Source organism: Cibotium barometz, chromosome 3 (assembly GCF_041138505.1).
Source record: "Cibotium barometz isolate CiBa-2024 chromosome 3, ASM4113850v1, whole genome shotgun sequence".
Classification (NCBI taxonomy): Eukaryota; Viridiplantae; Streptophyta; class Polypodiopsida; order Cyatheales; family Cibotiaceae; genus Cibotium; species Cibotium barometz.
In genome coordinates this window covers 19476616-19548704 of record NC_141048.1, presented here as the reverse complement: position 1 = coordinate 19548704, position 72089 = coordinate 19476616, and the positions used below count along the sequence as shown (strand labels likewise).

At 41.4% G+C, this 72089-nt stretch overlaps 2 protein-coding genes across 7 annotated transcripts; one reads left to right on the top strand and one right to left on the bottom strand.

Moving 5' to 3' along the window:
- Positions 1 to 2960: 2960 nt before the first annotated feature.
- Positions 2961 to 3781, bottom strand: LOC147639812 (uncharacterized). The gene is made up of 3 exons (XM_086774346.1): positions 3629 to 3781; positions 3488 to 3549; positions 2961 to 3408 (listed from the first exon to the last, which is right to left on the bottom strand). The coding sequence occupies exons 1-3, from the start codon at positions 3684 to 3686 to the stop codon at positions 3280 to 3282; spliced, it is 249 nt and encodes an 82-aa protein (XP_086630472.1). The 5' UTR covers positions 3687 to 3781; the 3' UTR covers positions 2961 to 3279.
- Positions 3782 to 37454: 33673 nt separating this feature from the next.
- LOC147639811 (zinc finger C3H1 domain protein) lies at positions 37455 to 69647 on the top strand. 6 transcript variants are annotated; one of them, XM_086774340.1, is made up of 12 exons: positions 37901 to 38035; positions 38313 to 38709; positions 59439 to 59676; positions 59763 to 61222; positions 61305 to 63141; positions 63503 to 63600; positions 63742 to 64842; positions 65096 to 65200; positions 65816 to 65941; positions 66796 to 68686; positions 68977 to 69081; positions 69227 to 69647. In XM_086774340.1, exons 3-12 carry the CDS (start codon positions 59601 to 59603, stop codon positions 69406 to 69408), a joined length of 6981 nt encoding a protein of 2326 aa, XP_086630466.1. In that variant the 5' UTR covers positions 37901 to 38035; positions 38313 to 38709; positions 59439 to 59600; the 3' UTR covers positions 69409 to 69647. The 6 variants fall into 6 exon arrangements, 5 of the variants coding, with proteins under 5 accessions (XP_086630442.1, XP_086630456.1, XP_086630436.1 ...); XM_086774316.1 differs by lacking the exon at positions 38313 to 38709 and having other exon boundaries at positions 37455 to 38035; positions 63742 to 64839; XM_086774330.1 differs by lacking the exon at positions 38313 to 38709 and having other exon boundaries at positions 37455 to 38035; positions 63742 to 64839; positions 68977 to 69106.
- The last annotated feature ends 2442 nt before the right edge of the window (positions 69648 to 72089 follow it).

The window sequence follows — 72089 nt, the reverse complement described above, 5'->3', positions numbered from 1 at the left end:
AGCCTTGCAACCCGATGATAGTGTCTCAAAAAAGTCCTTCTCTACACCCAATGCAATCAATACAGCTATATTAGTGGGCACTTGCTTGTAACCTATTTGTCTAGATACTAAACATATATACAAGCCGTCTTTTAACCATCTAGCGACATCTACTTACAAATCAACAAGACTTATTGGCCTCTACATCTTCATCACCTCGTGAGAAATTGCCTCTCTCTCAATCAACTACTTTGAGGCAAGCTTATTCTCAAGGTTATGATTTCTTTTTAGATATGTGGTCTCCCATTGCGACTTCAAAACCAATAAATATTCTATAATTGATAAAATATACTAGAACAAATTCACAACACTATCAATACCCTTGCTGATGATAAAACACAATGTGTATACACCCTTTGTCCTCCTTGCAAAAAAAAGAGACATATTGACATGCTTATGTTGATACTTTACTAGTAGCATATCCTATCAATCCCAAATAGTAGTGTCCAACAAGTCCTACAAAATCTAAGTGCATTATTAATATTGTCCAACTTTCCTTCTGAGCCAACAAGTAGCCCTAACAATGCATTGTTACTAACATGTTGAGCCATTCCTCAAGATGTGATATGACATAGTAGCTAGCTAAACAATCATGTCCAAAGCCTACATTCTAATAGCTTTACAAACTTGTGCGTTAGAGGAATCATATGACAAGACAACTTGCAACTCAAAAAGATAGTTAGAAAACTAAAATATTATTACTATTGCATATCAATGACAATAATTGGATAACAATTGCTTTCCACCCATGTGCTCCAATTGATGAGTGTTGAAACACTCTAACAAAGACTTTATGCAATGTGAAATAAGGGTGCACATATTATAAAGATATATTGTTGATTGATGAATGAGCAACTACACTACTCTATCTGCTAGTGTCATAAACACTTTTTGAAACTCAGTCTAATTAACCAAATGACCTAATTGGAATAATATTAAGCTAAACATAAGCCCATAAGTCATTTTGCAACACTTGTACCACCTTTTGACACAATCAACTTGACTAATTAACCAAATGACTTGATTGGGATAATAATAGACTAAACATAAGCCCATAAGTCATTGTGCAGCTTTCAAATCATTTGGGATGGTTTAGGTAATCGCTCAAGGTCATATCAATATGTACTTATATGCAACATACCTGTGTGTCGACCTAGACAAGCCTTCTCTAGCTAGTCGGCCACACTCCACTACACAATGTCCAAACAATACATCCTTGGGATCTATGTGTACCACTCTAAAGACATGCAACCATCTTTACATAAAGATAACATTCCAAGATAGAACTAACCGATGCTCACATACTTACAATGACAAGGATGAAGTATTCATTTGCAAAAGTATTACATCCAAAAAATAAAGACATCAAAACAATAAACCATGATGCCCTTTTTAAGTATAAGGAAACCAATTTGAATACACAATACCCATTTCTATTTACAATTGCAAGCATGGTATCTATGTTACATAGAAACTTGAAATATAGTGCACCTATTTCACAAGCAATCTAAAGTGGGTAAATGTGGTAACCAAAAAAAATGTATATGGTCTAATTTTACACAAAAGGTAGACTTTCTAAATATGATATATACACATTCCTTTCCCTCACTCCAAATAATTTTCTCCCTGCATGATCTAAACTCACATTTTGAAGTAGCGACAATATGGTAACCATGAGTTCACTTACAATCATTACCATTATGTGAAAGAGAATGAAGTCAAAGCTTGCACCTTTCCATTGGCACCAAGATTTAGTTGCAAAACAAGGTATAGTCGATTCAATTAGCAATATTAATTATGTTCATAGGTAGTGACACTATCCATCTCATCACCTTAGTGACAAGATCTTTTACACACAAGTAATGCTTCATCAAAAGAGTAGCCTAGGCTTTGTTGCAAAATTGGATATGAATAATCTGTATAGTTGTAGCCTTACCTATGTAGGCTTTTTGCCTTAACCTAAAAATACAAAACCAAGTAGCAAAAATCTTAATTACTTGGCAATTTTAGAAAGTAAGACACAAGTCTCTCTTTGTCCAAATGTGTCCATACGTAAGGCAATCCACCTTCAAAACCCTTATGATTTCTCTTTGCTTTAGGAAGGTGCTTTAGAGCACCTCCTTTTAGTTAAAGCATGATTTGGTAGCATGACACATGTTCCTAGCTACTCCACTACCCACCTTCAAATAGGTAGATGAGCAACTTTGACCTTCACGAGACCACCATAGAACCAACAAAAACCCTAGACCCTGGAAGGTCATTTTATCTTAAACAAACCCTAGATCATGGAAGGTTGCTTTATCTTCAAGCGAAATGAAGCTAAATGCTAATTGCCTCTTCACAATTTTCCACACACACATCAAGTTGGAGACTGATACCATCTAGACATTTTCTGTGGTGGACAATGTAGTAGAGGTACAATGACCTTTGTCCTACAGACATGCTCCCCTGCTGGACAATGTAGTTTTAAGATATCTTTAATCTGGGAACTTACACAAAGAACCTCTTATTGTGACCTGCCGACTTAGGTCTTACTTTGGTAACAAATGTTTCACAACAAGATCAACACCTGTAGGCTTTCATTTTGGGAATCTTGTGGTAACACCTATGCCTGAAGGTTTTATTAAGAGAGACCTAGGTCACACACACACACACCCACACCCACACCCACACCCACACCCACACCCACCACACAACGCAAACAGAGAGAGAGACATTGTTCTTTGGCACAAAACCCTTTCATACAGGCTTGGTATTCCAGCACACGCACTGTAGAGAGATGAAGTGCAGTTCAGCTCGTGCAGCCAAAGATAAAAGCACATCACGCAGAACATGCAGAATAGGTACCAACCTGTAGACGTGTGTAGCATAGGTTCACATGGTGTATGGGCATACTATGAGAAACACATGTGCACATTAAGAAGGGTCTGCAACCTCTGCAGTTAATAACCTCAGATAACAAGCAAATTGACCATCTCCATCCCAAGGTATGAGCTTAAAGCCAAAACACATGAATGCAATAAAAAATTTCCAGCACCGGCGGGTTGTCAACGATGGAGAACACATGTAAAGATACATGAAAAGGCATATAACCATGCATGTGTCCATAGCTGGCATTGTGTGTAGAGATCAGAGAGAAACAATTTTCACCTGATGATCATCGTGACCTTGAGCCAATCCGCAAAGCCATGGCAGCAGCCACCCCCCCCCGGGCAAAAAATAAAAGAGGACCAGATACATTCAAGAGTCCAGTTCCATGGCTTGTGCAGCTTTGGCTTTGGAGAGGGCTGAAGGTTTGACCTTCACCTTAGCCCTCTTGCCAACCTTGAAACCTCTTCTGCTTCCACTCTTCTTATTGGATGAATCGATCTGATCAAAGAAGGATTACTACTCAGAGAAAAACAGATTCAGCGGGAAACATAAGATAACAGAGGGTTTTCTGGAGTACCTTCATTTTGTCAGCCTTGGCTTTTAGCTTTTTGTCTCTCTTTGCTTTGTCCTCTCTCTCCCCTGCAGCAACAACAGGACAGAACACACACATTACAGAGAGCGTTGATTTCAGAGATCAAGTAGCGGGTAAGCTGCTCACGCTTGAGGTTGAACTCGTGCTGCTTCTTGCGCTTTGAGAGGCTGTTCTTCTTCGACATGCTGTAATTAAGCCCTAAAACGCAGCATTCTGGTTACGTTTGTAACGCGGAAGGCACTCTTTCACACGCGCTTCTGCCGGACAATACTTTTCAGTAACACCAACTGGGCGGGCGCCCTTTTACACACTTAGCATCTTTGCCCGAGCCATGGATGGTGGGCTATCTTTCACGTGCATATATGCATATTGAGAACGTTTTGTGTGCATATTTATTAATGCCACTTACGTTGCATTAATAAATGAATACAATAAAGTTAAAGGCCACATAATGTTGTCTTCGTAGCTCTGTCCAATGCTGTACCTGCGTTCCTGTTGCCACAACCACGCCCCGTACCTGCTCACCACCTGAACCCTCTACCAAAACCTGCTCCCCCTCCCCTCCACCAAAACCACCTGCTCCCCCTCCTGTGTAGCTTCCAAGCAGTCCTCGAATTTTGGAAGAAAACCTCATGCAGCAATAATTCTCCGCCACTCACCCCCCTCGCCCTAAAGTGCCCAGCCTGACCTCTCTCTGCAAGGCCCTATCATCGCTTCAGCTCTCTCGCACGTGGCACACATGTGTGTCTGTGAGAGAGATGCTCTTGTTAGAGAGAGAGAGAGAGAGAGAGAGAGAGAGAGAGATTAATCTGTAGGTCTCCATGTGATGCTTCCCTGACAAAGAAGCAATTTGGTTTGGTAAAGCTTAAAATAAACAGACGACTTCTTTGCACAACCCTCGTGAAGATATGTGTAGGTCATGTAAAAAATCCACTTGTCAACTATGACTTCTTAAGGAAGTTCTCATTCTAAATAGGGGCTTCACTGCAACTTACTGAAACCTTTTAAACCATCGTCTCCTCATTGCCCAACCTAATTAATTAATACCAAAAACATTTTGGGTGCTTATATGCAAAAGTGTAAGGGCAGCCAAGTTAACTTGGACAATGAGTGAGAAGTCCCGACACTCACCCAAAAGTCACCCTCGCCCATAGAGTAGGGCATATATGTATGTCCCGTAAGGGCGGCCAAGTTAACAAAGGCTCTGGTAGAGTAGGGCATATATGTATGTCCCCATCAAAAGTGTAAGGGCGGCCAAGTTAACTTGGACAATGAGCAAGAAGTTCTGACACTCGTCATGCCAATGAGAGTGCTTTACACACTAAGGTCACATGTAGGCCCTTTACACACATCCATCATTATCTTTTTGCCTCCCCATTATGTGGGCAGGTGCCAACAAATAAACTTGTAACTTAGTCGGGCACCCTTTGCACACATCCAAATGTTGTTAAGAAAAAGTGGGACACTGAGACCCTCATTTCAAAAAGGGCTCTCTGTGCTTATGGATCCTTTTCTTGCTATGGGATATTAAAAAACCGAGGACACGTAAACCATCTCCTAACCATTTGACTACATTTGGCTGCCATCATCCAGTGTTTAAACTATGGGTGCTCGAGTACTTACGACAATGGCTACTCCTCATATAGGGGGCCTTACAAAATAGAGCACATCCATCACCTATAGTAACAACACGAGGGTGGAGCATTGAGCAAATGTTTTCCCAACCCCTCTCCCCAACTGTCCATGAACTATCTCTTCTGTTCAACATCAACTTCATGCGAGCATGAAACATTGGGTTATTGGAAATCATGCAGCTCCGATAGCAGCATCATGTTATTGGCAATGATCATGCAACTCTAATAGCAACATTGTATCTCAATGTGAAAATGTCTACATTCTCTATTTGCATTCTCAGTCATCGAGTTCTTATGTGAGCATGAACATTGGGTTATTGGTAAAATCATCATGCAACTCCGATAGTAGCATTGGGTTCTTGGCAATCATCATGCAACTCTAATAGCAACATTGTATCTCTATTAGTAATAATGCATTCTCTATCTACATTCTCAATCATCAGGGTTCTACGAACATGGAACATCGGGTTATTGGCAGTCATCATGCAATTTTGATAGTAGCATTGAGTTCTTGGCAATCTTCATGCAACTCTAATAGAAACATTGTATCTCAATGTGAAAATATATGCATTCTCTATCGTTAGCTTCACCTCTCCATCCATGCTAAGCTCGCGCACATAATGATGTTGTATCTCAATGTACACTTTGGTAACACCCATGTCTCCTAAAGTCCTTCTCAACCAAACTCATGAAGCAAAGCATATTGCCTTGTACTTAGCCTATGTAGACGAAAGTGCCATTGTAGGTGTGTTGATCTAGTAACCAAAAATAAATTTTCTGCTATCACAATCTCTTGCCCAATCCAAGCCAAAAAATAAATTTTCTGCTATCACAATCTCTTGCCATTGTAGGTGTGTTGATCTAGTAACCAAAAATAAATTTTCTGCTATCACAATCTCTTGCCCAATCCAAGTCAAAAAATCTAGTCAAGATATTTTTTGATGTGTAAGTGATGCCATACCCAATGGTACCTTTGATGTACTTTAACACTCGCATCTTTGCCTCCTAAGAGTCTCTCTGGGGGGCTGATTTGAGAACCACTACGGACACCAACTACAAAGTTGATGCCAAGCCATGTATTGATCGAACTCCCCACCAACTTCATATTCATAAGTGGAGAAGCATCTTCCATAGATAGCTTTGCATTAACCTCTATGGATGTAACCATTGACTAGCCATGCCAAATGCCTTCATAATTTCTATTGCATACTTTTATTGAGAAATGAAGATTCTATTTGACTCTTGCCGAACCTCGATCCCCAAATAGAAATGCATAATCCCAAGTTCTATCATTTCAAACTTTAAAGTCAACATCTCCTATGTTTATTGGATTTGTTGAATCTACTTTGCATGCTTCCCTATCATAATGAAGTTGTCCACATGTAGTACAATGATTCATGAGGTCATCCACATATAGGACAATGATCATGTACATATAGGTCATCCACATATAGGACAATGATTAATGTACATGTCTTGTTCAAAGAAAGTATACAAATTTGCACATGGTGGGCTTTTAAAAAGACCAAAGCATCTATCCATTGGTACCATGCCTGAGGGGCCTATTTTAGCATATGCAATGCCTTTTAGAGTCTACAAACTTTGTTTTCTAAACCAATATCTTAAACTCAAGTGGTTATGCCACATTAACCTTCTCCTTGAGATGGCTATTAAGAAATATTAATTTGCAATACAAGTTAGAACCACTTACCACTATACAAATAGCGTGACAAACAATCTTAGTTGTGGGGGTGAATGTCTCCTAAAAGTTGAGCCCTTTAACCTGTGTAACCCCTTTGCCACGAGCCATGCCTTGTACTTATCCAATGGACCATCAAACTTGTACTTCATCTTCCAAACTGACTTGGTGCTAGTAACTTTTAGTTTTACAGGATGATCCATAAGATCCCAAGTGTAGTTTCTTATAATTGAGTCATAACTGCATGGTGGCCTCCCTCCAGTTTAGATGTGCTAATGCTTCCTCCAAGTTGGCTGACTCCTGTACTTTCATTATCTCACCCATCAAGACCATATTGACAATGTGAGAGGATGCCCTCTTCTACTTCTCTATTCTCTTAGATTTGTGTGAACATAATTGCTGGCTCATCTGTGATTATTACCAGAAGGAGATTTCCATCGAAGAGTTGCTTCACTCATTTAGGATATGGCTCCTTCTATGGTGTTGCAGGCTTCTCTTCACCATCATCTAATAAATCTACCTCTTGTGGAGTTGCTACTGTCACTGGTTGGATGTATCTATTGGGTTACTTCTTTGTTGAATGATAGTGTGAACAACCTACTAATGAGGCTATTCCACGAGAACAACATCGTGGCTGATAATTATCTTCTTTGCCTTTAGTTTATACAGTTGAGTATCCCTTTGACTACATAGATGAGTCTGGAACATGAATAAAATAGTCACATCCAAATGCTAAAATATGCTACTGAAGGTTTCTTATGAGAATAGGCTTTGTGAGATGTCATGCCCTTTTTTACCAACTTGTGTTAAGGATATGCATTGTAGTGTTAACTACCTTGACCCAAAAAGAATTTAGCATTCCTTTCCCTTTAACCATTCTTCATGCTATCTCCATCCCTTTAAGCATAATTCATGTGGTATCTCCATCAATTGTGTGATTCTTATACTCTGCAACACTATTTTGTTGGACAATATAAACAACTGTCAAATTTCTCTTGATCTTTTGCTCCTTGCAGTAGGCATTGAATTTAGAAGATGTGAATTCTCCTCCTCGATCTATTCGAAACTACTTCAGCCTCTTTCGTATCTCATAGCCTTATCCCAAAGAAAATACACCCACATCTTCTGACTGAAGTCATCGAGATCAATAACAAAAAGTAGGAAGAACCACCCAGTGCATTGCATTTTACCATAAAGATTTGCATGGACAAGCTTTAGATGAGCCTTTATACGATTCTTTCTTTATTATGGAAATGCATGCTAATGTTACTTACCCATCATACAAGCTTCACATATATCTGATATTTCAAAAAACGCTGGCAGATGTGCCATAATCCCAATCCTTTCATCCGAGCCCTTTACATCTCTTTTAATACTATAAAGCTTAATCACCCAAATATTTCATGCCATAACTTGCTTGTCCAAACATGGTCTTAGGCTATGAAAGTCAACATCTCATACAAGTTATCACGTTGGATTCCTCTCCTTACAACATTGCTCCCCATCGATGGCATTTGTGATGACTACACTATCCTTATTGAAGAGAACCTTCGAGTCATGGGTGGTCACCTATGGCCGCAGCTAAAATCAGATTACTCTTGATTTCTAGCACATAAAGTATAGCAGATTCCTATTGATGTTTGAGAATGGTTAGCTATGGCCACAACTAACAATAGATGGCATAACTTCTTAGTATCACCATTGCTTGAAATAAAAGAAATGGTACCTATTCCCATGGCTGGTCATTTGGCATTGCTCCTAACCTCTACTAGGATGGACTCCGCCACAAGCTTGAGGTCATGCTCCCATGGCTTGGCATTTGGCATCGTTCTTGATTGCTACCAATATGCCCTCCCCCACCATAAGCTTGAGGGAGCTAATTTGCCCTTTGACTGGTTATATGTTGGGATGCTCCACTATCGATGATCCATGAACCATCGAGATCCTTCATTGTTACTTTAGCACTATTCCTACACTCCTTCTTATCTGCTTCCTTCAATCTACATGATTTAATCACACGACCACGCTATTAGTATACAGTCAATGTCCGCCTCTCAGCATATATATCACATCTATGTTTGGTGTACATTTGTAAAGGCCCCCATTATAAGAAGAAGCCATTGGTGCACATGTCTTTGGTAGGAACCATGGCCTAGACACTAATGTTATGACCATTAATGGTTAGGAGATGGTCAAGGGGTAATATTTCCTAGGATACCTAAGTTCATTATTAGTGGTGGGTGGGCGATGGATGGTTGGCTGCATTCTTGATGTGTGGGCAGTGAGACCGCATCCATACAATGTAACTGACTGTGTCTACCACACCAACACTATATATGGACATAATTATCATAAGGTAAGGTATCCAATACTTGTGAGTATCCATGCTCTCTACACTTAGTACTTCCTCTATCCAGAGTCTATCTAGATTGCAATCTAATCTCTACTGTTGAGAGCGCATGGGTGGACAGCGCCATCACATTGTACTTATCTCAGAATTTTAAATTCTCTATCTATTACATTGTCTATTGCACTTTGTTTTGTTATCTATCTTTTAGATGTGCTATATTCTTATATGGTATATCAGAGCTTAGGTGTTTTTAGTAGAAAGTGCAAAAAGTCTACTCTTTCTTTGCATAGAATACTAGGAGTGATGGCTTTTACCTCTTTTGTTGCACCAATCCTACATATTTGTCCACCAGCCTTCACAGAAGGCAATGGGACAAATAACACTCTCTCAAAATTCAAAATCAACACCAGTTTAGACTCTTATGAGCGTCTAGAAACTATTCTAAGAACGACTGCAGAACTAGTAGGAACTCTCAACCCCAATAATAGCGTGAATACACTTCCACCAGATGCTACACATCTTTGGGCATGAAAGAGGTGCAATGTGAATTCACTTTGTGCCATTGTCACCAGTGTAAGTGATTCTATTCTTACTTTGATTCAACACACAACTAAGGCATCAAAGGCTTAGAGCATACTGAGGAATCAGTATGAGACCCGAAATTAGACCAGGATTACATTATTGATGAATATAGCAGCATCAGCACAAGGAAGAGACATAAATATTGTTACTAGACGAGCCCCACTCTCTTGTTATGCATGTGGTGGTCCTCACATAAAAGCTGAGTGTCCGAATAAAGTCTACAAGGATAGCTCGACTGCAACAAATCATGTTCCCCTAGATAGATGGTGTAGTGGTTGTGGGATAGAGCATCTACTCAAAGATTACCCTTACTGTACCACCCAACCTTCTAGTAGTGGTCCTCCTAGACCGACAACAACCTTAAACATGCTAGGAGTTCTTTGGGGAAGGAAAAAAACCCAATCTTGACTTTGGTCACTGTAGTACTAAAAACAAGAGCTCAAGCCAAGCAAGCCCCTAGAAAAGGTAGCTACTGAAATTGATGTCTTTCAATAAAAATGCAAAAAAGAGAAGGAAACACAACAAGAAGAAGGGTATCCTGGTTGGTAACGACAAGGATAAGGTTGAAATCCAAGGTGGATCTAAATCTTATAGTTCAAAATCGTCTCCTTAATTCAGAATCGTCTCCTTTTATCTCCACCGATGAAACCTTAAACTATACCAAAAAAGCCATTGATGGTAGTTTGGAACAGAATTTGCAAAAGCTACCTAGACAGTTGATGCAATATCCCAACCCAGTGGAAGAAAAGCAATGCCTTAAGGCAGCTACAAATTCAGTTAAACAAACTCAATTGGAGTTAGAGTGTGTATGGGCCAGTGAAGACTATTACGATTCACCCTAACCCTCCTTGAAACACATCCAAAAAGAGATTACATGGTAAATGGCAACTGTCGTGAGGATCTTTCCAATGGCAAAGCTCGTAATCCTTGAGGTCTCCAAGCTCTACAACTCCTTGAGAAGCAATTCCACCGCACATCCCAGGAGCGCTATCACACCGCCGCGTTGCACTACGAGTAGTCGTCCCTCCTCTCGCCTCACTTCAATCACACACACTCACTAGCATGCATTAGGAAGAGAGATTAGCAAGAGGATTAGCAAGAGCAAGACTCAATTGCACAATGGGAGAGTACGTTGTATTATGAGAGATATTCACTTATATACATGGCCATAAGTGTTCACAGTCACTTAAACTATGGCCGGCGGGCACTTTAGGCTCATAAGAGGCCTAATGCAATTACAATGACTACTCTCATAATATATCCATGAAGTACATCACAGGACTTCATCCTTGCTTGCTACCACATGCTCTTAAGGCGAAAATTGCTATAAATATTCCGTCACACCATTACGGGCGCCCGTCCAAGTTATAGCTTTGGACACTGTCGCTTCATATCTTGAATGTATGACCCTTTGGTGTATCTACCGTGTCTGCAACATTCTCACTGTACACACATGTATTCAAAATCCATAGTGCCTATGTGATGGGGCTATTCCCTTGTAGCGATGCCACTTATGAAGGCCCCTTACGCCACAAGAAAGGCACAGGGAATGACCAAATGTCATGGGAATTCGCCTAATCACACTCGGGTACACAAACAGCTCAACCGAGAAGCCAATCTACCATGGTCTATGCACAAAATACATGGTCTATGCCAATCTACCATGGAGGGCCCTTATGCCATGAGAAAGGCACAAGGAATGACCAAATGTCATTGGGGATTTGCCTAATCGCACTCGGGAGCACAAACAGCTCAACCGAGAAGCCACTCTACCATCATCTATGCACAAAATACAAACATGAGTGTGCACTCACCTCGTTGAACTTTGTAGGTGAGGATGGGGTTGAAGAAGTAGATGCTTTATCGGAGTCGGTTGTTAACACAGATGGTAGGTCATTGTGTAGAGGGGCTTTTGTGGTTGGAAGAGGCTTGTATCCTTTTGCGTTCAACATCATAGATATCCATTAAAGTTGGATCCTCTTCCTTGCAGTATGGTATTGTCAACTTTTTGTCGTTGACCATCATAAGATGACTCTATCGCTAGGCAAAGCACAGTGGTGCTTGGGTAGCAATAGTCCATTTATGCCCCAAGATCAAATCTGCTTCCAACACATAACCACAAAAAACTTGCAAGTGAGGGGGTTAGTTTCAATATATACTGTATGTTTAAAGTACCCCAAACATGGCATGTTCAAGTCTTGTGTAAAGGTAATCCTTTCAGGATGTGCTGTGAGTGTTGGTTGACCTAACAAATCCCATAGTTCGAGGGTCATGAGATTGTGTCGAAAGATAGCCAGCCATTGGGTTCAGTCCTTGTGTGATCCCTGGCAATCCTTGTGTGATCCCTAGTAATCCCTCTATCGTGGCCATGTTAGAGTGCCTAAATGCTTCTTAATGAGCAAACACAATTTTTTTTCTTTTTATATTCTCCCACAGCCCGTTATAGCCTCAAGAGGCTTGGCATACTCTTCATTGGATCAAATGGGTGTTCATTTGCCCTAATTAGCTTAGGCGCTATACGCACGTGAACGACCTGAGATAATTTTCTAGGAAAAGCGTATGCTAGTAACTTTCCAGATGGAAGAGGAGGTTCTAAAACCTATTTTCCATAAGTGCCTCAAGACGAAAAAAAAATCAAGAATTTTTTCCATGTTTCGCAACACGTTTTTTAGGGTGTTCGAAAAGGAATTTTGAAAAACTCTGTATGAAGGATTTGTAGTATTTTTGGAGTATTACAACTTTGTTTCCCTGAGTCGTCCGTGATTTTGTCATTTAGACCTTCAAAAAGTAGCCCGACTATTACTTATTGTCGTTTTCGCGTTGTTTTTTGCGATTTTTCATGGTTTTTGGGCTATTTTTTACCTCGATTTTCGGGTCGAATTTTGAGGCTGCTGGTCGGAGGCCAAAATGGTCAATTGTGACTTCGGACGGCCGAGTCCAAATTCAAAGAGCTCAATGTCAACTTTTCGATGAGCCCTAGAGCGTCTTTATCGGATATATGGTTTAGGAGATACGGGCCTCCAAACAGGAGTGTTTTCCATAGTCTTTTTTTGTTTGCCACAACGAACCCCCATGTCGAGATGGACTTCACGAGTTTTTTTGTGGGCGTGAACTCTAGTTCCGTGAAATCGCAAAAAATGGTTCACGCCATGAACCGAACTTCAAGGATTAATAAATTTATTTATTTTTTTACGTAAACTCTAGTTTCGTGAAATTGCAGAAAATGGTTCACGCCATGAACCGGACTTCACGGATTATTAAATTCTTTTTTTTAGGGTTCCGTGAACTGTGAGGTTTTTGCGATTTTTTTTAAAAAAAATTAGGGTTCTGTGAACCTTTTAGGTTCCGTGAATCGTGAAGTTTTCAGGTTCCGTGAACCGTGAATTTTTTTATTTTTTTTAAAGGTTCTATGAACCATGAAGTTTTTATAAAAAAAAATTTAAAGGTTCCGTGAACCTTTTAGGTTCCATGAACCGTGAAGTTTTCAAAGGTTCCGTGAACCTTTTAGGTTCCATGAACCGTGAAGTTTTCGGTTCCGTAAACCGTGAAGTTTTCGCGATTTTTTTGTTAAAGATTCCGTGAACCGTGAAGTTTTCAAGTTCCATGAATCGTGAAGTTTTCACGATTTTTTTTTGAGTCTAGTGGGAAATACGAATTTCTCTTTTTGAAGGGATATTTTTTAATTTAAAATGGAAGGGATATGGACATTTTCCCAAAAAGGAAAGTAGGAATCAAAAAAGTCAACCTTTTAATGACTCCCAAAATGGACAAATTGACAACTCATGAGCATCTACTCATTAAATTCTCATTAGTCTTAATGAGTTATGTAAAAAAGTGATTAAGAATTAATCCTTTCGTTAATCTTTTTCTCTTTTACACTAATCAAGGCCTCTAATTAACCACTAATCCTTAATTAATTCACACAATTAAGCACATCATTGAATAGAGCAAGGAAATGCTAATCTTTGTGCATCAACAATTATGTAAATTAATTTAAAATAGGAGATTAATTAGACTCTTAATTATGGTCTCCTCTTTTAAGGTAAACAACATTCTCCAATAGATGAAAAATTTGATGTGATTAGGTGTTTTGATGTATCTAGATGCTCTCAAAACACTCAAAAACACCAATTTCGACTACTTATATGATCAATTTAGACCCCAATTAACACATTTTTTAAATTTTTTACCTCTTGAGCAAGATTAATCACCCTCAATGATAAAAACCAATCCATTAAAAGAAATTAGTCAAATTCAAGGATTTTTTTGATGGTTTTAAGAAATTTTTTGAAAGATTAAGCTACTCCTAATGCTTGCTAACACTCTAATCTAAACAATTTCAACAACAACAAACACACAATCAAACTAAAATTAATGATCTTAGTTCTATGTTTAACACTAAAGAGAGCTAACATTCACTAAAAATTACATTCTATTGCATTGTTTGATGCAATGGTGGATGCAAACTAAGCCTAATGAAAACTATGTGCAAGCCCTAAGAACATGAAAAACAACAACAAAAATAATAAATTAATCTAAAAATTAAGCAAAAAGCATTCTTTTCAAAAATAAAGAGAGCTATTCTACACCAAATCTCACACAAATCACCATCAAATCCACATCTTTTTCATGGGAAACCATTAATCAAGATACTGGGCGCAATGGGTTATGTGTAGATTAGAGGCAAAATGATGGAAAAAGCCAAGGGATGGCTCCCCGACGCGATGCCAAAAATGTTATGATTCACCCTAAGCCTCCTTGAAACACATTCAAAAAGAGATTACCTAGTGAACCGCAACTATCATGAGGATTTGTCCAATGGCCGATTCATAACCCTTGAGATCTCCAAGCTCTATAACTCCTTGAGAAGCAATTCCACCGTGCCTCCCGCCACGAGCGTTGTCACGCCGCCGCGTTGCACTACGGGTACTCGTCCCTCCTCTCACCTCATTTCACTCACACACACTTACTAGCATGCATTAGGGAGAGAGATTAGCAAGAGCAAGACTCAATAGCACAATGGGAGAGTATATTGTACTATGAGAGATATTCACTTATATACATGGCCATAAGTGTTCACACTCACTTAAACTATGGCCGGTCGGGCACTTTAGGCTCATAAGAGGCCTAATGCAATTACAATTACTACTCTCATAATATATCCATGAAGAGGCCTAATGCAATTACAATGACTACTCTCATAATATATCCATGAAGTACATCACTTAGGACTTCATCCTTGCTTGCTACCACACACTCTAGAAGCAGGAATCGCCCCGTCCAAATTGTAGCTTTGGACACTGTTGCTTCATATCTTGAATGTATGACCCTTTGGTGTATCTACCGTGACTCCTTGATGTAAGATAATGGCGATAGCTCTTGTTAATCCTAGAATTGGATTAACAAAGACTCCCCAATCTTGTTCTTCCACACCACTCTCAGAAATACTAGAGATAGATGATGGACTCCGAGTCTAGAAAAATCAAGACTAAGACTAAGAAAGGAAATAAATGAACATCTAACAAAGGACAATGAGGTGCACGGGAATCTTCCCTGTAAACCTAGAAACCAGACTCTTCAAGAGGAGCGAGAATCCCTCTTCTCAGATTTCCTTGAACAAAAAACTGACCAAGATCTCAAGGATCTTTGGCAACATGCAACTCTTAGATCTCCTCAAAGATCTAAGGTGCCTTCAATCATTGATGCAAACTCTCTTCCTGAATCTTGGAAATATGAAATAGACCTTGATTCCCTTGTGGGATCTTTGGAAACTCTTCCTCTGTATCTTGGAAGTGAAGGTCGAGAAATAGAAAAAAAGTCTAATAATGGCCTCTTTACTACAAGGTCTATACATTTTCCTAAAGGCAACTTTGTCCAAAAATAAAATCATCACCCAAGGAATGTGGAATTGTTGCAGACAATCTTGTCTACTCCACTCACTATTCCTTTAGGCCAAAGGTGAGCCTACCATGTGGAATGATGTACAAAAATGTCTAAGTGGACGCCTTAGGGAAAGATAGACGAGATTGATGATGAGGACAATGAAAATTCAAATTCAAATCGAGAAGGAAGTCTTCCAGAAGTTCCTATTAATAAATTAGGAGTATACTAATATTATGAAAGCGAAGACATGAATGCTACACTTCTACTCTCATATAAGGAATACAAAATTCAAGCCATACTTAATGGCGGAGTTGGAGTGAGAATAGCCAATAAGACATGTTGGGAGAAGTGGGGAAAGACAAAACTTGAGCCCACTAGTGTGTTAGTTAAAATGGAAGACGATTCTCTCGAATGGCCATTTGGCAAGATAAGTCGGATGCGCATGGAAACATGTGGCATAACTTTTGAGCATACCTTTCTTATCACATGGATTTCCCAAGGCCAACTATCTATGATGTTATTTTAAGAAGGCCATTCATGAGACAGTTATTGATGATTCATAATTAGCAAACTAATAACATTTATCTTCAAAATGAAGAGCAATTGATCAAAGTCAATCTGACTAATCACAATGCTCACCCAGCCACTAGGTATCCAATAGACATGGATTCCGATACTACTTTCCATTCAAGGGAATCCATTGTAACTAGTGTATGTCTTATGTGCAAGGAAAATATTAATCATCTCGAGAAGGAAATTTTTGCTGAAAAAGCACACGTTATAAATGGAGACATGGATATTAATCTAAACCAAATTGCAAAGGAAATCAATAAACATAACCATGAGATAGCCTCCATTCCATATCCAACATACTGTGAAAATTGGATGCAATTATTGGCAACTATGGATGTAGTACTCCCAAAAATTAAAACCAAATTCTGGAAAGATGAAAACACGGAAGTTATTTTGCTTATGATAAATCCCGTATCGATAAAGGAAATATGTAATGATCAAGCTTCAAGCAGAAGTGATCATGAAGATATCCTTTATAAGAAAATAAGAAAAGCAAAAAAGAAATTGGGTAAAATTAGGAACAAACCTTTGAGGATTAGGCCAATCCCGTATCGATAAAGGAAATATGTAATGATCAAGCTTCAAGCAGAAGTGATCATGAAGATATCCTTTATAAGAAAATAAGAAAAGCAAAAAAGAAATTGGGTAAAATTAGGAACAAACCTTTGAGGATTAGGCCAAGCCCTCACCCTAATCTTGAAAGTGAGAATCATTTCTTACAGTATGTGGGTGGTGCTGTGCAATCCTATGATAAGTACTCTAGGAGAGGATTTTAATTGGATCACTCCTGTTCAAACCCTTGAGTCACTCCTGTTCAAACCCTTGAGTCAATCAGAGGAGCTAATGATTAATCTGAAACATCTTTAGAAGATATCTCCTCCCTCCAAAAAGATGACTTGAAGTTCCAAAAAGAAGAAGAATAAGCTTCTAAAAGAAGCCAAATGGAAAACTTGGGAAGAGAAACAGCTTGAAGAAGACGTGTGCAAAATCCCTGAGTATTCAGAAACTATAACATAGGAGAATGCATTGTTTACAGTGAAAAGGCTATGAGAACCAAGGAAGAAAGTGCGGGACCCTCATATGAAAGATCTACTGAGGTCAAACAAGTTAATCTTGTTGAACCCGCTAAAGAGCCTAAACCGGTTTGCATTGCTACTACAGACTTAATAAAAGCGGAGGAGAAGGATATTATTGATCTTTTGAAGGAATTCAAAGATGTGTTTTCCTGGAAATACACAAATATGAAAGGGGTGTTACTTGAAGTTTGCAAGCACACTATCCCTATTATAGATGATGCCCAACTAGTAAGGTAGCGGTCTTGTCCTATGAATCCTAATTATGCAAAATTAGTTCAAGAACTTGATAAGCTCAAGGCTGAGTTTATTTATGAAATATAACACAGTGAATGGGTTTCACCAATAGTGGTTGTTCCAAAGAAGAATGGAAAACTCAGAGTGTGTGTTGACCTGAAGAAAGTCAATGCGAAAGTCAATGCAGCCACAATTAAGGACCATTATCCTTTGCTATTCACTGAACATGTATTAGAAAGGGTAGCTAGAAAGGAGGCTTATTGCTTTTTGGACGGCTTCTCAAGCTACTACCAAGTTCAAATTGATCTTGCTGATCAACATAAGACAGCTTTCATTATTGAATGGGGCACTTTTGCTTACAAGGTTATGCCTTTTGGTTTGATCAATGCTCCCACAACCTTCCAAAGGCTAATGTGTACAACTTTCTTGGACTATCTAAGAGAATTTCTTGAATTTTTTAAGGATGATCTAGCTGTAGCATCACTTTTGAAGGGACACTTACGCTGTTTAAGGAAGGTGTTTCTCAGATGTAGACTCTATAGAATCTCCATGAATCCAGAGAAATGCCAATTCATGGTAAAGCATGGAGTAGTCTTGGGACACATTGTCTCTAAAAATGGTATTTCCACAAATGATGGTAAAATCAAAGTGATCCTTGAATTACCTCCACCAATAAATCCTAAGGGAGTGCAAGGGTTCATGGGTCATGTTGGCTATTATAGGAGATTTATCTTCATGTATACAAAAATTTCAAGACCCTTGTACAAACTTTTGATTATATTTGTATGGACAGAGGAATGTCAAGAATCTTATGATAAACTCAAAAAGGCATTGGTATCAGCTCCCATACTAAGAGCACCAAAATGGGATGTCACCTTCCATGTGCACATCAATGCCTCTACATTTTCTATTGGATGTATACTAGCAGCTCAATGATGCTGAGAAAAATTACACAACTACTGAGAGGGAAGGATTGGCCATGGGCTATGCACAGTAAATGAGTTACGATACTATTTGTTAGTTAACAAATTTGTGTTCTTTGTTGACCACCAAGATCTTCTTTACTTGGTAAATAAACCATGTGCTACATGACACATTACAAGATGGTTACTCATCTTGATGGAGTTTGACTTTACGGTTATAGTACTACATAAGGGATCCACACATGTGCATGCTGATCATTCATCCACAATTTCAAATGGAGAAGCTCTTATGGGGGTAGATGATGATCTCCATCCCTTGTTCGAAGTGGATATAATTCTTGAGTGGAGCATTGATATAGTAAACTTCTTAACCAACGGATTAGCTATATACAAGGCTATGCCCAAAGATAGAGTCAAAAAATTGATAGGATTAGCAGCACCTTTTCAATTAATCTCTGGATAACTTTATTAGCTAGGCAAAGATGATATTCCTCTCAACGATGTGTACCAAAGGCTGAATATGTTCCTATTTTAGAGGAAGCTCATTGTAGCTTAGTGGGGGGGATTACAGCCAAGAAAGTCTTTCAAGCTCGGTTATGGTGGCCTACATTATTTAGAGATGCTACATAATTTGTTAAAAGATGTGATGAATGCCAATGGTTTGACATCACTCATAACAAAGATAGAATGCCATTGACTGCTATCATGTCTCTTGGTTTATTCCAAACACAGGGCTTGGAATTTGTCAACCTTATAAGTCCAGCAGCAAAATCTACAAGGGCAAGATATATCATTGTGAACATGGACTATTGTTCAAAATGGGTAGAAGCCAAAGCCATAGTTAAAGTTGATGCTCATAGAACAACAAAGTTTATCTATGAGTATATTATTACCCGCTATGGTTGTTTGTTGGAAATAGTAAGTGATGGGGGAACACATTTCATAAATGAGGTTGTAAATTTACTTTTGGGGGATTGTGCATTGGAAATATTTACCAAAATCTGCACATATGCAACACGGTTTATCTTTCACATGCACATCATATTTTCCCATGTGTGCATCATCCCCATGCAATTCGATCTTAAAAACTTCATACTTGTGCTCCACTCTCTACACTTCTTCTACCACCATAACTTTCATTTTCAAAGTGGCCTTTATTTTTTGGCCGCTTCCTCTGATATCGACGTGCTGTACTTAACTCTTATGCCATTTTGCATGCATGAGCCCCCAGCCTCTATGTTAGTAGTGGACCCATATGGCAGATCTTTTGAAGTTGCAGTTGTAAAGAACCTTGAAGCCCCACTGCTACGCGATGGGGTGGGCATAACACCTTCTGCATTCTTGCTTTAAAACAGTTTTTCAATGAAATCATAGTATTACTGATCATAATCCTCGAAAATATTGAGTCCATTGTTTTACAAAATATATCATCCGGACTCTCCGTTGAAGACCAGCTGATCAACCAACGAGATTCAACATCAGAAATCCATTCACAAAGGTCATTCTTTTGGTTCATCTGTATCTTCCTCGACGTACGCATGGGTGTCCTAGCAACCGCGAGCCCGTGCATCACCTGGTCAGAACCCTCTAGGATCCTACTTAGGTGTCCTAGCACTTCACTCAGGGATCGCTTCGTCAATCCTCACCCATCGTTATCGGAAGCGCACCATTTTAACCATACCGAGGCTGGTCAAGACCTCGGCAGGCTTTGCCGAGGTCGAGCGACGCCCCTCGTCGACTCCCCCTGCCAGCTGTTGCAAAATGAGTCTCTTCTTAGTTAGACACATACCAAATGCTTCCTCCAACATTCTGGCGTAAAACAATCCTTTAAAAGAAAACAGAGGTTCTATGCAAGTAAAATTCCTAGTTTGAGATTGGTTCTACAAAACCCTTTTCCTTTAATCCAGATTTTCTTAGTGAGAATCATTGATCTCTCATCAGGGTAATCTACCCATCATTTGACTGAATTTCCAACTAGATTCTTGGTGATTTTGGTTATAAAGGAAAACTATGCTAATTCAACGGTAGTCTATCCTATGTGTCAAGAATTGGAATTGGTCACGAGGTTTTTTACTTGATTCAAATTGAGAGATGGGCAAGTAATTTACTGGCCACCATTCTTACAGTCATGGTGGTCTAACCAAAATTATCCGGTTTACTTTTAACTTTGATTCCAAGGATTTTCTTCAGATAAACATCTAGTGAACTTCTAACCGTAAGGAAAATTCCAACTTTATAAATTTTATTCCTTCCTAACCATAATAGATTAAGAAATGGTTCTATATGAGAATATCATACTTTTTAATAAAAAATACTCTTCTTCCATTAATCTAATTTTGGATAAATATCAATTTGGTGATTTATCCACATAAAATATCTAAGAATATGCTTTCTACCAATTTAATTATCAACCCTAATTTTCTAGGTGGAATTATGGTGAAAATTCCTCTTTTGTCACCAAAATTTAATTTAAACCTTTATCTACTTAAAATACCATATAAATTCTTCTTTTAATTAAATACAAATATCCATTTTTTTTAATATACTTAAAATTCCTCTTTTTGCATTTAAATGATTGAATTCCAAATGTCATGGAAATTTCTCTTTTATCATTTAAAAATTATTATACATAAAATAAATTTATCTAAAATTTCTTTTTTTAAATTAAATAAAATACCCATTATTTAAAATATAAAAATTCATATTTTTCTATTTAAATGTTTGAATTACAAATGTCATGAGAATTCCTCTTTTATCATTTAAAAATTCTTATACATAAAATAATTTTTTTTAGAATTTCTCTTTTAAAAAAATTAAATATTTATGCATAAATACTAAAAATTTATTTCACATGAATATGATGAAAATGATTCTTTTTGCATAGGATTTCCAATCCTAGAATATGGTAGGAAGTCCTCTTTTAGCATTATGCATAAAAATAAGATATGTATTATTTTTTGAAAATTTTTGCCATAGCTTCGCTGCTATTACTGATAATTTAAAAGAATAAAACATTGTAATGCAAATATGATAGAAGATCTATTCTTAAACTTAAATCTAAACTATGAATTTAAATCATAATCATAAACTTAATTATGATTATTCTACTAAATTAAGCTATTCCCATTATTCCTCTTTTCCCAAATTGATAGGATTATCTCTTTCTCATTTAGAATCAATTAAAGTAGTTTTTAACTACCTATAAATATTCTAAAAGAATATACCATTATTTTGTTAGCATAAAAGCATAAAAATATCATTTTCTTATCCTCTAGCTTAACAAGCTTAGAGTTTGGTTTTGAAATAAGAATTTATCAATGAGAAGCATTCTTTTGCTAAAGAATTAGCCATAGAAATGACTATTCTTTTTGGAGAGAGAGATATACATAAGAAAGTATTCCAAATAAGCATAAAGATTAACTTTTTCTTGATTACACATTAAAATTCTTAGGGAAAGCTTGATTTGAATTTAAAACAACCAATTAGAAAACTTCTCAAGCTTGAGAGGGGTTCCGTCTTGGGTTCCGGCCAATCTACGACTGTTGGATCTTTGCGGGGTCAAGAGAAATCCCATCTTTAGACATTATGAATCCCAAGTATTCCAACCAGTCAACTAAAAAAGAACACTTGCTCTTTTTTGCAAAGAGTTGGTGCTTTCGTAGGATTTCCAGGACCTTGCGCACATGAATTTCTTGATCTGCAACATTCTTTAAGTACACCAAGATATCATCAAAGAAGACAAGAACAAAATCATCCAAGTATTCTCTGAGAATATCTTGCATAAGACGATTAAACTTTGTCGAGAGACATTAGTCAATCCAAATGGCATGACTGTGAGCTCATAATGCCCATAGCGAGAATTGAATGTTGTCTTCGGGATGTCCTGTTCCTTGATTCTAATCTGGATTCTGATCTGGTAGTACTCGGATTTGAGATCTATCTTTGTGAACATTTGGGTCCCACTTAACAGATCCGAAAGTTCATCAATCCCAGGGATAAGATACTTATTTTTAATTGTTAGTTGATTCAATCCTCTGTAGTCAATACAGAGTCTTAACGTTCCATCTTTCTTCTTCTGTAGTTGATTCAATCCTCTGTAGTCAATACAGAGTCTTAACGTTCCATCTTTCTTCTTCTGAAAGAGAATGGGCGCACCCCAAGGTGAGACACTGGGTCTGACGAATCCTTGCTCTAACAGTTGTCTTAACTACTCCTTAAGTTATATGGCTTTAGGGGGACTGGCATTTTGTATGCACGCTAGGCTACTGGGTGAGCTCCAAGGGGGGTTAACTCGATCTCATGATCTACTTCGCGAGACAGAGGTATCTCAGTTAGCTCTTCTGGGAACACATCTGCATACTCACTTAACCACTCTGGTTCTTTAGCCTTGCATTTTATATCTACTGGATTCATCTTAACGACATAAATAGCTTGCCTCTTTCTGAGCCCTTTTAATAATTTAGAAGCCTTGACTAATTGTAGCACTGGGGATCCGAAAATTCCAGTTCCTTGAACTTTATTCCCGTGAAGGTCAAGGAAAGAGATGGTTCCTTTGTGACAATGAATGTCACCTGATTCTTATGGAGCCAATCCATTCCAAGGATTCCATCATATATTCCTAAGGGTAGGAATTTGAACTGGCACTCTGTTATGTTCCCATCTAGACTAAACTGAATAAGGTCTGTCTCAAGGTGTGTGAAAAGAATCTTTCCACACTGGCCAATTCTACTTGCATAGGTTTCCCTGATTTTAGATTTAGGACTAACTTACGCAGACATCCTGGGGAAATAAAAGAATGAGTACTGCCTGAATCAATCAAAAGCTTGAATTGCTTACCCTGGTACTCTGCTGGAGTCTGGAGGACTAAAAATTGATGATTATTCCCCTGATGCTCAATTGTGGCATAGATCTATTCTTTTTCTTCCTCCACTTTCTCAGCTATAGTAATGGCTCTAGCTGTTTTGCAGTCTGAGGTGGAACTCTCTCTCTTTGGTTTCCCCAAATTTGGGAGGGAGTTTAGAGACTGCTTTGCATGGAGGCTGCAGGGCTGAGCTGGCACTCTTCTGGGGTTGGCGTGGGAGACCCTGATTGGACTGATACGAAGGAGTATGTCTCGGCAGGGTGTTTAAAGGTTCGTCTAATGGTGGTGAGTACTTGAGGAGAAGAGCAAATGCCTGGTGATATTCTTCAATAGTTTTGCTCCCTTGGTTTAGCTCTAAGAATTCATTCATCTTGGTTTCTAAAAATCCGGGGGGGCAAAATCTCTTCCTTAGATAGGCTTTGAGATATCACTCTAGGATTGGGTATTCCTATCTAGATGGTTAGTGTCGCAATGGTTTCTCCATGCCACCCTGGCTGTTTCCACAATCTTCAGCCTAGCGAGAGCCATTTTCCTCCTCTCTCGTTGTATCCGGTGACATAAAAATATTCCTCCATTGCTTCAACCCACTTCTCCACAGCCTCGCCCAAGTTCTCCCCTTCACTTTTGATGAAGGGTCCTGTCAGAGTTCTGTGAAGAGCCTTGCGAACGTCGGGGTCAAGCTCTTCCTCACATCAGTGAGAGGATCTGGCTGTCGGCCACAGTTCCCTCGCCTCATAATTCTACCAAAAATGATACATTATTAAATTTTTATTTTGATTTCGTCAACGAGCTCCTAAGACTTAAGAGGTTCGAAAAATAATTTCTTAAACAAGATAAAAGATCTTATTGGAGATCTATGACATATGTCCGAGTAGCAAATTTTGCTTCATCAATTTGTCATATAATAAACAATCACTTATACAATAAGGAATTTTTCCATAAAACATTTCTTTATTTATACAAAGGTTGCAAAATATGTACATAGAGCATCTCGGCTCTAGAAAGTCAAAACCTCCTCGAGAAATGCATAAGACGACGATACTAGGCTACGGACATGCCCCGATACAAATGTTCCCTTACTGCCAAGGGAGCTACTATCTTCTTCTTTGAAATAAAGCGGCTAAGAAGTCTATAGATATGGCAGGAAAGTCTAAAATCTCGAGGCGTAGGGTGATATAAAATAACACCGTGAATGACTTTTAACCTCATCAGAATCATGGCCAACGAGATATTTTCCCTCAACATCACGCGCTGGTCGCAACAAGAGGCATGGACATATTGCCCTGCAAACCACTTGTGCTGCCGTCTCTCCGTTGGGTCTGGGAAGTATAAATCCTCAAAATGGCTTGCGAGTCTGGCTCAGCTCGTTCGAGTTGTAGCGGAAGAGATGAGATGCTCAAAGGCGAAAGCAGTCATATCTTATAAAACCAAATTCTTTGATTAAAAATCTTCAATAATGAAGCTTAAGGAATGAAAATACAATACATAAATGCTCTTTTTGAGTTTTTATTATAAATTTCTGATAAGAATTCATTTTTCTTTCCTTATTAGCTCTCAACAAAGCTCTGATACCAGTTGTGAGACCCCCACCCCCTCCCGTGGTGCCCCCTCCGAGGGCGTTGGCAGCGGAAGTGGCATCAGCCTCACGCGCGGGGCAGGGATCCACACTCGGGGCCTCGCCCCCCAACCACGGATATCCAAACAAGAGACTAGCCCGGCGGTTCCTCTGAAACCCAAGCCCAAAAAAACTTCCCTCGCCCAAAAGGCATGGGCGATTCCACCAAGGAAATCATCTAACGAGAGAATTGATCTAACGAGTCAAAGTCTTAACTAACCAAACTGATCCGATTGAACCCGAAAGTCACATGGTCAGATCAAGGAAGAGACTTGTACTTGGTCCATAGAATCATCGCTTTTTTCCTCCTTTAATGAGGCACAGCTGACTGATTCTCTCCCACAGAACAAGAGTCTTCCTAAGACTTAATCTAACTAACGTAACTTAATCGTAACTATTTATAAAAATTTGGTTATATTTTGCCTGGGTACCGAGGAAAAGAGTTCCCAGGTCCCCTAGCCAACGTTTCAAGCAAAATTCAAGGTAGTCATACCACTTCACAACCAATATAAAATTGCCATTTTAACAGATTCGGCTGTCTTTAAAACAATCTTTCAATGAAATCATAGTATTACTGATCATAATCCTCAAAAATATTGAGTCCATTGTTTTATAAAATATATCATTCGGACTCTTTGTTGAAGACCAGCTGGTCAACCAAGGAGATCCAACATCAAAAATCCATTCACAAAAGTCATTCTTTCGGCTCATCCGTATCTTCCTTGACGTACGCATGGGTGTCCTAGCAACCGTGAGCCCGTGCATCACCTGGTCAAAACCCTCTAGGATCCTACTTAGGTGTCCTAGCACTTCACTCAGGGACCGCTTCGTCAGTCCTCGCCCATCGTTATAGAAAGCGCACCATTTAAACCATACCGAGGTTGGTCAAGACCTTGGCAGGCTTTGTTGAGGTCGAGGGATGTCCCTCGTCGACTCCCCGCCAGTTGTTGCAAAATGAGTCTCTTCTTAGTTAGACACATACCAAATGCTTCCTCGAGCATTCTCGCGTAAAACAATCCTTTAAAAGAAAACAAAGGTTCTATGCAAGTAAAATTCCCAGTTTGAGATTGGTTCCACAAAACCCTTTTTCTTTAATCTAGATTTTCTTAGAATCATTGATCTCTCATCAGGGTAATCTACCTGTCATTTGACTGAATTTTCAACTAGATTCTTGGGGTGATTTCAGTTAAGGGAAAACTATGCTAATTCAACGGTAGTCTATTCTTTGTGTCAAGAATTGGAATTGGTCACGAGGTTTTTACTTGATTCAGAAATCGAGAGATGGGCAAGTAATTTACTGGCCACCATTCTTACAGTCGTGGTCTAACCAAAATTATTCGGTTTACTTCTAACTTTGATTCCAAGGATTTTCTTCAAATAAACATCTACTAATCTTCTAACCGTAAGGAAATTTCTAACTTTATGAATTTTATTCCTTCCTAACCATAATAGATTAAGAAATGGTTCTATATAAGAATATCAAATTTTTTTATAAAAACACTCTTCTTCCATTAATCTAATTTTGGGTAAATATCAATTTTGTGATTTATCCACATAAAATATCTAAAAATATTCCTTCTACCAATTTAGTTATCAACCCTAATTTTCTAGGTGGAATTATGGTGAAAATTTCTCTTTTGTCACCAAAATTTAATTTAAACCTTTATCTACTTAAAATACCATATAAATTCTTCTTTTAATTAAATACAAATATCCATTTTTTAAATATGCTTAAATGATGTTCACTTCAAGGTGGGCTTTCAAGGATTAAATCCGGATAGCCAATGCAAAATTCTAACATTCTAGTGGTACATTATTTGGTGATCAAAAGCATAGAATCGGGCAATTTAAGAGTAGGATCAATTGATTGGACCGTTCTATCGATGATTTCTTTTTTAAAGGTGAGTTCTTTGGGCTTTTCCCAAGTGCTTCTTCTTAGTGCATGGGTCCCAACAGTGCCTAAATGCATGTCCTTTAATGTAGATACCCCTAGGTATGATTTGATTGTATGAAACATGCGGTGCAAGTACACTCAGCAGTGGTCCATGGGCTTTTGCTATCGAGGTTTACTAAGACTGTTCCTATAACGTTTGTGTATTTTAAGGAATTTACTATGTTACTCCTCCTGACTCTTTGGACTTGACAATTATACCAACACTACTTCCCGCATAATAGGCGACTCAATTGAACTTTTATGCTTGTCTCTCTAGCACAAGCGACTTGACTTGTGAAATAGCCATTGTTGCTCATGTGTATAAGTGAGGTGAAGCTTTTTAAGGAATTACACTTGGGCACATTTTGGCCTTTTGTAACTTGACTCTTGACTCTTATGCCGCTGTAGGCTCATTTTGGCCATTGGGGCGACTTGACTTTTGAACTCATGCTATGCACGCATTTTAGCGTTTGCCAACTTGACTTAGAGTTGCATGTGTTTATACGAGATGACTCCTAAGAAAATGAAGGAGAAATTTGATTTTGAGTATGCCATGAAAAAGCTCCCATGGAGTCTTGTTGAGTGTTGATTAATGATTGGTGCAATAAACCAATGACCATGGCTATCCATACAGTAAATTTACAACAATGGCATCCTTTATATCATCATCCCATTCCATGCATATAGCTGTCCAAATGCACCATACAGCTGTACTTATTCCATAAAGACTCAAGTATAAGGCAATAGGCGACCACACCAAGTACTTGGGTAGATGTGAATGGATGTGAAGTGATGTAAATAGATGCGAATGGATGTGGACTTGGGTAGATGTGAATGGATGTGAAGTGATGTAAATAGATGTGAACGTGATGTGATGTGATATGAATGGATGAGATGTGATGTGAATGGATGTGAAGTGATGTAAATAGATGTGAACGTGATGTGATGTGATATGAATGGATGAGATGTGATGTGAATATGTTGTGGCGTGATGTGGTGAGGATAGATGTGATGAGATGCAATATGATGTGATTGGATGAGAATGGATGAAGGACGATGGGAATACATATGACTAGATGTGGAATATAAGAGTTGTCTCCTTCATCAAGAAGAGTTTCATTGCATTCATCTTTATCTATATAATTCTCCCCAAGAAAAGATCCATGCATTTGCTCTTCATCTTTCCCATCAACACTTGCATCTTCATGGCTGTCCAACTGGTTCATTTTCAGCCATCCATACATGCATTAAAGCCACTTGACACAAATCATTAGCATCTCCTTCATCACTTGAAGTGTCCCATAGCAATTGCTTCCAATAAGAGATGTGGACTGAAGTGAACTCCTAGTAGAAAGCTCCTTCATCACTTGAAGTGTCCCCATAGCAATTGCTTCCAATAAGAGATGTGGACTGAAGTGAACTCCTAGAAGAAAGCTCATGTATAGACGGGGTAGGCTTGTAGAAGAGCTCCACTAATAACATGATCTCATTAAGAGCAATGTCATTGTCAATATCCATGATGCATTGGACCACTTGCATGAACTCCTTACCTAATTTTTGCATAAATCCACCTATGATATCCTTCTCTTCAATGTTAGGCACAAAGAAGGAAAGGTACCAATATTCCTCGGCATACTTAGGAAATGAATCCACATGTAATAATGGCATGCATTTTTCCCTAAAGCTCCATTGCTCTTGAGTAGCCCCACAAAGTTTTGTACCACTTCATAGGCTAACTTTTCCCAATCCTATTTGTACTCATGCATAATTTGCATGACAGCCACCATTGTCTAGCTTTGCCTCCAAATTTTCATGTCACTTGCTTCACTTTGTCACCTTCATTGCATGGAAATGCATAAAAGTAGGCATCCCAATTGTGAATCCATTCCTTGAGCTGTATACAAGTGACTCCTTCCCCATCAAAAGAGAACAAAGCTTCTACAAATGATTCACCATGCTTGAACCATAAGCTTCCAATAGGAGTTGAAATCATACGATCCACAAATTCATCCTTTGCCAAGGACTTTGGTGGTAGCTTGGAATGTATGACCTCATCATATAACCGTGCATATCTATCTTTGTTATCCTCATTGGAAATTATGGCTACTTCCTTTTGTTTGGACTCCATCAAATCTTGCCTATGCATTCCTTCCTTTCCATAAGGCTTTGACAATGGTGAATCAAGTTCTCTTGAAGTGTTGTCTTCATACCTTGAGTGTACCCATTGGAAGTTTCCACCTCAATTTCAACCTTTCCATGCCGATTAAGCCCACAAGATGATGGATTTGGAAGTGATATTTGTGGTTGTGACCAGCCTCTTGTCCTATCAAGGGAAGTATCAATCTTTTTCACACACCTTTGCACTTCATTTACCCCATCACCAAGCTTCTTAAAGCCCTCATCCATAGCATTGGACATTTGCTCCATGAGAACATTGCTTTGCCGTATATGCTCACTGTTTTGCCTCAAAAAAGCTCACTGTTTTAGAAGTAAATATCCCTTTGTGCATCCTTCATAGCTTCGGTGATAGTAACCTTTAGCATATCCAAAGTAATGTGCTTCAAGGAAACTTGTGCACTTCCACTTGTGTGCCCTGACATGCCCTCATTCACCATGTGATTACTCATGTTATGTAAAGGCATTCCCTCTTGTTCACGACGGTCACCTATGGTACTAATGAGGGTTTTTGGTGCTACCGATGTCAAAATTGAAAGATCAAAGGCTTGCCATGTTCATCTCGATGAACAGTTCTATCACCCTGGATCACCGCTTCGAGCACCCCTATACCTCTCTGTTTTGACTTCTAGTTGATGGTCAACTATGAGAGTTGACCATCCATATGGTCACAGAATTGAAAACTATTTGGCTCATTGGGAAGATCTTGAATAGTGTTCTCCAGCTATGTAAACACCTTCAATTTAGTCCGCACCATTTTTGATTGAATTAGGGGTTTAAGCCTGACCGAATTGTCCACTTTACAACCTGAGATGGTGTCCGAATCCACCACTTGATAGCTAGTTGGAACAGCCTTAAGACACTCTTTTAAGACTTCTAAAGGCCCTTGAGAGATCTTGATCTAGTTGGGACTGAATTGCACTTCTTTTCCCACTGTAGAGTGCAGAAATTTCACAAAAATATTGCCATAGTTTCCCCACAATTTGGCCCAAATCTCAATTAAAATATAAAAGCAATTTCCCAATATCCAATCATGATGTAATGCCCCAAATGATCATCATCAAAAGCATATGCTTGCTCATGTGACCTTTATGCTTTGACCACTAGCAAACATCTATGGCATATCCAATCAAGTGATCAATGGCTACCATAGCCTCGGCATGCTTGCAATATAGTCGATTGTATGTCGAAGAAGAGCTTTATGCTTGTGCCGATCTCCCGGCCAAGCCTTTCCACCCTCGTACCTAGTCCTATTCTAGGCACAAGTTGGGGCCAAGTCTTCACATCCAAGTACCTAATCCAAGTACCTGGTCCTATTCTAGGCACAAATTGGGGCCAAGTCTTCACATCCAAGTACTTAGTCCTATTCTAGGCACAAGTTGGGGCCAAGTACCTAATCCCCCTCCTTGCCACTTTACCAAAAGCACTCATGACAAGGAGAGTTCATGCCATGCTCCCTCCGGGCCTCTCCTCCAATGCCCGAAGTACCCTCACAAACATACTAGATACTATGAATTGAAGTGGGATACAAGTGAAGTGTATGTTGATGTAGCTTCAAAAGGATAAGATAGGAGTACTTATAATGTTTTAAGCATGACTCATGCTATTTCATTTCATCATTACAAAGAACATGTACTCATGGTTTCCCCATTCATCCAAAGTAGCTCCATCACATCAATCACCACAAAACAACATCCACATAGCATCCAAAATCATGTGATTCACAAGCACAATTCACTAATTTGCATCACTTCAGCCCGATTGCCTTTACTCCATGGCTCTCATCAATGCACCAATTAAACAATCATATGGCAAGTAGACTCCCATGGGTTCAATGAACACTAAAGGAGTGATGTTTGCTTAATGCTTAAGCAAATCAATGGCTCATATGATGCATCCAATAAATCCTTTCAATTGTGTGATGTAATGGCTATGCAAGAGCTTCAAAGTCTCATGATCATTCCCATCATTGCAATTAGCATGCAAGTAGGCAAACTAATGGCATTCCAAGCATTTCAAGTGCAACCATATGCATCCCATATTTCAAATGTAATGAAACCTCTTAGCAATGGCATTCAACATATGCATCCCATATATCACATGTAATGAAGCCTCTTTATCCTCCATGCGACTCCAATCACATCAAGTGATTACCAAAAAAAACATGTGAATCATGAAGAAAATCCATATGCTCCATATGACACCCCCAATGGTAATGCATGTGTATGAATGGCATCCAAAACATACCACTAGCATGTAATCATGGCCCAAATGGTAATGCATGTGTATGAATGTAATCAAAAGCATACCACTAACATGTAAACATGGCCCAAAAGTGTTCAATAGCATAAGGCAAAGCTATTAAACCCTTCAATCCCAAAAACTTAGACTTAATGTGTCAAGACCCCCAATTCTTGCCAGTAAGGTTTGACAATAGGCCCATGTAGTGGAAAGATTAACACATGTGAACTATATTCCACCCATTATTGATGCCAATGGTAGGAAAAAATCACTGATGTCGGCCAATGTTTGAGAAAATAGTGTTTCTTGAGGCAAAACCCTAATCCTTGAGGTTGGATCCAAGATTCATCCAAATCAATCAAAAGATTGATAGAAGCACTCACCAATGGTAGAAGACCTTCAAAAATTTGCTCACTTTGTTGAAGCTCAATTTACTAGTTTTTTTCCACCTTCTTCTCCATGCTCCATAGCCTTCATGCACCTCCAAAGGACTCCAATATTTTCAAGTCCTCATTGGACAAGCTTGATAGGTGTTAGATCCAAGGCTTCATCTCCATGAATGTGTTAAAAAAACTACAGCAGTCGGCTTCATCGCTCCCTTTTTTGCGCTGAAAACCAGGCCTTAATCTTTGCCTCCTTTTGTAAGCTCAACACTAAGCTAAGCTTAGCCGAGCAAAATTGCAGCAAAATGGACAGCAAATCGCAACAAAACGTACAACAAACGGTCGCCCTAAACTAGCATGATTCAGTCCATAATCTCCACAATCCGCCATGGCTAATCACACATTACTAGGCTCGTTTTGAAAGCTCATGAAAAGCTATCTCAAAACCCTGAAGAAATGATGAACAATGGCAAGGAAAGGGAGCTCTATTTCCTCAGAAATTAGACATGTAGAGATGAAGGGTTAATGAAATAAGTTTTGGATTAGGTAAAATTAATCAAGATTACCACTAATTTTACCCCAATTTTGATCCTCCCTTTCAAATTTTGGGGCGGTCGCCTCAGAAATTGGTCCCTCAACCAAACCCATGATCCCAAAACTTTACCCAAATCAAAAAATCAAGATGATCCAAGCATTCCACACTCCCCATGCCCCATTTCTTGATCAAGGGCTCAATCAAAATCAAGAAAATCAAGAAAATGTAAATTTTTTTAAAATTTTCAGAAATCATGGATCAAAGACAAGGCTCTGATACCACTGTAATGATGGGGAAAAGAGAGAGAGAAAGATTGCACTCATATTGGAGTACCACATGCACTCATGTGATGGAGTACCACATGCACTCAAGATGGAGTACCACATGCACTCAAGGGAGTACCACCATAGCCAAGAAGCATGAAGCTCCAAGAAGTATGATCATTCATAAAAGTATGTTCCCCTAGTTATAATATTCACTTACATACTTGCCCACCATTTCACACTCATTAATGTTGGGCCTTCATACTTGCCCGACCATACCTATGCCCATGGCTCTCTTTGAGTCTAATTCCAAGCCCCCTTTATTACAGCAAGTACCCTTTAGCTCTGATATATCATCATTGACACAGGACCTTTTGTACTTCTTGAAGAAACTCAAATATACATAAAAAATTAAAGCATAGACTTGGATCAAATTGTTATGATTGAGCATAGCTAAGCATATAACAAGGGAAAATAGATCAACATCACCATCAACACACTATTGGGTGCAATCTTCCCCCTCGACCCCCCAGATGTGTGTGGCTCCTCTCCCACACACGCTACTTAAATCATATTTTATAAATTTAAAGCTTGGAGCCATAAATAACATAGCTTTTCCAAAATTGGGCTTTTACAAAATTAAACCAAAGTTCAATGCTTTTAAAGTACCTCATCGAAAATAAATCTTGCCTAACATATGTACAATGGGCCAAACCATACAAAATTAATTATTTTGCACACATGTGCATGGCTAGATAATTCCATCCAATGTCCACCTTTGTTGTCCCAAACTTATGATCTATACTCAAAGACAATCCACAGTGTTAGATCACAATTACTCTAGTTTCACTCACAAAAATAATAACGACAAGTGGTAAACATTATCTAGATTCACTATCGATTATTTAATGCTATATGAAATATAATTAATTGGATTCACTCACAATGTCTTCACACATGTCACAAAGTTGATCGGATTCACTCACAATCAAACTCGCACACATTAACACTACACGTCTCACATGTGTTACCATTGATTGGATTCACTCACAATCAACTCAGCTTGGACACCCAATATATTCTTTTCACTTGTTGGGGTCACCCAACAATCAATAAATTAAATATTGTAACACCTTTAAATCTAAGATGGCAAAAAAGGAACTTTTTGAACCCTCTTGGTTTATTAATGCTTTTCTTGTAGAGTAGTCAGGGTTTCTTATTATACGCTGTGATAAAATCTATAAAATTGCTAGCATATTAACTACCAATTTCCAAATTAGTCCCTTGGAACCCATAATAGTTTTCACATCCAAAATTGGGTCTTTGCTTTTACAAAAATAACCTTAGTACCAAGCACACTTGCTTAGACACTTGAAAATAAATATGAGCCAATACACACATGGCAAATAGATGTGTGATATGCATCATTCTTATACAAATACAATGCCTGGCTAAAGCCAAAATAAGGCATGGAACCAAACCAATTACTAAGACTGGCACATGGTCCCAACTTAAAAATAATACTATACTCCTCACAATAAAAAGGTGTCCACCATGAGCTATGCATAAAACCACCATCCATGTATCGCCTCCATTGGCACCATCTCACTGCTCATCACCTATTACTCACAAAGACAAATCAAATTAGTGAGAATAATTAATTGAACTCCTCAGTCCCAACATGTTTACATTCATAGGCACAAACACATAACACCAATAACACTAGCTCATTATTTAATGCAGTACCAATAACATTAGTTCAGTATTTAATGCAATACCAATAACACTAGCATGGCCTGTCAGTATTAATGTGGCATCACCCACCATAATACCGGCTACTACTAGCATGGTATAATGGTATCTCATGCATCCTCGATCACTAGCATGTCAGTATTAATGTGGCATCACCCATAATACCAGCTACTACTAGCATGGTATAATGGTATCTCATGCATCCTCGATCAAACCAATATCTAACACCTCATGCCGGTATTTAAAATTTATATTTCGGAATTCGACCCTAGGAGCTAATAATAGCTTAAAAATCCAAAATTGGGTCTTTGCTTTTACAAAAATAACCTTAGTGCTAAGCACACTTGCTTAAGCACTTGAAAATAAATATAAACCAATATACACATGCCCTATAGATGTGATATGTATCTCATGTCAGTATTAATGTGGCATCACCCATAATACCGGCTACTACTAGCATGGTATAATGGTATCTCATGCATCCTTGATCACTAGCATGTCAGTATTAATGTGGCATCACCCATAATACCAGCTACTACTAGCATGGTATAATGGTATCTCATGCATCCTCGATCAAACCAATATCTAACACCTCATGCCGGTATTTAAAATTTATATTTCGAAATTCGACCCTAGGAGCTAATAATAGCTTGAAAATCCAAAATTGGGTCTTTGCTTTTACAAAAATAACCTTACTGCTAAGCACACTTGCTTAAGCACTTGAAAATAAATATAAACCAATATACACATGCCCTATAGATGTGATATGTATCTCATGTTAGTATTAATGTGGCATCACCCATAATACCAGCTACTACTAGCATGGTATAATGGTATCTCATGCATCCTCGATCACTAGCATGTCAGTATTAATGTGGCATCACCCATAATACCAACTACTACTAGCATGGTATAATGGTATCTCATGCATCCTCGATCAAACCAATATCCAACACCTCATGCTGGTATTTAAAATTTATATTTCGGAATTTGACCCTAGGAGCTAATAATAGCTTGAAAATCCAAAATTGGGTCTTTGCTTTTACAAAAATAACTTTAGTGCTAAGCACGCTTAAGCACTTGAAAATAAATATAAACCAATATACACATGCCCTATAGATGTGATATGTATCACTTATACAAATATAATAGCCGGCTAAAGCCAAAACGAGCCGTGAAACCAAACCAATTATTAACATTGGCACATGGCCAACTAAAAAAAAATATTTAGCTCGATCGGCATCGTTTGTGTGGCACGTAATCAACATCATTGCATTGTTTATCACCTATTACTCACAAGCATGAATAGTCCTCGAACAATTAATCCTAACATGATTACATTCTTAGGCACAAACAAATAACACCAATAACACTAGCTCAATATTTAACATGGAAGTCACCCACAATTCCAATAACACTAGTATGGCCCCAAATGCATATAGTAATAACACTAGCATGCTAGTATTAATCCTAACATGATTACATTCTTGGGCATAAGCATATAACACTAGCTCAGTATATTTAACACGAAAAGTTACCCGCAATTCCAATAACACTAGTACGGCCCCAAATGCATATACCAATAACACTAGCATGTTAATATTAACGTGGTATCATCCACGATGCATGGTACAATGCATCCCTGATCAACCATAGAGTATAATGTCTAACAATGTGTCCCTGATCAACTATAGAGTAAAATGTCTAACAATTATACCACATAGCTCTTTATTCAATTGTTGCAAGCCAATCTTGCAAAGGGCTTACTCTTTCAATGAGACACATGTTGCTTACCCCTAATGACAATGAAGACAAAAATCTATTTGAAGATGCCAAGTGTATATATGACTTTAAAGAAGATGCATTTAAATCACAAGACTCTTAGAGAAGGCTTTTATAATGAAATTAAAAAACTCATACTTCAAGGCTTTTTTGAAGATGCCAAGTGTATATATGACTTTAAAGAAGATGCATTTAAATCACAAGACTCTTAGAGAAGGCTTTGATAATGAAATTAAAAAACTCATACTTCAAGGCTTGTTAGAATCATAAATACACTCATCTTGTACAATTGAATTTTTAAAGATCTTCTCCACAATAAGCCAACCAACCATTGATTGTGTAACGCCAAAAGTTTTGAAGTTCCTTAGTAAAATAAGCTCCTACAATGAATATTCTAGGGAAAGATGCCTTTGACCAAGGTCCTTGTGCTTTAAAATGGAGTGGTTTCTAAGACATGCTTTGTAAGGCCTATAAAACTTCCTTTCTCCTTCTACATGAATGGTAAATATCTATTTCTTTCTACATTTCTTCCTCTCCATTATGGGGAGGTGGGCATCAATGCCATGATATAAAAGACGATGCATTTGAATACCAACCACATCATTCTAACATCTTTGCTTATTACTAGATTGAAAGAGAAGTTGGTAGTTTTATGCAAGTTAGAGTACCTCACACGATTTCGTTTACATATATATTTCTTTAGTGAAAGCATTTTAAGTGCTTAAAGAGGCATGCACAATACCCACATCTTTCTTAAAGCTATTAACAATACTTCATTATATATAGCTTGCATGCTTTAGACCTACTTGCTATGTCTTGCACATGTTGTGTGAAGTAAGATATGAGAAGATGTTGAATGGTGGTGCCTTGTAATCACCTACAGCATCATATGGAGACATAATTCAAATAAGTTCTTAGAGGCTCTCATTTGAAGCTTGCTTTTTTCTTTTTTTTCTTTTTTTGGGTGAACACACCCATACATGCACCACACACTCATGTGCATGCATGCATGCATACTCATTTGTTTAGCAATATGAAGACCACAAATGAAGTGCCAAATGTGCAAATTATTGTGTTTGTGAGTTATGCAGGATTTAGTGTTATGAATATTGCGCGAGCTAAGCCTGGGCGGCTTATCCTAGCAGTAGTGACCTTGCCTCTCGAATTTCGAATCTATGCACTCCCATAGTGGAAAGTGATGGCATGTAATTTCAGAACCCTCCCTCTGATAAAAATGAATGTTACTCTTATTGAAGTGACCCCGTCTTTTTTGCACGCTGTGACACTCTGCACATACATACTGGAGCTTACACACATGGATCACATGGATGCACACACACACTTGCATGGATCACATGGATGCGCACACACACACATGGATCACATGGATGCACACACACACGCTTGCATGTGTGGAAATTTGGGGGAGGAGATAAGGATGGATGGAATACCTAACCTCAATCTAGTGAGAGGGTAGAGAGAGACTGATTGCGCGCAATCTCCATACCTGCCCTTCCTTTCCCTCTTCTTGGTCCCTTTGTTGCCAGAGATCTCCTTATTTTCACACCTAAAGTCGTTGCGCTTCGTCCAATTTGCCGACACATCGCCGCTGTCAAGCTTGTGTGTAAGAGAGAGAGAGAGAGAGAGAGAGAGAGATGGCGTTTGCGAGCTGAAGTTACAGGGTTTGCAAGGGTGACCTATGTAGGTTTGGAAGGGTGACCTGTTTAGGGTTTGGCCTTCTGAAGCAGTGTAGTGCAGTGCCGGTGGGGGATCTGATGGGCTACGCTTCTGTCCTGGGTCATCTCAGACAGGTGATACCCTGAGCGGAGGGTCCAAAAATGGTGGATAGTAAGGAAATCGAGGAACTCAGAGCGCTTGCCTTCGCCTCCATCCCCACCGTAGCGCGTAAAGCTCAGCATCAAGCAGGGGGCGCTCCCCCTCTCAAGGGAAAGCGCAAACGGACATCAGTTGACACCGAAGAAGGAGAGATCTTATCAGACGAAGAAGCAGCAGCTGCTACTGCTGCTGCCGTTGCCGCGGTTAGTCCCAATTTTCTTTGAAATTTTCTTCAAAACCCTAGTTTATCAACAGGCGTTCAATGTCTTTGAAATGTGTTGTTAGCGTTGTAGCCTGCTTTAAGAAGGCTTACTCGCGTTACCTACATACTCTAGCTCCTTGCCATTGCTCAAGGCTTCTTCCTGCCACTTTGGCTACAAGTGTTGTGATTAATCTTACACATGAACATGTCATCATAGACGTATAGATTTTTAGTCAGCCACTTTTATGCTGCCCTAATTTAGCTGGTTTGGAAAGCAGAAGTGAGGTGATGCTTATTTCCGTCGGGCCATGTGTCAGTGGTGTTTAAGCCAACACTTCCTTTGTTTCGGATACAATACTCAGTTGTGTGATGGCTGTGACACTTGAGTACCCCAAGCCAGGTGTATCAGACTTAAAAACCATGCCAGGAAGCTTCAATCAAGTGCAATTTCTTGTCAATGTTCTCATGGCCACTGGTACAGACGGTTTCATTTCACCATGAAATATGCATGGGAAGTTCATGTTGACTCAGCAAAGAAACACTACAACCTTGACTTCAAATAAATGCAAAGCTTAGATAATCTTTATTTCTCCAGGATCACTTCATGCTTGCGATGCCAATGAATAAGAGTATGTACAGGCTAGTGCAGATTAGACATCACCTCATAGTCTTAAGGTAATGGAGCTTTTACTTTTAGCTAAGCAGTTTGTCATGCAGGTGTAACTATCACTAGAGTTTACTTATGCTTGAGATTTATTCACGGTGGATGAAGGTCATATTAATGTTATTCTTTGATGTGATTGGTTGCTTGGTGATTTTACAATGAACCTGACTTTTTAGCATGAAGATAAAAAGGTATATTTGTAGAAAATTCGAGACATTTCAAAAATCTGCGTCCATCACCCAAGAGGAAAATAGATTAGATTACTTGTAACATGCAACTGGTATGAATAATGTAATGCACAACCAGGCCGTATTTATACCTTTATGTCAGTGAGCATGAAGCAATCCACTTTAATCTTTATTCAGAGGAGACACAGCCGTAGAGAGAGAATGTAGAGATGACACTAGATTGGGTCGCAATCTGCCCTTCTGCAAGCAGGAGTATTTGCTTTATTGCTTTGGAGAACTTCTTTACAATGCAGAAAAGTTATTGAGGATGGTTTACTGAGGATTGCCAAATGCAAGGATGATGTAGACCAAATGTCGGTTGAACCATCAAACGGGCTGAGAATTGTTGCTGGTCGGATTTTCTTACTGCTGTTGGCTTGTTTATTATGCTCACAACTGTTGAAAATAAGCATTAAATGCTATCATTTTCACATGTGTGAGCTAGGCAGCTGTTTTATTGTTGGCCGATTGCACTTGACGCTGGCCAGCAGGCATCTAATGCTCAATAAAGCTGGCCGATTGAGCCTAAGCCCTTGTTAGCCCATTTGATGGCCCATGGGCTGCCCTTATGCTAGGTTTCCATGGCTGGCCTTAGGGGTGGCCAAAAAGCCTTGCATACCCTTGCTAACCAATGCTTCTACATGCTTGCTATCTATGCTAGGGTAACCTACGTTCTCCAATTGGGTTAAGTGACAGACTTTGACACCTAAGGCTTGGAAAGGCCTACATAGCTTGTGCGTGTCTTTGGACTAGGGCTCTCAATGGGGTCACAACGTATGACAAATAATACTAAAAAAGATACTAACTCTAGACAAGTATGGTCGGCATGCCTAGACATATTGGTAGACGACCCTTCTCATCTTTGGCCAATAGAATAAGCGCTCCAACTTCTCCAAGGTACTGTTGATACCATGATGACTCCCAACAAGGGAATCATGGGTATCATGAAGAAGTGCAGCCTTTTACACAACGGGTTTTTGTAAAACAACTAGTCATCTTGAACTGTATAATGACTTGGGGCTGAACTGGGGGCCAAATTGTATGGAGTCTCAAATTCCACAGAATCTGCACATCGTGCCTTGATACTATCTAAATCTTTGCCTTGAATTTCTAGCACAATAGACTACTGCAATGTGTGAATGGTGGATTTTCGATTAAGAGCATCTGCAAACAACAGGGTTATTCTTGCCAAGGGCATACTCAATCATGTCTCCAAATTGTTGGAAGATTTGATTCCACCTAGCTTGTCTATCACTCCATTGGGCACTAGGCATGGTTTGCAATTATTTAAGTGCTTGGTGATGAGTCTTTAGTGTCAATTCCCTTCCATAAAGGAAATGTTTCCAATGCTTGAGAGTTGTGATCACCCCTAAATAGCTCCTTGTTATACACCGAATAATTCGTCTTGGCGTCATTCAGCTTGCGGTTGTAATAAGCCACGTTGTTGCCCTCTTGTTGTAAAACAATGCCAATTGCAAGATTGTGATAACCTCAAATGGGTCATTGTATGATGCCAACTTAGCAACCGATGCTTTAAGGCCACTTTCTCCAATGCATGGAAGTTTGTTGGAAATTGGGTGGGGGGCCAAGTCTCGAGAGGTCGCCCATCCGAGTTGTGTTCAAGCCAATGCGCAATTAACTGAAGGTCTCTACAAATTGGTCTAGCCTTCGAGACCCAAACCTTAAAGCAATGGAGGACCTGTGGTCTATTTTACTTGTTGAAATCTCCTAGTGCTACACTTTGGCACCACTTTTTTGTCAACGCCCCCACCTCCCTCCCCTTGGTGCCAACTTGTCCGCTGCTTAGCTCAGAGGTTGAACTTGTCCATGTTTTCTTGGCTCAAAGGCTCTTGTGATGGATTTGTGCACCTCCTTGGGACTTGCTTAGTGGCTGAGCTTGAATGCTCTGATACGAATGTTGCACGCACGAAGGCCTTGCTGTACTGATCCATAGTCCTAAGCTTAATTAAGAACAAGATGCAGATTAAACATGATTGAGACAGAGGAGAGAGAAGAAGAGATACATGGGTGGTGTCAGGGTTTTCTTTTATTATATGGTACAAAAGGTGATATGAAAGTCTACATATTCTAGGCCCTTGGTCTACCCCAATAGGGTGACCTTTGGCCTTCTGCATGCTTCTTCTAACTTCTAACTTCTTCAAAAGGTGAATGATGAATGATTGATTAATGCAAATTCTGACTTTTGCTTATATACATGCTAGAGGAGCTGGTCGGCCACTTGCTGTTGCTGTCGGCTTGTTTTAGACACATGTTATCACATAAAATATTATTATAAATGCTGCACTGACTTTAGTGCTTGCACCTTCTGCTGGCTGATTCATTGATGTTGATCGCCTGCTTGCTAGGGTTCCCCTGATGGCTACCGACTTCTGTATGATAGCCTTCTTATGGTTGCTAACTGGGTTCCCATGCCTCGCCGACGCCGACGCCTTAATTGCTGTCCTAAATAGGGATTATGTTGGTCATGTTGAGGTTTATGCCATGGCACGGGTGTGCACGGGATTGATGCATCAACACCTAGTGTTGAAACGAAGGAAACAACTAATTATGCTCAATACAATTGAGCATTCTAGGTTCAGTGTAGCTATGACCCTTCTTTACATGATGCATGCTTATTAGTGGTAGATTCTCATGTAAGGTACTTTGACAGTGGTGCGAGCAAGCACATTACGTCACACGGAGTACATCACAGTGCCATTTATTTACCTCGTTGGGAGATGCACCCAAGGAGGGTAGTGTTACGTTTGCCCCTTATGCTGTAGTAGGAGTTGGGAAGATTGTGCTCAATGGTGGGACAACCATGCTCTCAAATGCATTGTATGTACTAGGGATCAAGAAGAATCTCCAGCTAGTTTCTTCCATTGCTGGGTCCGACCTAGTTGTCTGTTTTGTTGATGACAGATGCACTACACATGATTGCAGTGGTGGAGATATCATAGCTGCATCTGAAACTTTATGTCATGGCCTCTACAGGCTTGATGCACACCCTAAGGGGGTGTTCACACCAATTAACTTTGAAATACCCAACAAATCCCCCTTTGGAGTGATGAAGGGAATGCTTGACAAACCTTCAATAGTGTCTATACTCCAACACTAGCAAAGAAACAAGACATGTTTCCCGCTTCAAACTTAGAGGCTAGTACGTGTGGCTGAGAGGCCGGTGAGCATGGTTCAGAAGGCTTAAGGGTGTCATGTGCACAGTGCGTATCTACCGTGTGCTACACGCACACAAGACTAGCTTCGAGGTTTGGGGAAGCTTGGAGCTAGGCAGGCTGATTGGCGAGCTAAGTTAGGGATAGACTAAAGGACGGGCACCCAAGTATGGACGGGTGGGCGCCCAAGTGTGGACGCGCGATGATCGGCCAAGAGCCTATAAAAGAGTGGCCACGGTTAGTCATTAGTCATATAGAGTCTCGCATGTTTTGTGAGAGTTCTATGGTCTGGAGCGTGGATCTAGTGCAGACATGCACCTGCTTTACGCAGCCGAGGCCGGCAGTAGTCTCGAGGCCCGCATGGATAGCTTCGTGGCGGTATGGGACGTCGCGAGGTAGAGATTGATCGGTACATCAACCTAGTTAGCTCAGCTCGTGGCTCGGTGGGGACAGCCAAGTCTGTGGGCTTGCCCACGGCTGTCATGGTTGGGTGGTGAGTCGGGCCTGCACCCCCTTCTTGTTTGTTTGTTTGTTTGCAGGTTTTGAGTCTCGTACCAGGAGCGTTCTACGAGGAGATCTATGGGGTTTTGAGAGTGGTATCAGAGCTACATGATACAAGATCTATGGGGTTTTGACAGTGGTATCAGAGCTACATGATACAAGATCAAGTGGAAGGATCGTGTTGAGGAGGACGCTACATGGGAGACATTGACTACTCTTCAGAGAGATTACCCTGGTTGGCTTTTTAGTGAGCTCAGGAGTGAGCTCTTAGAGGAAGGAGAGTATGTCATGTGCACAGTGTGTATCTACCGTGTGCTACACGCACACAAGACTAGCTTCGACGTTTGGGGAAGCTTGGAGCTAGGCAGGCTGATTGGCGAACTGAGGTAGGGATAGACTAACGGGTGGGCACCCAAGTATGGACGGGCGGGCGCCCAAGTGTGGACGCCCGATGACCGGCCAAGAGCTTATAAAAGGGTGGCCAAGGTTAGTCATTAGTCATATAGAGTCTCGCATGTTTTGTGAGAGCTCCATGGTCTGGAGCCTGATCTAGTGCAGACGTGCACTTGCTTTACGCAAGCAAGGCTGGCAGCAGTCTCAAGGTCCGCGAGAGTAGCTCCGGGAGCGGTATGGGACGTCGTGAGGTAGAGATTGGTCGGTACGTCAACCTAGTTAGCTCAGCTTGTGGCTCGGTGGGGACAACCAAGTCTGTGGGCTTGCCCACGGCTGTCATGGTTGGGTGGTGAGTCAGGCCTGCACCCCCTTCTTGTTTGTTTGTTTGTTTGCAGGTTTTGAGTCTCGTACTAGGAGCGTTCTACGAGGAGATCTATGGGGTTTCGACAGTGGTATTAGAGCTACATGATACAAGATCAAGTGGAAGGATCGTGTTGAGGACACTACATGGGAGACATTGACTACTCTTCAGAGAGATTACCCTGGCTTTTTAGTGAGCTCAGGAGTGAGCTCTTAGAGGAAGGGGAGTATGTCATGTGCACAGTGTGTATCTACCGTATGCTACACGCAAGTATGTCATGTGCACAGTGTGTATCTACCGTGTGCTACACGCACACAAGACTAGCTTCGACGTTTGGGGAAGCTTGGAGCTAGGCAGGCTGATTGGCGAGCTGAGTTAGGGATAGACTAACGGGCGGGCACCCAAGTATGGGCGGGCGGGCGCCCAAGTGTGGACGCCCGATGACCGGCCAAGAGCCTATAAAAGGGTGGCCAAGGTTAGTCATTAGTCATATAGAGTCTCGCATGTTTTGTGAGAGCTTTATGGTCTGGAGCCTGGATCTAGTGCAGACGTGCACTTGCTTTACGCAGCCGAGGCTGGCAACAGTCTCGAGGCTCGCGAGGGTAGCTTCGTGGCGGTATGGGACGTCGCGAGGCAGAGATTGGTCGGTACGTCAACCTAGTTAGCTCAGCTTGTGGCTCGGTGGGGACAGCCAAGTCTGTGGGCTTGCCCACGGCTGTCATGGTTGGGTGGTGAGTCAGGCTTGCACCCCCTTCTTGTTTGTTTGTTTGTTTGCAGGTTTTGAGTCTCGTACCAGGAGCGTTCTACGAGGAGATCTATGGGGTTAACAAGCATGGCCTTTGCAAAAGACTCAGAGGTAATGTCCTGCCTCGGTAGACGAAGACATCCTACATCAATTCATCAAGACGACCCTCCTCCTCGCTCTAAGTAGGGTTAAAAAGGTAATGGAGTGTTACAAAAAAGGGAAGGCGATGATTGGAGCAGCATGACACAACAAGGCGACACATGACAACAAGGTGCAACGAGGATGGTTTTGGTAGTCTGCTATGCCTTCAAAGGCATGAAATGGCTTCAGCTTTGCCACCACTTGATGCACCCGCAAAGCATGTCTGTGAGGGTTGCATATTGGGCGAAATGCATCATGCATCATTCCTCACATATGGTTCAGTGAGGGCTGCCCATAAATTGCAACTTATATACAGTGATGTATGTGGTTTGATGCATAGGTGTCAGGTACGATACCGTACAATTTGTACGATACGATACCGTAAGGGAAAATATGGTATGATATAAATTTTTTTCTTGTCGTACGATAAAATACGGTGTTTCAAAAAATACTTATAAACTTAGGTATTTTCAATTTCGAGATATGGAGTATTTGAAAAAGGAGCGAAGCATCATAGTACAGACAAGCAAAAACAAGACCATTACTCCCCATTTTTTTTTTGGGGAAAAATATTTTTTTGGGATTTTTTTTTGAAAAAAAGTTTTCCCGAAAAAATCCATACAAGTCCGAATGGTACGGTATGCCGTCTTACGGAAACAACTATGGTTTGATGCAGACACCATCTATCGGAGAATGCCCCGACTTTGTCACGTTCATTGATGACTTTTCTAGATTTAATTGCGTCTATGCTATCAAGACAAAATCAGAGGTGTTTATGTGCTTTAGGCACTTTTAGCACATGGCTGAAAATGTGTCAGGTTGCAAAGTACAGACCCTTCATATAGATAAAAGAGGGGAGTACATGTCTAAGAGATTAATGCATACTTGTCAGAAAGGGGCATTCAACACCAATGTACCGTGCCTTATTGTTGCATGCACTGAGCTTGATTGTGATAACGCACAATAGGGCCTTCTTTATACCTTTATGTGGTGAGAATCTTTAGCATCCAATTTTGTAACGCGCGGAAGCTCTGGGTAGTCTTCTTTCAGCCCTAAACACTCTTGGAAACCTTCTGATGCAAAAACGCACCATCTGATGCAAAAACGCAGGTAGAGAGAGAATAGAGAGAGAGAGTGAGAAGTGCTGGAAATTCAGTATATACTATGGTACAAAAAGGTACATATCTGTACAGCCATGGGCTGCCTTCATAAAAAGGTTCCTAACCCTAAATTCTGTCCCCTATGGGACCTCCTATTGACTCACACCCCTAGTGGGTGGAATGAATAAGACATTGAGCACTTGGTGCCTTTTATAAGGTTCTTGGACAATGTGGGAGCTGGCTGACTGCTGGTCGGCCAGTTCTAAAAGCATTTAATGCTTTTCCTTTTAACGCAGCCGACTGGTCTTCTTGTTCATGATGCGCAGCCTGCTGCCCTTGTCCCCTGGTTCAGCCGACACCTCCTACAGCCAGCCGACTCACTTCTGCAGCCAGCCGACTGCACTTATCTGGATCAAGGTTTGCTCCAAGTCCTGCTCCATGTCCATCTTCTACTGGTTCATGTTCTTTATCTGCTTGCCCCTTCTGGATTTAGTCTTGAGAAAGTCCATGGCATTGCTGATGCACATGACATCCCCCTCTGCTAAACTTGATGACGGGAATCCAACCTGCTCTTGGATGACTGTCATCATCCCAATCCTGTTCCGAAGTCCCTCTGTCATCATCCATCCCTGGCAAACCTTTTTTCTCTGAAAATCCGGTCTGTTCTCCAAACCACTCCGTCTTTGATGAAGATCTATGCATCTGGTTCCTCTAGTCCACAATCCATTCCTGCCCTGGCTCTGAACACCGTCTTGGTCTTTTTTCCTGGAACTGAGTCTGGCACTCTCACATCACCCTTGGAGGATCAACCTCCCTTGGGACCGTTACCTGAGAACCTATCTGGCTCACGGAACTGCCATCCCCATCTGGCACTGTGGAACACCACCAACAAACCTCCTGGGAGTTCTTCCCGATCTGTGTTCCCGCACTGGGCTTCGAATCCGTGTACTTTCCTGTACCTTGGACCTGTACACCATCATATGGGACTGAATCAGTGTTTAGCTTGGCTGAGCCTGATGCTCTGATACCAATGTAACGCGCGGAAGCTCTGGGTAGTCTTCTTTCAGCCCTAAACACTCTTGGAAACCTTCTGATGCAAAAACGCACCATCTGATGCAAAAACGCAGGTAGAGAGAGAGTAGAGAGAGAGAGTGAGAAGTGCTGGAAATTCAGTATATACTATGGTACAAAAAGGTACATATCTGTACAGCCATGGGCTGCCTTCATAAAAAGGTTCCTAACCCTAAATTCTGTCCCCTATGGGACCTCCTATTGACTCACACCCCTAGTGGGTGGAATGAATAAGACATTGAGCACTTGGTGCCTTTTATAAGGTTCTTGGACAATGTGGGAGCTGGCTGACTGCTGGTCGGCCAGTTCTAAAAGCATTTAATGCTTTTCCTTTTAACGCAGCCGACTGGTCTTCTTGTTCATGATGCGCAGCCTGCTGCCCTTGTCCCCTGGTTCAGCCGACACCTCCTACAGCCAGCCGACTCACTTCTGCAGCCAGCCGACTGCACTTATCTGGATCAAGGTTTGCTCCAAGTCCTGCTCCATGTCCATCTTCTACTGGTTCATGTTCTTTATCTGCTTGCCCCTTCTGGATTTAGTCTTGAGAAAGTCCATGGCATTGCTGATGCACATGACAAATTTAGAGAGGAGAGAGAGAGAAGAGAATGAGAATGTAGAAGACGACATAGTAATGTCTTAAATACCCACTGAAGGGCCTCCCCTGCAAGCACGAGTATTTGCTTATATTATTCTTCGAAGAATGCTGTACAATGCTTGAGTAAACAAGCGATGTGAATGCCCAATGCAAGGACAAGGAGGACCGCACATCGGCTGAGTATCCACCTAATCCGAGGCTCTACTAAAGACTCTTCTAGCCAGTGATGCAAGTCCAAGTAGCTGTAGGACTGCACATATGCTGGCTGAATGTGAAGAGGAGCTCCGTTGATGCCGGAAGTTGGTTGGATGCTGTATGCTTCAAATTACTTGAATGTTTTGTGTGGGGTTGAAGTGCCTAAATTTATATCGCCTCTTGGCGCTGGTTGGCTACTGGTATTTTTCCCACGCCTGCATTAAATGCCAGTGGGTTGCTGAAAATGCCCTGTTGGTTGTTGGCCGACCGGACAAGCCTGGCCGACTGGTCACCTAAGCCACCAAAGGGCTGGCTGACTGCATGGCAAGGGTTTGGATACCCTTTGTAAGACTAGCCCACATTGGGTTGCCTTGGGGTTGGCCCCTTCTAAATGCAATGGTCCTAAAAATGCCTACTTATGCATCTATGGCTATGGCAGACAACTACATGCACCTGTATGATGAATTCTCCAGGTGGGTTAAGAGGAGTGACACTTGACTCACCTCTAAGGCTCAGAGACTGACCTATGTAGCTCATGCCTGATTGTCCCTGGATTGAGGGCTCACATTGGGGTCATGACATACGACAAGTATTCCTAAAAAGGTGCTACTTCTGTACAAATGTTGCACTGATGATCATGCCAATGTGTCACCGTGTACCCGAGTGCAGTGTGCACGTGACTCCCTCTTGCTTAACTTAACTTAGCGGCAGGTTCAGGGCTTCCAAGTAGTCCGCCAACAACTGGGGGTACTCTTGAAAGAGCTCTTCATCTAGCCAAACTGCTTCATAGTTTCCGTGGTCTTTAAACTTCGTGTAAAACTGTCGTATTCTTCGATCGGATCCATGCTTCCATTTGTGGAGGAGAATTTGCTCTGGCTCTATGACTTCAGCTTCGTCAATCATATTTGGTTGTTGCTCTTTTGATATACCTTACAATGCTGGACCTACATATGGCTTTAACCAAGAAACATGAAAGACATTATGCATTGTCCCAACTTTTTGGTAACTTTAACTTTAAAGAGACATCACTTAACTTTTGAATGACTGGAAAGAGGCCGAAACTTCGGAATGATAGTTTGGGACAACGCTTGCCCACTTGCTTTAGCCGTTGTTTCATGATGCGGAGATATACCCCCAACCTCCTTCCTTAAAGTTGACATCTCGCCTGAATTTGTTGGCTTGTCGAGTATATACTTCCTGAGCTTTGGCAAGGCGCTCCTTAACTGACTCCATGATTTCTGAGAATGTCTCGGTGGTTTTATTGGCCTCAAGAGATGGTGACACCTGTCTCGTCAAAAGAGATGAGAACTGACGATCAAATGCTGCCTCATATTGTGTCTGGCCAATACTCGATGAGTGAGTATCATTTAGGATTGCCTGAACCAAAGGAAGATATTGTTCCCATTTTGATTGCTGGTCATGGCAATATGATTTGAGAATGTCAAAGGCCAATTGATTATATATTTCTGTTTGGTCATTTGTTTGAGGATGGAATGCGCTGGACAACTAAAACTTAGTCCCAAAATTGTCAAACAATGCTCTCCAAAAATGAGATGTAAATTTTGGATCTCTATTTGATGTGATAGTGCATGGCAAACCACCAATGGGGTACCAAAATGAAATGAACAAGCGAGCGAGCTATGTCCTCGGTTGTGGTTGTTTGCTTGCATGGAATGTGCATGCAAAACTTACTGAATCTATCAACAATTGTCATACATTGTGTGTTTCTAGATCCAGCTGAGGCGGGAAGAGGGCCTACGAAATCCATATTGATGTCGTGAAAGGGTCCCTCAAGAATAGGCAAAGGCTGAAGTAACCCTACCTGTTTGGTATAAGGAACTTTCACTTCGTGACATATGTGGCATGATTGGACATGTTGGTAGACATCCCGTCGCATCTTAGGCCAATAGAATGACCTCTCTAACTTCTCCAAGGTACTGTTGATACCCCTATGACCCTCAACAAGAGAATCATGGGCAGGACTTGGCACTTTTCTTTGAGTACACAAAGACGGTTCTTGAAAAACAACCAACCATCCTGTATACTGTAGTGGCTTGGTTTTAACTGGAGGGCCAACTGATATTGAGTCCCGAACTCTTCCGAACCCGGATATTGTGCCTTCATAAGTCCACGTCTTTGCCTTGAATTTCTAGCATAGTGGACTCTTGCACTGTAATAGTGCCTTGTTAACTAAGAGCATCGTCAACAGGGTTATTTTTGCCCGAGATGTATTCAATCATTCCCCCAAATTATTGGAACAATTGACTCCACTTGGATTGCCTGTCGCTCCCTTGAGCATTGGGTATGGTTTGCAACTTTGCAACCATTTAAGTGCATGGTGATCTGCCCTAACTGTGAAGTCACAATGGGAAAAGCTGAAAATGGGGAGAAAAAGTGGGGGCTCGAGGCGGGCATTAGCCAATGCTATGAGAGGATAGGTAAACTCTCAGCGATGCCATGATCAGTGGCATGTATGGCAAATGTAAAGATGCATAATCCCACTATGAAGAATATACATGTGACATGTCAAAACCATGAGAGCAAGCCAACACTGGCCAAGTGAGTAAAAAGCACTCCCACTAAACATCACATGTGAGAAAGTGACAATGTCAACATTGTAGAAACAATCCCGCTGCAAGGGAAAACAGCATAAAAGGCATCTCCAGTAGACATCACATAAGAGAAAGCGTCTAGCATAGACCAGCATAAGGGTCAACAAGCATAAGTGACCGTGAGGCATCACCAACTGCATGTGGGCAAGTAGAATCCCCCCTGAAATGCATTTGCCAGACAATGCATACCATGGAGTACAGACTATAGAGCATAGTCATCAAAAGCAATGGCATCAAAAGACATCTCTGCAGGCAATGAAGATGTAAGTGTCAAGGCTGACACATGTGTAGCCAAATTGGCTTGATCTGCACCTGTGGAAGAAGATGCTAGCTTCTTCTTTTTTCACTCTCAATACGCTTCCTGCATTCCTCTATGGTGTGCCTTGTTTTCCTGCAATAATTACAACGCTTTTTCTTTTCAGGCTTGTTCTCTGTCTTGGGAGGATTCGATGGGCTAGGTTTAGGCCGAGATCTATTCCCACGAAAAGGAGCAGCCATTGCTGACTCAACAGACATCATGTTGTTCCTGTTGGAACGAGATTGCTCTTCACTGAGCGAGAGAGTCACAAGGTTGTCAAAAGTGACCGCAGTAGGTGCATTGCTAGCCAACAACCGCAAAGTGGTGCCAAATGTTTGATAAGAGCCAGGCAAGTTGCGCAAAACTGTCTGAACAAGATAGCTATCTGTCAAAACCTCATCAATGTTAATGAGTTGCTCTCGTAGGTCCTTCACATGCGTAAGGTACTGATCGATAGAGTCACCTTCAAGCATGCGGTCAGTCTCAAGCTTGCCCTGAAGGTAAGCTACACGAGCCTCATTGCGACCTGAATACAATGCCGCCAAGGTATCCCAAGCACCCTTTGCAGTGGTGCAAGATCGAATGTGCGCAATGATATGCCTGCGGCACGAGACAGAAATCAATGCATGGGCCTGAGCATCCCTAGCATCCCAAGTACGTTGCTGTTGAGTAGGAGGAAGACGAGGAGGTGGACCTGCAGGAGGATGAGCGGGAATCACTTCACCTTCCGTTGGAGCAGGTGCAAGAGGACGCTCCTCAGTGCCATCCACATACAACCATACATTTTTTGGCAACCAAAACATGACGCATCATAGAAGCCCACATAGGGTAGTTGTTTCGCAGGCGGCGGCGCACATGCGGCTGAGGGCGGCGATGGCGTCGAGGCAGGTACGGGCGCAGACAAGTACTGTTGCAGCTGGCGCTGGGCGCCCAGATCTGAGGCGCAGTGGATGGGCGGTGTCAGATTTGAAGCGGCGCAGGTAGCGCGAAGCATATCTGGGACGGCCGGGTGCGATGGCGCACAGGGGCGGTAGCAAAGGCGACGCAGGTCGACGGCGACAGCGGTAGAGTTGGCGGCGGCGGTGGCGGAGGCGGAAGAGCCGTACAATACGGCGTACGGACAGCGTAGCGGGAGCGTGTAGAGGCGGCTGAGGGCGGTGGTAGGCGGCTAAGGGCAAAACCCTAACCCTAATGCATCAAAACCTTAATTCCAGATGTGTGCAATAGACTCAAGCTCTGACGGGCAGCAAGGGGCAAACCCTAATGCTAACCCTAGCCAAGCTTTGATACCAATGTTGGGTAGGACTCAGGAGGGAAGCTAGCCTGCACACACACACACACACACACAACCTCAAGCACAGAGAAACGTGAGTGCTGGAAAAGATGTACTCAATAATGATAATGAAATGAAAGTACAAGTGAGTACTAAAAGACCTAGGGCAAAGTGCCCAACACACAATGCCCGTGAGTAAGCTGGGTTCACACCTGAACTAGTCGGGAGTGGACATGACCAACAGTTTTTCGTCTTTTCTTCTTTGTTCCTCCATATGGAGGACTTGTGCTAGATTTGAGATGCCTTCTTTGGGCTTCTCTTTTTCGGTGGCAAGTTGCATCTTTAGAGAATTTATTTGCTCCATCATTATTCTCAGGAGCTCTTTTGTGCTTGGCGGAAGCGTTCTTTCTGTTTGGAAACGTTGTGTCTCCATCCCTTCTTGTTGGCTTTCTTCTTGATGTGATTTCTCTCCCGACATGGTGGGGGCCTAGGTGTCTTTTCCGGACCACAGTTTTACCATCCACAGTTTTACATGCACTAAGCTTGATCGTGATAACGCACAGCTTGCAGGGGGAGGGGGGGGTGCTTCAGTGGGTATTTGGGACCCAATACTGTGTCGTCTTCTACATTCTCATTCTCTTCTCTCTCTACTCTCTAAATTGGATCCTAAAGATTCTCACCACATAAAGGTATAAAGAAGGCCATGTAGGAGTATTTGCTTATATTATTCTTCAATGCTGTACAATGCTTGAGTAAACAAGCGATGTGAATGCCTTGTCGGTTGTTGGTCGGCTGCTGGCCGACTGGATGTCAGGCATGGCCGACTTGTCACCTAAGCCACCAAAGGGCTGGCCGACTGCACGGCAAGGGTTTGGATCCCCTTTGCAAGGCTAGCCCTCATTGGGCTGCCTTGGGGCTGGTCCCTTCTAAATGCAATGGTCCTAAAAATGCATACTCATGCATCTATGGCTATGGGCCATGGCAGGCAACTACACGCACCTATATGATGAATTCTCCAAGTGGGTTAAGAGGACTGACACTTGACTGACCTCAAAGGCTCAAAGACTGACCTACACAGCTTTTGCTTGACCCTTCGTGGACTGAGGGCTCACAATGGGGTCACGGCATACGACAAATATTCCTAAAAAGTTACTACTTCTGTACAAAATGTTGCAATGATGATCATGCTAGTGTGTCACCTTGTACCCCAGTGCAGGGTGTACGTGACACTTACACACCATAGCAATATGGTATATCGGAGAGAGAGAATTGGTCTCGATGTATGGTTAAAGGCCAAAGTTTGCCTCTCAAGTTTTGGATGGAAGCTGTTATGTGTGTAGCATATGGTAATAGGTGTCCAATGAAAGCCTTGAAGACTATCACTCCTTACGAAGCTTAGCATGATAGAAAGCGATCTGTGGCTCATATGCGTGTCTTTGGTTGCTTGGCTTAAGCTCTCGTGCTTGAGCAACACCGTACCAAGCTTGATGACAAGGCAGTGAAATGTATTTTTGTGGGCTATAGTGCAGAGAGAAAAGGGTATCGTCCCTACCATCTTACTTCTCAACAGATTATGGATAGTCGAGATGTGGTCTTTGAGGAAAATTCATCTCAGCCCTTGCTTGAATGCAAAAAAGAGCCATGTGTTGACTCAGAGGATCTCTTTGATACTCTTCTCCCCTTGTACGGGACACGTACCAGGTGTTGGGCATACGGACACACAGCCTATGGCTGGAAATCAGCCCGTACTTGGTGGAAATCATCCCATGGAGGCTGTAAATCAGAAACCAACTTAAGCCATATGTCGCACCCATTGATCAGGCATACATTGATGATGCCGTTGAAGAAGAGAGGACTCCTCTACTTGCGCTTGCTGCCTTCAACCATTCTCTCACATCAGGTGTATAATTGCTATGGCAACACATGATGGATGAGATGTGCATTAGTTGGACATTAAAACCGCCTTCTTGAATGATGATCTGCACAAGGAGGTATATGTATCTCTACCTCGTGGTTTTGTTTAGAAGGGTCAAGAAAACTATGCAGGTTATGGAAGGCTTTGTATGGCCTTAAGCAAGCTCGTAGAAAATAGATGAATACTTGGTTTCACCTGGGTCTTGTAATAGTCCCACAGAGAGCACCCTCTATGTCAGAGGATTTATTGGTCATCGTCTTGTACGCTCATGACATGCTACTCATAGGCCCAAATGTCAATCGAATTTCAGCCTTTAAGGCTGAATTACAAGCTTCTTTTGAGATGTCCGCTGGCCTGAGGTGGAACTACCGCTAGCCCTCCATAGCAGAGTGGCACTGTTAGGTGCGCCAACTTGCCTCGGGAGTAAATGATTTCCTCAGAAAACTATTTTGATCATTTATCTTAGCAGCCTTTGGACTATGATGGGCCTCCCCTTGTCATGGTTTTCCCCCCTCCTCCCCCTCCCCCTCCCCCCACTGCTCCGGCTTTGTTGGATTCCCTCTTACCCCCCATCCACTTCTCCTGAGCATGCCCGCTGTCCACGGGCCACGCTTGATCCAAAGAGGAAACAATAGTCTAGCTTGGTGCGCTGATTGATTCACCATTTTACTCAGCCTGTCGAGCTGACCAGTGCGGTCTCTTTGGTGTGTGCTCTCCCCCAAGAGTCACCAAGCGGCTCCACTCGAGTCTTGGGGCAATCCCATGACTACAGTTCGTTTCAATGTCTTCCTGTTTTGTAGAAGTGAGTGTTTTCGAGGAGACGGTGCTCCCATCCGTATTTGCATGGTTCTACATCACTCCAGGTCTTCCACCCAAGAGAGTGGTGCGATGATATCCTCCTCTCAAGCGCGGCTCCGCGGACGGTATGGAGCCCAGAGTGTGTGTGCCACCATTCATGGGTGGGCCATAGAGCTCTCCCACCATTTGTAGGACCTGCAATTACTGACATGGTCACTCATTTTATGGCGTTGGTGTAGATGGAGTTGGGGAGCTCTAGCCACAAGGATCAAGGTGGGGAGTTGGTGTCCTCTAGCCTGGAGGTGCTCCTCTTTTTGTCTCGATGGTAGTACCCCCCCCCCCCCTTTACAGATACTTGCATTGTGATAGATGGAGTTATAGTATGCCCACTCGAGGGCCTGGCTAGAGTGGTTCCACATGGAGGGCACGATTCGTGACCACTTGACAAGGCTCCGCCCCAAGACTGATTGCGATTACTCACCATCCAAACCCTCATCCAAGAATCTTAGAGTGGAGGGCAGTTTTGACAGCTTCGCCTCCCATCGCTCTTAGATATGCGGATTGTCTCATGGAACATTCAGGGTTTGGGTTGACTCGAGTGCTTAAGGAGGCGCAAGATCCTTAGAGAGGAGCTTCACAGAGTTGTAGTCGGTGGACCTATTAATAGACTTTCCTTTAGGAGCACCATCTCTCCGAGGGGCGCACCCACTGATGCAGGAAGATTCACCAGGCAAAAGCCACATTTAGTGGTCCCATGCCTTTGGCCCCTCTGGATCCAGAGTGGGGTGTGCATCTTTGTTAATGGGCAGGTCTTACTAGCAGTGATTGATTCAAGCACCATAGTAACAGGGAGTGCAGTGGGTGATCATTAGGATTGGGGAGGACAAAGTGAGTTTACTTAACCTCTACTCTTCGAACGCCACAATGCGGTCTGTCAATCCCTCCCACAGGCTGATTTTTGGTTCACAGGCGGAGATTTTAACATGTTAGAGGCGGCTGAAGATAGACAGACCAGGAGGAGGCACGTACACCGTCTCAATATGCCCAAAACACCACATTGTCATTCACCTCTAATCTGCCAAGATAGTACATCCACGAGGCCCTGAATACGCATCCAATTGGCCCATGCACATAGCCAAAAACACAGCCATACATCAGCCCGTAGACTCGTCCAAAAACATGCTAGATTTGCTCCTGTTTTTGCCCTCTTAGGTTGCAAATCCCTCCTCTCACAAGGGACCAGGAGAAACATTCCCGAACAGCCCACGAGCCGGAGAAAGAGGAACTCTTAGCTTGTGTGCGTCTGACACCGCCCACTAGCCTGTGAAAAGAAAGAGAGAGAGAATAATAGTCGGTTGTCTCTATTCAGCAATGCCCCTCCCTCCCTGTTTGTCATGCAACCTGCCATCCTCCACGAGAGAGAGAGAGGAACGTGTTGGCTGGGCACTTTCTGCAGCTAGCCCTGCTTGCGAAGAGAGAGACAGAGAATAGCCTGCAGTCCTGCGCCGTTTCCGAGAGAGAGAGAGAGAGAGAGAGAGAAAAGAAAGAAAGAAAGAAAGATTTTATTAACGTCTTCCAAAAGACCGAACTTGGCCTATGAGACAAATCAGTGTACTTGTGTGGGGTATCCTCTGTCATCCCAACAAAATGAAAAAGTACTGAACTAAAAAGTTGAATCTGGGTGTGCAATAAGTACAATGAGTGGGAGAGGTGATGGAGCTCTACTACTAGGAGAATGGAAAGCTATATGCATGGAGTATACAATCATGATATGCAACCTAGCTAGCTCCATCTTGTACCATACTGGGGGTATAGAGAGAGAGAGCAGTCATGTGCCTCCCCTCTTTCAACCGTCTGTAGTCCAGTAGCTGAGAACCTGTGTGCGTTTTCTGCAACCAGCCCGCCTGTAGCTTCAGCCGGCACTACCCGGATAGAGAAAACACCACCCGTCCAGTTGCAGCCGGCCTTTTGCAAAGAGGTGAAGGAATCTTGTTGTGTATGCTGTGCAGCCCTTGTGCACCCCTTCAACAGTCCGCCAGCCTTTCAAAAATGTAAGTGTCCCCAGCTTGTAGCCGACTTTTCCAAAAGAAGCCCCCTCCCTCCAAAAATAACGTGACCCCTCCCAAAAGGTCCTCAATCCACAAAAAGGAGGTTCTTTTAAATTTTAAAGGTTTTAAATCCTTTGTCTCCTCCAAACATTTGTCCCCATGGGTTATGAAAAGAGACTTTTTTCATTTGGCCCAACTTTAATCATTTGGCCCCAAGTGTGGACATTCAATAAATGTCTTGTACACTTGTGTCCTGCATTCTGACCACCATGCCCACATGTTCGAATATGCTTGTACAAATACACAGGGTCGTGATAATTACAATAGTTTTCTTCCTCTGTGGAAAGTTATGTCTCCTCAATGATGTTGGCATCTCCCTTTTCGTGGAAGCAGTACTTTTCATTGTGGTTGTTTTTCCCACAATGTTTGCACACCTTCTTTGAGTAATTGTCTTTCTCTGCATGGTTATTCCTACCACAAAGAGAATACTTGATACCTTTGTGGTTCTTCTTAGTGAAGAAGTTGTTCCCCCCTGCTTCTTTGTTCTCCATCTCCTTCTCCACTTCCTTGAAGGAGGTTATGATTCCTTCCAACAAGGTAAGAGTGGGCAAGTTCTGCGAGGTGGTGATGAGGTCGCCGTAAAGCTCGTCTACCATCGACTTTATCAGCATAACTACGGCCACATCTTCCTCCACTTTCGCTAGAACTCTATCTGTAGTGAAACTTCTTAGCTCTTATCTTGAGCTTCGAAGAGTTTATCTAGCACTTCATAGGCCTCTTTGGATGTCGGCAGATCTGTGACAAGATGGATAAAATTGTGAGAGAGGCCAAGGGCTATTAGGCCAAAGGTTCTTTAGTTTCCAAGCCTTTTTAGTTACATCTTATTTTCACCCTCAATAAAAGGCCAAAGTCCTTCTCTCATCTTGGAAATTGGGTGGGGGGCCAAGTCCCGGGAGTTCACCCATCCTAGTTGTGTTCATGCCAGTGTGCGCTTAAGTGGAGGTTTGCACAAATTGGTCTAGCCATCCAGACCCCAAAAGCTTAAGGTGATGGAGGACCTCCGATCTATCCATTTTGTGGAAATCTCCCATTTTGTTGAGCAATTACGTTGGTGCTTAAATGAAGAGAGGAGAGAAAATACACCAAACACCCGATTGGGTCCCAATAACCCATTGAAGGGCACCATCTTTCAGTGTATTTGCTTTAATATGAACTTGAAATGAGTATAATGCATATCTTAATCCTTGAAGATATAGCCTCCCTTGTTTATGAGAGCTCCGGCATGTGTATCTACACTAAACAAACAACAAGAACTTGTTAATCCAAACCAGATCTGTGCAAAAACAGAGTGTGGCATGAATGGGGTTCATGAAATACCTTATTTTTGCAGGTTTGTAGCAAAAAGCTTTTTGTCACAAATAGGGGTCGAACTCGGAACAAGATGCCAAAAACACCTATATCTTTCAATAGGAAAAACACACACTAAAGAGGACACAAACACTATGAATAGACACTGCACTGAGCCGGAACGACCGGCCTCCCGTAGGTATTGCTTTTATTCAGAAAGAAGCTTTTCAGTACAAAGAACACCAAGGTGTGGGTGCTTTCACCGGATCTTTTCCACAAAACTCTGGCAAGGCAATTCAAATCCATGTTCCGCAAGAATTCCAAAAACTGTCCAGGACAGTCTCGAAACCAGCCCTCAATATCTGTCCTCAACACGTGTGAACTGGTACGGTATCCGTACAGCTGTACGGACAGGTTCAATCGACGGTAGTACCCTCTTCTTGTTGAGAGAGAGAGAGAGAGAGAGAGAGAGAGAGAGAGAGAGAGAGAGAGTATGCTGCTCTGCCTGCAGCTCTTCTGTACGGCCAGAGTAGGGAGACAAAGAACACAAGTGCCTAAACAGGTTGTACGGTCAGGGAGAACAAAACTTGACAGTCCCTGCCTGCTGCGTACGGCCAGCGAAGAAGAAGAAGGCGCAGTAGCCTAAGCCTCCAAGCCCTCAAGCCTCCAAGCTTCCCTTGAGTGTGCCCCATGCTCCTATTATATAGGAGGGTACTCAAGTGACTCTTGACTTTCCATTTCCCATGTGTGACCCTTGGATGCCTGACCTTCACCTTAACCCTTAAGGTTAGTCCTAACCCATGCTCCACTAGAGCTTGTTCCCATGCTCCCATGCTCACAAGTCTAATGTGGGTTAGCCTCCTAGTATATGCACACATAATATGCATATAACAGATCTTTCTTATGTGATTATATTTCCAGGTACTATGAGCTAGGAACTATCGAAAAGGCCTCTGAGTGAGCAGGTGGTGAGTGTTCTGGTTGCCAATGATGCCATAGGTACGCTGGGGAAGAAATGAATGTAATACTTGATTATATTTTCGGGTACTATGAGCTAGGAACTATTGAAAAGGCCCCTGAGTGAACATGTGGTGAGCGTTCTGGTTGTTGCCAATGATGCCATAGGTACACCGATGAAGAAATGATTGGAAATTAGAATTCAAGCTGGATATTTTGGAGGATTATGATCAGTGATTACTGTACGGCTACTTCCCGTGGAGGCGGCAGCTGTATGGCACTGCTGTACAGACAGATAAGCGCAACAGAGAGAGAGAGAGAGAGAGAGAGAGAGAGAGAGAGAGAGAAAGCTGGTCGCCTACTAAGGGTGAGAGTGCATATCCATAAGAGAGGAAAGGGAGATGACTGCCTGACTGTTGATGGAAGAGGTCCCTTTCATAAACTCGATGGGCCCCAAAATTGGCTTGCTTTTCCCCCCTTTTGCCATAAGTGGCTTAGTCCTCCAAAAATAGCGACTTTTAAAGCTTGCTCCCCAAGCTAAGAGCTGGGCGCCTTCTTTTGTCCACAAATACGTGTCCCATAAAAATATGTCCACCCCTTTGCTAATAAAGAGTAGAAACACTATCTTCGCTCTTTAATGATGAAGACCCCATGGTATTTTGCAGTGATGCCACCTTTCCCGCTTACTTCTGTGGAAAGTTCCCCGTTCACACCTTGGTTCCATCTAGTGTATAAAACTTTAGTCGAGATGGGTGAGGGAACCAAATGGTGACACTTTTCCTCCTCTACAGAAGTAGGGGAGGATCTTGTTTGCTTGGGTGGTTTTCTTTTTTCTGTTGGTTTTCTTCTGTTCATGTGCTTTTCCACTTTTGTATGTATTAGGTTAAATTGCTTGTCCTCTATAGCAGCCTGGTCTCATGAAATGAAAAATGCTTTTGCAGAAAAAATTCTTTATCTTTCAATTTAAATTATAAGAGCTTCTTTTTACAGGCTTCTCAGTCACATTCGGATGTTACTATTGCTAGCCTGCAAAGGGAAGTTGTTTTGAATGTCCCTGCGAAACAGAAGGGGGGACTTGTATCCACAGAATCCTCTGCACCAGTCAGCATAGAAACTCCAGGTTTAGTGATTGCTACCTCTTCTCCTCTTCCTATGTTGAGGCCAGAGGACATTGGTGATTCGACTTTATGCAGAACATCTAATGCTGCAGCTGCAAAGGATGAAAATGGTAGGTCTCACAGATCATGTAAATTATGTCAATCTTTCGTCTCTCCTTACCACAGAAATGTGTCATTTCGCAATGCTTTTCAACAGGTTTTCCAGCTGTTAACAGAACACCCACAGCTGTTAAAAATGAGGAGGCTAAATCGATTCAGCAGCGCCCTATCATGATCAATGCTCCACGGCCTTCAAGGACCACACCTGGTTTCTTGCCTTCAAGGATTCCTACTGCTCCACTGCCGGCTGGGGGTGTACGCAAAGAAGCAGATGCTTTTCTGGCCAGCTTGAACATCCCAGTGACTGCAAGTCCTTCCCATCTTGCAGGTTTTGCAGGAGATAGAAATAGCTCACTTGTGATAAAGTTTTCTGATGATGATAGTGATAGTGACGGGGAGCAGCAAAGTCAGGGTGGAAAGAATGGGTCCAAAAACAGGAAGTGGACTACTGATGGCCCACCAAGTACAAGTAGTGCTGGAGTTCATCAGATGGGCTTGTCAAGTCAAAGCACTAGAGGTTTGAAATCTGAAATCGACCGGGTGAAAAAGCAGATTGCCGCCATTGAACGGACAAAAGGAAAGTCAGGTGCTCTTTCAGCATCTAGGTTGTCTAAATCCACTGCATTGGAGGTAACCCGACAAGTAAACTCAAAGTCTGGACAGCTTTCAACATCCGTCACACGAACAGTACCAGTAGATTTGGAAAGTTTAAGGCAGCAAATTGCAGCGAAAGAAAGTGAGTTACAACTTCGAAAACAGCGAGGGTCAAAAGAGTCAAAGAATACCGGGATTGCTCCTGCAAGCACTTGGTCGACCGATGCACTTGATTTGACACAAGCATATAATTCCAGGCTTGGTTCTCCAGGGAAATCTGAAGACCGCAGTAAATCAGGGGGAATGCAAGAAGTTTTAGTGGATGCACCTCCCACCTCTGAATTACAAGTCAATGCAGCACCTAATGATGTGGGTGTTTCATTATCCAAGATGGAAGAAATGATTAGTTTAGAGTCAGTTCATGATTTGCCAAAACAGCAAAGTAGCACAATGTGTGATGATGCCACTGCAACGGCAAGCATAGGAGGCCTTCCATCAACCGTTTCAGCAATTCATAGGGCTAGAGTTTGCTCAGAAGCTCAGACCTCAGAGAGCGTGAAGGTGTCAGAGGTAGTTGAAGCTGTACGAAGTCACAATAGGAACCTTGTGCCCGAGAACTGTGCAGCTGGAAAAAGAAATGACATGGGCAGCATCAGGACAACCAATACTCCAAAGCGCAAACGTAATGATTCTGAGCGGTCCCGCAAATCTTCTCTCCCAGCAGCTGGAAGTGAGAGTGTTAAGAAGCAAAAACGAGAAGAATCTTCTATTCAGGTTTTGGGTGCTGTTGTTCCAGGAGATAGCCTGAGGTTAAATACATCACAAAAAACTAAAGAACACGATGCAGCTGCTTTATCAGATTCTATTACAGAAGGAAATAATGCTGCCACCATCAGTCCTCCTGATGCTAAAGGACAATTGGGCCAATCATCAGAAAGCAAAGAAAACTCAAAGCTCATTCAGGTTAGTTGCTATTTGAATCACTTGATTGCTGTAATTCTCTTGCTGAGTGTTTCTTTAGTTCTAATTTGTTTCTGTATTTCAGGGCTTACCAATAGCTGTGCCCACAGCAACAGAACCTCAGCACAAGCTTGATGCCCAAGAGGGGAGCAGAGATAGGATGCTCAATGTATCTGCTGCGACACATGTTGCAATCACTAATAGTGGACAAATGGCATGTGCAAACACAACTTATGAACTCATTCCAACCACCAGCAATGAGACTCTGCAGATAAGCAGTTCTGAAGAGCAACTAGCTGATCAGATGAAGAAAGTACCCAGGATTGCTGTGTTGGTTTCACAGAAAAATGGCATTATTCAAGCTGCAGATGCTTCTAAAGTGAGGCGAAGCAACACGGGCGTGTCCGTTTCTCCCATCTCTAGCCCCTCAAGGGCCATTGTAAAAACACAGGGGGATTCTTCTTTTTTTTCAGGGGCCCAAAAAGGTGTCCAAGGGGTTTTTGTTGGACCTAATTCTACATGTTCCACCCTCCCTGTTTGGGCTTTTGATAGTCAACTGCACAATTCTAACATGGCTGTATTCCAAGGGGTTTCTGACCAAAGGTTGGAGTATGGGAATGATACACTCTGGCAGTGGCAAGAAGAAGAAGATCTGATTGACAAGGAGCTAGAAGAAGCCCAACAAAATCGGCGCAGATGTGAAGTTCGAGAACATCTTGCAAGGAGGCAGTACCGTGATGCACAGGAAGCACTCCATTCTGCCAATCTACGGTGTGAGGTGCTTTACCAGAAGAGAGAAATGTTTTCTGCCAGAGTAAAAGCAGCTCAGTTACAAATGTATTCAAACAAATCATCACTAGTGTCACATGCACAGCATGATGAAGGGGCTTTGGTAACCCTTGGTTCGCCGGGGTATTCTGGAAGGGCTCCTTTGAGATTTGGAACATCTCTCTGGGCTAGAGAAGATAGAAAAACTGTTAATGTACCACTCAATTGTAGAATGGACCAAGATAATGTGGGCTCTGAACCTGGTTCTGCGACCTTGAATATATTACAAGGTTCAAAAAGGTTTGGATCAGATGGTTATCTGGTCTCAGAGGCACCTGATCCAGGTGCTAGTGGAAGTGAACACAACAAACTTGTGGGTTTTGATTCCTCAGCAAGTGAAGTGATGCCTACTCAGTTGGATACAGATGTTTTCCACCCTTCTGCATATGTCCACGAAAAGGATGCGAAGACAAGGAAGATCACTGAAAGTAATGGCTTAAACAACACATCTATATCCTCAATGTTGAGAGGCATGAATACTACATCTGATTTGCCTGAACAACTGTCAGTCCAAGGTCCCCTAGAACCTTCAACTGGGCCTACAGTGAAGGAATTTGGTTTAGATTCTTGTGGTTTGAATACCAGTGCTAGTTTTCAATTGAGCATGGAAGGGGTTCAATGCTTAAAAACGGATGAAAACAGGCAGACTGTTTCAACCCTGGTAGAGGCTGCCGATGGTCATGGTATTGAAAAGGAGTGTCATCATGGCTTCAGCTCTGCAAGTTTTGCTACAGATTTGGAGAGAGAGACAAACTCCAACCCTCAAAGCTCAAATGTGAATGAAAAAATCAACAGAGTCTTACAGAGACAGGAAGTCTTTCTGAAACAAACCAATCCTAGTTATGCTTCTCAATCTGATTCTGCTCAAACTGCCCAAACCAGTTTGAATAACGAGCAGACTCTTGTGCAAAAGACACATGGGTCTTTGTCTGTAACCTTGAGAAGTTCAAGGGGAGAAGATACTTTGACACAATTTTCGAATGCTCTCACTACTGTACACGACGCTTTTCCTGTAAGTCAACATGGCACACACTTGGCAGAGGCATTGCTTCTTGAGAAGCATATTGCATCTTCAGAGCAGCAGCAGCATGATGGTGGGTGAATTTCAATGCCTTCTGAAATGTGTCGCTTTTGTGTTCCCTAATTTGGTTTTGTCTGTTCTTGTGGCTAGTTTCCAGATGTTTTATTGATGTATATTTAGTATGGTTGGTCTCTCTCTGTGTGCGCGCGTGTGTGTGTGTGCGCACACAAGACCCTGCCCCCCCACCCCTTTGCATGTGGGGCAGGAACATGTTTGTCTGTGCTTTTCTAAAAACTAATTTTCTTGTTGTGGAGCTGGTTTTGCAATTGCTTTGGCTTAAAACTTTTTAGAATAAAAGTTTACTATTTGAAAAGACATTAGAAATGGGGAATTTTCAAGGATAGGTTGTTTATGTTAATCATGCTGTGTTGCAGGTGAAAGAATGGAAACATATACACAACAGACTGTGGTTCAGGAGCCCCTTGCTAGTTGCAGCTCAACTTATGCATATTCGATGAATATTGATGGACAGGTGGGCTAACTTATTGTTTAAGGTTTATGCATGCTTTTCCAGTCATTAAGCATCCTGTAATGTATGTGGAAAATCCTTGAGATTATAGTGGGAGAAAATGGAGCTGAAATGCTGGAGTGTGTTGCTGCCTCCAATTTTCAGGGTGTCGATGCCAGATGCAGTGAAAACAGCTTGCACAGGATTCGGGAAATGGAAGGACTAACAGCTGGAAATAATGAATTCTGGGGGGGTTCTATGGTCAATAATTCAGGTGGCCAGAGGGTCAGTGGTGATCCTTCTATGCTGCAGTTCGAGAGGCCAGCTGACATTCAAGCTGTAACAAACCTGGAAATGTTGGGAGTGCCCACAGATCCAGGTGAAAAATTGCATGATGAAAGGATTCCTGAAACAGAGCTGGGAGTAGGTCCTATGCTTACTGAGGTGCATACGAGTTTAAATGAGGACCTGAAGTCAAAAGTGGATTCAACAAGCTCAATCTCTTTTGTGCCTTCAGCAATTCTCAAAGTTTTGTTCAGCCATGCTTTGAATCCGAATCCAAATGTCTTTGAGAGGGCTATGGATACTGGGAAACAACAAAGCTCTCCACATGTAGTGGATCAGACTGCTCAAATTGCACCAGTGAGGTATGAGAGCCCCCTCTGTGTATTTCGTTCTTACAGAGGTTCTTCTCAGCCTGTGGATGTCTTCTCCAATAGCTCAAATTATTGGATGGATGGGATCAATCCATATAAGGTACTCTGCAAGTATGAACATCGTGGCAAGTGCAACAATAATGAATGTATTTGGCAGCATAAAAGGGACTACACATTGGATTCAAGTCCAATTTCAGACCAACTGCATAGGAATGCAGATATTATTGAATTTCAAGAAGGTGCAGAAAGGAAAGAGAGGAAGGACTTCAACACAACACTAACAGAGTTATCAAGTAGGGAAAGAACTGACAAAGTTGCAGTGAGTCCTGTTGCCTCACAGTGGAAATGGAATGCCCATGTGACAAAAGTTCCTGTCTATCGCATAGGGCCACACCTGATGAAAGCAGATTGCTATGAATCACCCCTCTGTTTTTCGATCTGTAAGCGACAGTTAGGATTTGGGCAACCCTTTTCAGCACTCCATAGACAGGTTCACATTGACATGCCATGCTTGCTTGATTCATCATTGAAGCTGTCAACCCTGGGTGATGGTTCTTTAACCTCAAGACTGTTGCCACTTGGTGACAGATCATGGATCGAAGATGAGGTAGCTTGTATTTTTTTGTATTTCAAGTACAAAGCTTAAGTGGGACATTGTTTTGTGTCGTGTGGCTTTGGTGGGAACGGGTTTCTCTTCAAAGTCTTCAGTTAGTTGTTGTTGAATTGAAACAAGTGGTGGTCTTGTGTTCATCATGTCCTCCTGGTCATTGTGATCTTGTACTTGCTCTATTTTCTGCTATTTTATTAGCTTGTGTCAGTTCTGTGGACTATTTAATGTTGGTGACACATTCTTGGCTTTGCAGGGGCATCGCTCTGGTAGCTTGGAAGATGCAGAATTATTGCTGGAGGCAGCATTGGAGCTAATTGATTTTGACTTGAAAGTCCAGAAGTCTGAAGTTCGAAAAAGTGTAAGCTTTTTCGTGGCAAAATACAATCACGGTTGCATTTCAGATGTTGGTGAACCAGTTATGGTATCTTAGGCATGTTTTGCAAATAATATCTCATCACTGGGCATGTGTTAAGTATGATCACTTAGAAAAGGGCATGCATTAAATTCCAGAAGTGTGAAGTTTGGAAAAGTGTAAGTTTTCGTGGCAAAATACAATCATGGTTGCATTTCAGCTGTTGGTGAACTAGTTATGGTATGTTAAGCATGTTTTGCAAATCATATCTTGTCACTGGGCATGTGTTAAGTATTATCACTTAGAAAAGCGCATTCATTTTTATATGGGATTGTAATGATACTATCGGTAAGGTTCTCCTAGCTCAGAGTATATGCCATTTATGGTGTAGTGAAGTTTGTGGATAGACTTCATAAGTCTAGATGAATTTAACTGGACATGATAGTCTTGTCATAGAATACTGTCTACAGTATTATATTGTAGTAAGCTGTCTACAATATGCATGATGAAGTTGCTAACAGCATTTCATGAAAAAGAAATTTGTGTGCTTCTATCTATATGTTCTTTTATTTGGCTTGATTTCAATGCTCTTTTTGTAATAAAAGTTTGTTAACAACACAGGTTCTGTTTGTACTCTCAAGAGGTTTGGAGGCGAAGCCCTTCTCTGTAGCTCTATGGGTTGTTTATCTGCATCTCTTCTATAGATGGGAGAAAAGCATCGGCGAGGATGATCTATTTTATCATGCGGTATGTAATTGATAGTACATCTTTCATGGTCTCAAGTGGTAAGCAGCCATTCTCTTCTAGAACATTCAGTGAATGTTCTTTTGCATTCTTGCTTTATATTGTACAATGAACAGGAACTGTGAAGCTATTATGTAGCGATGAATGTGGTCTTATTCTTGCTTTCTCAGCTGGGAATGGGGCCAGGTACAGATGCCTTCCAAATGTTTGCCATTCCTTTGGTAGAGAACATTTTCTATCAGTGAGGAGTAATTTTTTAAACTTCAATGTAAATCTTCCTTCTTAGGTGTATTGGGATGTGTTTTTGTGACTTGGAAGCATTAAGGTGCTTTTAAACCTCTTGTAGTTTAAGGATCCTTAGTGAAAGGGTTAGATTTCACCAGGTTGAAGAGGAAGATGTAGGTAGGAGAGAGGTGCATTTCAGTACCTCATTCTGCAACTATTTTTTGAGACCCGATGAAGCACATGCCATTTTCCATGCACCCACTACTCCCCTGCATGCAGGTGGCATGACTGAAAAGTGTAGGAATATCCATGTGAGTGGGTTCATTGAAGGAAAGATGGCCTAAGTAATCTGTGAGCCAGGGGTGCACCTATTTTCACATGCTAAGGATAAGGATGTTACAAGGCAGGCTCCTTGCCTTTCATTTGATCAATCAGTCCAAAATTAGTGAGGTGCTGGCTTGTAGATTTCACCCTTCCAGTATTGCTACTGTTTTGGTTGCCCTTTTTTCGCTCTTTTGTGTGTGCAATACACAAACCTTGTAGACTCTTGGTGGTTTTTGTGTTTTGGTGATGTATCTGCCTGTTTGTTTTGAAATTTATGGCAACTATTCTGTGTTTAACTTGCTTTTCAGGTGCAGCATAACAAGGGTTCATATGAGCTATGGATGATGTTCATCAACAGCAGAGGGCATTTGGCAGAGAGGATGGAGGCCTATGAATCAGCCATTGTTGCCCTAGGTAGCAAGGTTGAACTTCAGGGCCATCCTCTGGAAGAAAAAAGCTCGCTTTTATTAGATTTGGTTCTGCAGAGGCTGAATTGGATGTGTATTTCAAGCTTGAGTCAAGAAACTGTTAGTTGGATTGACAAATTGACATTCTTGGCTTCTGAAGATGTCCAGGTTTTTGAGAGGCATGATACTAGCAGTACTTCGATTATACTTACTTGTCTGACCAAGCACGATCTCTGTATCCTATGGATTTGTTGTGCATACGTGATCTTACAATCACAGCTACCCACTAACATGATTGAGAATTTAGGTTGTAAACAACAACTCTCCTTCCAGAATATCTGGCTTGATATAAAAGTTAGGAGGTCCTATGGTGGTCAGGTTATGAGATTGATGCAAATTGCAGCTTCTCAGGGAAAAGGTTGTCTGGGACTTGATTCTGTTGAGTTTCCTCTGGATAGAGACTCCCAATTTGCAAAGGAAGTCTTGGCTGCCAACTTTATACAGTGTGCTACAGTTTGTGAGGGGTTAGACTGCTCTTTGACCTTGGCTGAAAAGTTTTCCAACCTCTATTTATCTTCAGTTGAAATAATACTTTTGCGTGTTCAGTTAGAAGAACTTCACAAGGGTAAGGTGGCAGGTTTGGATATCTTTGAAAAGGCACTTACTCGCTGGCCATTGCATCAGAGTGGAAAAATACGCCTCTGGAACCAGTATATTGGGTATGCTTTTGAGGCCAAAGGACTTGATTTTGTGAAGGTTTTGTTGGCTAGATGTGCTGCTGAGATACGTGATTCTGAGAGCTGTAGGTCTGTTTCTAAAGATTTTGGTAGCTTCTTTTCCCCCAACTTCAAAAGCGAACCAACAAACACCCTGCAAAAAGGCGTTCAGTCGCCCATGGAAGGCTCAAATGATTGTATTGAGAAGGCCTTCCAGCTTCTGCCATCAATTGTGAAGAGACAGCTTACGAAGGGGTTTTCGGGTCAGCTTTTCTCGTATCAGGATGCTGTTTTTGGATATTTGAACCTTGCGTTCTCTGAAGCTCTCAATGGAGACACAGACTCAGCAAAGAGTTTCCTGCATAGTGGCCTGAACATTGCAGCAGATGCAGATAACATGCAGCACTGTTTAAAAGAGATTGCAGCTTTAACTTCTTGTGGTTTAGGCAACTCAACTGTATCAATTTCAACTTCTCATTGTGATAAAGTGCTTAGTTTATTTGATAGATGCTTCATGGAATCTCGGCTTCTAGCTGCAGTGCATCCTCTATCTAAGGGGTTTTGTGAGAGCATCAAGAAGCGAAGAGTACGCCTGTTTGTCGATTATCTGTTAGGGCCATGGCCAACTGATTCCTCATTGTTGAATACTATTCTGGAATCCATGTATGGACCGACCTTGCTTCCCAAGGAGTTGGTGGCCATGAAAGACCTCGCAGATTTCACGGAGAAGATACTGGAGGTTCTACCGAATAATGTGAGACTAACTGCTTCTGCTTGTAGAGCTGTGCAGAGCAGTGTAGTTGATTGTAACTCATTATCTGGACCTGCCACATTGTTTTGGTGCACTTCCCTCTTAGTTGATTCTCTGTGCCAGGCATCACCAGAAGCTCCTGAGCCTATATGGGTGGAGGCAGGGAATTTTTTGAAACTGCTTGATGTTGACAGTCTGCTAGAAGATTTCTACTGGCTTGCACTTGCAGTGTATCCTTTCTCCATTTCGCTTTGGCATGGGCTTCTGGCTGTTAGCAGTAGAACAGGGAACTTGAACTCAGCCATTGAGTCAGCAATAAAGAAAGGTGTTAATTTGGATCTACAAAGCACAAATTAAATCAGTTGGTCTGTGTTGGTGCCAGAGCTGTCAATCTGGTCACTGCACCAAGAGCTGCGTGCAGGCCAGAGGACAAAAACTATTCTGGGCAATGTTGGCTCAGATGTTTGCCAGCAGGCCACGGTCTCTGCACTCTCAGCAGGGGTTGTCAACTATGAGTGCAGGATAATGGCATGCCACCAGTTTTGATCCTTTCATAGCATTTAAGCCACTCAAGGTTTAATGAGTTTTTATGGTGGGTTGGGACTGCATGTGCAGGACTTCCGAAGGGTGAAGAAACCCATGTCAGAGTTACCGAGGCCTGGGTTAATCATCAGAAGTGGATTCTGACCTGCTGGGTAATGGAATTGGACTTAGTGGCAGGTGAGCAAGATGACCTGAAGTACAGGTATATTGCTGCTTTTTTTTTTTGGGAAAGTAATTTTTATTTTTGAAAAATTTTAAATAGATTTTCCAGAGTTGCTCCTATTTTTGAGTTCTGCAGATCCTCACTTCTTTTATTTTACAGCTCATGCCGCTAGAAACATAGGGCAGATACTATTCCTCTATAGCGGCTGTCTGCATCAATGCCTCGGACCTCTGGAGTTGTACCTTATTTTCCTAACCTGGGTTCAAAGATTTGTGCATGACTCACTTGAGTTTATTTCTTGGCTGTGCGTCAGGAGAAATGATATAATTGTAGGAGTATAGTTTTGGGGACCTGCTTCTCCAAGGAAAGCATTGTAAGGAATTATGCTAACTTTAGATAGGCACATGCTTTGTACAGTTCATGGATATGCAATTTATCCAATGATCATAAGCATACCAAAGCCAGGGATTGTTTGGTAACATCCCTGCTTTCTGATGTGACCCAAAAGGGTTGGTTGAGGCTATGACAATATTGTACTGGCATTGTACATGAGTTTTGGAATGAAAGGAATTTTTTTGAAGTACTGTGTTGGACTGTATTTGGCTTTTAATAGTGTGGTGATTCTTGGGTTTGAGTTGACTCCTGTAGGAGCATCTTATTTTATGATTATTTCACATGTATCTCAGTTGTGTGCCTGAGATCTGCCTCTGCAATGTCACTTATTGGTTTGCCAAAACATGAGAGAGAGGCTCCTGCATTTTTATTTATTGTTTTTTGTGTCCTTGAAGTGGTCGAGAGCAGATTGTAGCCTTGTCAAGATAAAAATTCCTTTGGGGCGTTTCTTGCCATTGTGATTCTATATTCTCCATAGACCCAACCTTTCTTCAATAGCCTCCCACATCTCTATTTTTCTACTAGCGTTTACTCTTATCTTTGTGTTAGGGATTGATTCCCTACTTGCTATTCTCTTATCATCTTCTTTAGTTTTTACCATTCACTTTTTCGTTTTTAGGGGACTCCATCACTTGAATGTTGTGCATAATGTCAAAGATAAAAATGGATATTGGAAGGGATAAACATTCAAGAAAGACTCTTGGGTGTTCATGTTGCTTGGTGCCATAGGATCCCATCGAGTTTGATAACGAGGGATACTAGAAAATTAAATCGTTTGAGGAAAATTCTACTCAATTTAAACGAGTCAAGTGTGCAATATGTATCACCACATGTGATTTGAATCTTTAGCCCAAACAATGGAAATTTCACCAAATTCGTAAAGTGACCAAATAGACTATGTACCTAATTATCATTAATTTGCATGTTTTGGATAAACGGTATGCTTGAAGTGCTCTCTTGCTACACTTTTGGCTCTTGTGTTCTTTTTTTTACATATGCGGTTATCTTTCCCTTAAAGTTGGTGGAAGATCCGCCCATCAAAAAGATCTTAACATATAATTTTGAGACCTTCCATATCAATGTGGGTGAGATGCTTCTCTCTTCTTCATACAAAAATATTCTTTGACAAGTTTTGGTGCATTGTCCCAACCAAAACAAATGGATATGGTAGGCTAGAGTTACTACCAAACCCTTCTTTGGGTTTCATTTAATGGTTAGTGTCCTTGTTCAATGGGTCTTAGAAATCTTGAAGGCCAGGTTTTCAAATAGCATCAATGGATCTTTAAAGTTCTCTAAAGCTTTAAGGTCTATAGACCTATGTTGTTTTTGGGCCTATACCTTTTTCGAGTAATCAATTCACATCGTGGCCCATCCATGTTCATTTGCAAAAATTATTAATGAGGATAGATTTGCCTTAGGTACATAAGGGTGATGTGTATTCTTGTAGAGTGGAATCTTTCAAGTGTAACATTTTGTTACTTGATTGATCAAGAAGATGAGAAAGAGGTTGTTGCTAGTGAGTATGAATCAGATGATGATGGTAGTGATGGTGGCAACCCACCATCTCCCTCTCAACGCATAGCACATGGATCACAGATCCCTACTCATGCAAGAGAAAAACTTTCACATTTCTTGCTCATAATCCCAATAACATTATTATAAGCAAGAATAATAGTTAATAATAATGTTTTGTATACGGAGAAGTAATGTAGTAGGTGCGCAAAGAGGTAAACCTCCTATGGGATTTATTGCGAGTGAAGCTACTTTCATCATCGAATCCTTTGACACCAATCAAACATCCCAGGTATTCACACACAAACTTTAGCAGTTGCTCTATAAGCTGTAAGAACATTTTCTTCATAGTTTTTAACACATGATGGATGTCAATAGGAGAGGAACAAAGGAGCGAAGTCAGAAAATAAACAATTCTTGATGTTGTAGGTAATTGATGTGCTCCTCAATATACATGCATTCCTATTATTGATGTTGGATTAAGAAAGGTGTCACTTGGATACCCTTAGAGTCCAGTGAAGAAATATATACACCTATTGAGCTGCAAGTGACGATGCCAAATGAAATGGTACATCATATTTTTGTAAATAATTGCTAAAGTTTGCTTACTGCACCTGATCCCAATCGGTGCGATAGAGAATGCAAGTTTTGAAACTAGTGGTAGAAAGGTTAGTGATGTTAAGGACATAATAGCTGTTTATGTTTTTTGTTCATGTTCACAAAAAAATGTTTCTAATAATATAAGGGATGGTTCACGAGTTGGAAAATAAATGGACAAATCTTTGAAGGTATCTATGGGCTGACAGTGCTGTCGTTTAGCAAAGCAACACAGCTTGAAGATGTATTTGTTGGCTTGCCATTTTGTCCCTAATGCTGCTGGTTGTTACTAAATGAATAACATTTTATAGAAAAGTATGAAACTTCCTCAATATAGTTTTTCTCTGATCTATTATGGTTATTTTAATCAACTATCTTGTCACGTCTATCTTGTCTAACATGTTTTTTATTTTATTATCTTATTTTTTGTTATCGTTGATGTATGGTGTGAATGATCCCTTACTTTTTAATTATAAAAAGGTCCTTTAGGTTAAAACTCATCTCATTTACAGAAACCCTC

Bases quoted from the DNA above. Each gene is read 5' to 3' on its own strand.
- LOC147639812 (XM_086774346.1), bottom strand. From the start codon at position 3,686: ATGTCGAAGAAGAACAGCCTCTCAAAGCGCAAGAAGCAGCACGAGTTC. The intron at 3,550-3,628 runs GTGAGCAGCTTA...TTGTTGCTGCAG, and splicing joins GCACGAGTTCAACCTCAAGC to GGGAGAGAGAGGACAAAGCA. The intron at 3,409-3,487 runs GTACTCCAGAAA...TTCTTTGATCAG, and splicing joins CCAAGGCTGACAAAATGAAG to ATCGATTCATCCAATAAGAA.
- LOC147639811 (XM_086774310.1), top strand. From the start codon at position 37,835: ATGGTGGATAGTAAGGAAATCGAGGAACTCAGAGCGCTTGCCTTCGCC. The intron at 63,142-63,502 runs GTGGGTGAATTT...GCTGTGTTGCAG, and splicing joins AGAGCAGCAGCAGCATGATG to GTGAAAGAATGGAAACATAT. The intron at 68,687-68,976 runs GTGTTAATTTGG...CTGCATGTGCAG, and splicing joins TGAGTCAGCAATAAAGAAAG to GACTTCCGAAGGGTGAAGAA.